This window comes from Lonchura striata, chromosome 10 (genome assembly GCF_050655825.1).
Source record: "Lonchura striata isolate lonStrDom1 chromosome 10, ASM5065582v1, whole genome shotgun sequence".
NCBI lineage: Eukaryota > Metazoa > Chordata > Aves > Passeriformes > Estrildidae > Lonchura > Lonchura striata.
In genome coordinates, this window is record NC_140712.1 from 2,632,218 (window position 1) to 2,701,819 (window position 69,602).

The 69,602-nt window shown below is 52.4% G+C and overlaps 4 protein-coding genes across 4 annotated transcripts; 2 read left to right on the forward strand and 2 right to left on the reverse strand.

Annotated features, from left to right (window-relative positions):
* Positions 1-15,639: 15,639 nt before the first annotated feature.
* On the reverse strand, positions 15,640-16,758 carry LOC144247959 (olfactory receptor 14A16-like). Its single transcript, XM_085588403.1, has one exon. The coding sequence runs from the start codon at positions 16,756-16,758 to the stop codon at positions 15,826-15,828; it is 933 nt and encodes a 310-aa protein (XP_085444529.1). The 3' UTR covers positions 15,640-15,825.
* Positions 16,759-29,034: 12,276 nt separating this feature from the next.
* On the forward strand, positions 29,035-30,310 carry LOC146766474 (uncharacterized). The gene is made up of 2 exons (XM_085588407.1): positions 29,035-29,464; positions 29,648-30,310. The coding sequence occupies exons 1-2, from the start codon at positions 29,405-29,407 to the stop codon at positions 30,308-30,310; spliced, it is 723 nt and encodes a 240-aa protein (XP_085444533.1). The 5' UTR covers positions 29,035-29,404.
* Positions 30,311-37,626: 7,316 nt separating this feature from the next.
* On the reverse strand, positions 37,627-38,928 carry LOC146766475 (olfactory receptor 14J1-like). The gene has a single exon (XM_085588402.1). It carries the CDS (start codon positions 38,902-38,904, stop codon positions 37,972-37,974), a length of 933 nt encoding a protein of 310 aa, XP_085444528.1. The 5' UTR covers positions 38,905-38,928; the 3' UTR covers positions 37,627-37,971.
* A 22,034-nt stretch (positions 38,929-60,962) lies between these two features.
* LOC144246943 (olfactory receptor 14J1-like) lies at positions 60,963-62,427 on the forward strand. The gene has a single exon (XM_077785821.2). It carries the CDS (start codon positions 61,038-61,040, stop codon positions 62,064-62,066), a length of 1,029 nt encoding a protein of 342 aa, XP_077641947.2. The 5' UTR covers positions 60,963-61,037; the 3' UTR covers positions 62,067-62,427.
* The last annotated feature ends 7,175 nt before the right edge of the window (positions 62,428-69,602 follow it).

The following is a 69,602-nucleotide window of genomic DNA, read 5'->3' on the forward strand; positions in this document are numbered from 1 at the left end:
AGTTGATGCTGATGTTGTTGCTGAGGGCCTTCAGCAACAGCCGCTTGACCACCCCGAAGCCCACGGCGAAGGCGATGAGCCCCAGCAGCAGCACGATGCCCGTCTGAATCAGGGAACGGATCCACCCAGCGAGGCCCCATCCTTCGAAGAGGGAGTCCAGCCATCCGGCGGACTCCTTTTGGATGTGGTGAATCATCTCCTGCATCCTTGAGATGGAAACTCGGACGTCCTCAGCCTTAGATGACAGGTTCATACAGCAGAGTCCCGCAAACTCCTCGCATCGATGGTTGTGCAACAGTAAAAGAAAATCGATGGCCGCTCGATTTTGCAAGGTTGCCTGTCTCGTCGTTTCCTCATCCGTAAGGAGGTTGCTGAGGGCAGCTGAGGTAAGATTGGCTTGTTTCACAACCCAGCATTCAAGGCCGGCCAATTCATTGAATGCCTGAGCTATGGACAACCACGGGAGGAATGCAGTGGTGACCACGCTCTTAGTTTTAGACCAATGAGTGACTTCATCTTTGCAATTTTCGTCCAATTCGGTGAGATCCGTGTCTCTTTTTTGGTGTGCCAATTGACCTGTCGAATTTAGTCGTTTCCAATGAGCTATCTGTGTTTTGTTGGGTGTAAACAAGCTCAGCTGCCCAAAAGTGCACGGCCCTCCGACCAGGTGAGGGGGGATGCCGGCCCACGCTCGGTCGCCACAAATCAGAAAGACGCCTTTGGGGAGAGCGTGGGGTCGGTGGTCAGGGGTGGAAAAGCCAGGAACGTGGAGGACTTGATCACACCAGTTTTTAGCTAGGTATTCGGGGATTGTTTGGACTATCTTATGTTGAGGGTGGGCGAAAGGGTTGTCAGAAACGTAAAAATGGATACAGTAATAAGCTAAGGAGGACCCGAGCAGCTCCAATTCTTCGGGGTCCTTTTCCATTGGGGGGAATGCCCTCACCCACTTTCTCCAGCGCTCAGGCTCCCTCAGGGTATGGGTGAAGAAAATCCTGGCCCTGGACTTAGTGGGCGGAGCGGAGGCATTGGGAGGTAAAGTGAAGGGAAAAACCTTTAGGGGAAACGGGATCCCCACGAGACAAGACAAAAACGGATTGGCGGCAGAGGAGGTGGACAAACAGAGGTGGTCCTGATTTAAAGATTTTGCGAGAGTTGTCCACACATTGGCGGGAGGCTGAGGAACGACCCAGGCATGCAGGAGACGAGGGGCGATGGAGAGGCCCAGAAGGATGAGGCAGATCGATGGGAACATGCTGGGTGGACCGGTGGTGGTGGGCGCGGTTCTGTAAAACAAACTGAAACGAGAATTAATACTTGAAATTAATTGGGAGGTCCATCCTCCAAAGAAAAAGGGATTCCGTGGAGCCTAGGTATGGGAAGGGAAGGTCATAACAAAACGGTTCGGAGCCGGGGGAAAGGGACCTCCTCCGCCTGCGGAGGGCTGCGTGCCCCACCTGAGGACTTGACGGTCTTTTGTCTGAGGCTTTGGGGACATAAGGCCGGACGAACTTGGAAGGGACCCATCTCAGGCCTGAGGGCGTGGATACGCAAGCGTATCCCCGTCCCCAGGTGACTAAGTCATAGGGTCCCTCCTGCCGCCAGGTCTCTGGATCTTTGACGAGAACTGGCGGCCTTTCCCTGACCTTGCTCTGCTCTGATGCCCCGAAGTGTCTCACGATGGGGGGATTGAGACACTCAAATGAACAGTTCAAAAAGTTCAAAGTAAACAGGGCACGCGCCAGCTGGACCTGGGGGGACTCATACTTGGATGCTGAAAGTTGTTGCTTCAGCATCCGTTTGATGTTTTGGTGAGTCCGTTCCACCACGGCTTGACCTGAGGGGGAATAGGCGATGCCGGTCTTGTGTTCTATTCCCCATTGCTGCAGGAAGCTGGCAAATTCCCTGGAGGTATACCCGGGGGCATTATCGGTTTTAATCAATTTGGGGACGCCCAGCATGGAGAAGGCTTGGACTAGATGTTTCTGAACGTCCTTTGCCTTTTCTCCGGTGTGGGCAGAGGCGAAAACTGCCCCAGAGAAGGTGTCCACGGAGACATGGACGTACTTATGCTTCCCGAAGGAGGGGACATGAGTAACGTCCATTTGCCACACCTCGCAGGACTGGAGACCCCTGGGATTAGCCCCTGCGCTCACCGATGGTAAGGGGAGCGACTTACAGGATGGGCAGGTCGCCACGATGGCCTTGGCCTGGTCTCGGGTTAAGCGGAATTCCCGGACCAGACCAGGCGCATTCTGATGGTGGAACTGGTGGCTGATCTTAGCTTGCTGGAACTTCTCCGGGAGTGGCGCCAGCTGCACGGGGGCGGCCGCTAGGGCATCGGCACGCCGATTTCCCTCGGCCAAGAACCCCGGCAGGTCGGTGTGAGACCTTATGTGCATCACATAAAACGGTTGCTCTCGGTGGGAGATTAGCCTAACCAGCTTTGAGAGCAACTCGTTGAGGGCCTCGTTGGAAACACCTTGCAGGACTGCATCCTGTGCCCTAGATACTACACCCGCTACATACGCCGAATCTGTGACCAAATTGAAGGGTTCAGAGAACCTCTCAAAAGCCCTGACGACTGCGGCCAACTCAGCTAGCTGTGGGGATCCTTCCACCACAGCGACATCAGACTCCCACCGCTGAGTCTGAGGATCCTTCCAAGTCACTACTGACTTGTGGGAGCCTCCGGACGCGTCAGTGAAAACTGTCAGAGCCTTTAGGGGTTTTTTGCTCTGAATCCGTGTTACTTTTAACTCAAATTGGACATCCGAATCAAAAATTTTGTGGGCCGGTCTCAAAACGGAAATTTCGCCCGTGTAGCTATCTAGAGCAAACTGCAAGGATTCATTTTCTCGCAGCAGGTGTTCCAACATGGCCTTGGTGAATTGGCCCGATTCCAATTTTAAAGGTATGTAAATGCACTTAAAGTCCTCACCTGCCAACTCCCGGATCCTCATCCGCGCTTTGCGGATGAGTTCCGCCACCAGTTCTTGTGGCTTGGTCAGCCTTTTGGACCTGCTGTGGCTCAGGAACACCCACTCTATGATTAAGAGGGGGTCCCTTTTGCCTTGGTCCGTGCCCTTTTCCTGGGTCTCCATCCACTGAAAGATGATGCCATGGAGGTGTGGCAGTCTGCCCATGATGATGAATTTGAAGGGCAGGCCCGGATCACACCTGTGGGCCTGCCTGGCAGACATGGCCTCCTGGACCCTTTCTAAAGCAGCTTTGGCCTCTGGGGTGAGCTCCCTGGGAGAACTAGGCTCATCCCCCCCTTTCAATAAATTGAAAAGAGGGGCTAGGTCTTCGTTGGAGATACCTAACCAGGGTCTCACCCAATTTAAAGACCCACACAGCTGCTGGACGTCTGCAAGATTCAGAATTGTATTTTTGATGGCCAATTTTTGCGGGACAATGGTCCGCTTAGTAATTTCCAAACCCAGGTATTTCCAGGGTGGCATCTTTTGAATTTTGTCCTTGCGCAGCTCGAACCCTGCAGCAACCAACGCACTGGTTGTCAGTTCAAGCGCGTGGGTAAGCAGATCGTCATTGGGGGCACAAATCAAAATGTCATCCATGTAATGGTGGATGATCACGCCAGTTGTGGCTGCACGCACAGGGGACAGCAATGAAGAAACGTACCATTGGCAAATACTTGGGCTGTTTTTCATGCCCTGAGGTAGTACTTTCCAATGGTACCTCTTCATTGGGGCTTCTCGGTTGATGGAGGGAACCGAGAAGGCAAACCGCGGCGCGTCATCAGGATGTAGGGGAATTTGGAAAAAGCAATTCTTGATGTCGATGATGGCCAGATTTCAATTTTGAGGCAACATCGCCGGGGACGGCATCCCAGGTTGGGGAGAGCCCATATCTTCGATGACTGCGTTGATGGAGCGGAGGTCGTGAAGGAGCCGCCACTCGTCTTTGCCCGGTTTCTTGAGGACAAAGACGGGGGAATTCCAAGGAGATGTAGTTTCTTGGATATTCCCTTTGGCCAATTGCTCTTCCACGAGCTCTCGGAGCGCTTTTAATTTCTGTTTATTTAGCGGCCATTGCTCCACCCATACTGGGGTATCTGTCAGCCAATTCAGTTTCTGGGTGGGACGCTCCTCAATGGTCGCTGCCCGAAAAACCTGAGGGGTCGGTATGTCAATTGTGACCCCCCATTGGGCCATCAGGTCTCTCCCCCACAAGGGCTCCGTATAATCTAAAACGAATGGGCGTAAATAAGCCGATTGCCCATTCGGCCCCTCAATTTTGACGATGTTTTTCGATTGTTTTGCCAATTGGGTGCCTCCTACTCCTGAAATTTTTCCCGCTACGTTTTGCAGCTCCCAACGCGACAGCCAATCCCGTTCGGGAATGACCGTGACGTCTGCCCCCGTGTCCAGGAGTCCATTGATGTGCTTGAACTCCTGGCCTTTCCACATGTAACAACCCAACTTCGGCCTTTCCCTCCCAATGACCTGGGCCCGGCACACCTGGTAATCCTGTTTGGCAGACTTGCGCCACAAATCCTCAGGGTGCACCGGTGGCCCAGATATTGGAATGGCTTGGGCGATTATCTGGCCCTTGGGAAGGAAAGCCGGAGGGTGGGAGCAGTGCAGCCACAAAACCACTTGATCCGGGTTCTTTGATGTTACACATGGAGCAATGGTGATGTCCAATGGCGTGTATTTTGTGTCCCCAAGGACGATGTACTTACTACGGATGTTCCTCCAGGTCCCTGGGTCGTCAGCGTTGACAGTGACGAAATGCCAGTGGTCGTCCCTCAGATGCAGAGCGTCGGTCAGGGCCAACCTATATGGGGAGAAATTAGAGGTGGTGTTAAGTATTGGCTTGGGCTGGGTTGGGTCTCGACCCAGCCAAGCAGTGGAGATGAACTCCACGTCCTCCCTCATATAGGCTGGTTCGTTCGTCCGGTGTTTGGTCGTGTCCTGTAAAGAAAAGTCCTCAGGCGGGGTGCAAAAGGTGACATTGTCCCTCCCCTTCTCCGATGTTAATTTCCCGACCTCATTTCTGTCTGAGCGCAGGGAGGGACTGCGCTCCTGGATCAGTTTTTTGGTCTAGCCCCCAAGTTGGGGGTAGACCTCCCCTGGTGTTGCCTGTAATTAAAAAACTCCTCCCTGAGGGGACATTTGTTGACCCAGTGTCCCCCCTGCCCGCAGAGGTGGCACTTTTCTGTCTGCGGGGGTCCTCTTGGGGATGCTCCTGGCGGACGACGGATGGCCGATGGTGTGGCCGGCGGCGTCGGGGCGGCGGCGAAGGACACCCTCCTTGATGGTGGTTGAGGGGTCCTCCGCGGATCCTCTGCAGGGACCGTGACCTTCCGAGCACAGACCTGCAACATCGCCTGCAGGGCTCAGTCGGTAGAGCATGGGACTCTTAATCCCAGGGTCATGGGTTCGAGCCTCACGTTGGGCGCCAACTTGCCGCGCTCCCCAGCCCCAAATGCCCTCTGATGTTTCGCTCAACCCCGGCTAGCTCGGCACCTGGGGTGAGGACGGGCAATGAGGCACCTCTCGCTGCACCCTAGTGGGGTTTGAGAGGTGTCCCCGTGGGTCCTGAATTAGCAGCGGCTACCCTATTGGCGGCAAGGAAAAGCCGGAACCAGCTTGGATAAAACTCTTCTTTAATCCGGGGCCAACGTGGCCAACACAAAGAAGATACACAACTGGAAACCCCCCCAAGCTGGAAACCCCCTCAAGCTGGAACCCCGAGTGGGGTTCGGGGCAGGCAATTATAGGTTTCAGGAGGGGAATGGGAGTGGACATCAGGGAGGGAAAAACCAATGGGAGACGGGAAAGGGAATGGCTCCACGGTGGGGTGATTCCGCCTGGCCCAGTGGGAAGGGGACATGGGAGTGGTCCCAGGCCCTCGTCCAATCACTCGGTGCCCAGTGGAGAAGTTTCTGGACAGAGGGGAAGGAACACCGAGTGACGGACAAGGTACCTGGGAGGGGACAGGGGGATGACTTGGCAGTTTTGGGGATGACGGACAGGTATTGGGAAGGCGGGAAAGGAGGACCAGGCGGGAAAACAGAACAAAAGGATGTACCAACATAGCAAATAGGGGAAACCAGGAACAAACCATTGGGGAAATACAAAATTGTAAAACCGTACATAAAATAAATAAAAACGCACCACCACAGTAGACAAATCTCTGTAACATATTCCACATATTCACAATACCAGGTGCAGCATGTTAAGACAAGAATGTTTTTTCATTCTTTCCTGTGATCTTCTCAGGCTTTCTCAGGCGATGCCTGGGAAAGTTGTCTGTTTCTCTCTGAGGCCAGAGAGCTGCTGCCACATCTTAGTGCCATTTTCCGCCTTCCAGGGAGATGCACAATGAATCCATCGATTTGTGTAAAAGCATCTCAGGCTGTCTCCTTGAGTTACTCAGCAAAGAGATGCCATACTGGAACTTCCCTGCCATGGCATTCCTTGTGGAGGTGAGTCTGAAGGCCGGCGCTGCCTCCCAGCTCTCTGCCCTCTCGTAGCCGCAGCTGCCTGGGATGGTGCCCACGCCCTGCGCTGCTGCCTGGTCCCCGCCCTGTGCGGTTCTGGGCTCCTGCCGGCCGGGTCCCCTGTCACTGCCCTGTGCCTTTCAGGTCCTGCATTGCCTGGACTTGAGCGCATGCAGTGACAGCATCATGGATCTCTTGTCGAGACACTTGCTGAGTGAGCACACAGAGATGCGCCGCCAGGTTCTGAGGGCCCTCCTCTTGCTCAGGGATAATCCCTCGCTGGTAAGGAGGGGCAGCAGCTGAAGCCGTGCAGGCAGCGTGGGGCTGGGGAACGCAGTCGCTGGAACTTGGCTGGGCTTCAGGCACTGGGGCAGCCGCTCCCAGCTCTCCTGCCTCCCACTTCAGCTGCCTGAGTGCTGCGGGACAGCCTTTGGCCTCTGGGCCCTGTGGCAGAAGGGTGGCCTTTCACACACCTTTGTTCCAAACAGGCCAAAAGAATGTGGAGCCTGACCGAAGCATTGCAGTGCTCACCAAGGATCCTTGGATGGTTAGAATGGGGCAGTGGCTGAAGCTGTGCTGGGCAAAGCAGCCCCTTGGGCTGGCAGGGCTTCAGGAGCTGAGGCAGCTGCTCCCAGCTCTCCTGCCTCACCTGCCCCAGTGCTTAGGGAAAGGCCTTCGGCCTCTCTGGGATATCACATGGACATCCTCCTCCTATTCCTCCTCTTCATGCTTCTCTGCCTCCTCCTCTTCCTTGTCCTCCTCCTCCTCCTCATCTTCCTTGTGCTTGCCCTAGTCATTGTCGTCTTCCTCCTCCTCCTCTTCCTCCTCCTCCTCTTCCTCCTATTGCTCCTCCTCTTCCTCCTCCCACTCCTCATCCTCTTTGTCAGTGTCCTCCTCCTCCTCCTCCTCCTCATCCTCATTCTCCTCTTCCTCCTCGTTCTCCTCCTCCTCCTCCTCATCATCCTCCTTGTCCTCATTCTCTCTCTTCCTCCTCCTATTCCTCCTCCTCATCTTCCACCTCCTCTTCGTCGTCATTGTCGTCGTCATCGTCCTCCTCCTCCTCGTCCTCCTCTTCGTCCTCGCCCTCGTCATCCTCGTCCTCCTCCTCGTCCTCCTCCTCCTCCTCATCCTCGTTCTCCTTGTCCCCTGCATCTTCATCCTTTTCCTCATCCTCATCCTTCTCCTCCTCGTCCACGTCCTCATCCTTCTTCTCCTCCTCCTCCTCCTCGCTGTCCTCCTCCTCCTCATTCACATCATCCTCCTTGTCCTTGTCCTCTCGCTTCCTCCTCCTCTTCCTCCTCTTCATGCTTCTCTGCCTCCTCCTCTTCCTTGTCCTCCGCCTCCTCCTCATCTTCCTTGTGCTTGCCCTAGTCCTCGTCGTCCTCCTCCTCCTCTTCCTCCTCCTCGTCTTCCTCCTCGTCCTCCTCGTCCTCCTCCTCGTCCTCGTCCTCCTTGTCCTCGTCCTCCTCCTCCTCGTCCTCCTCCTCCTCCTCCTCCTCCTCCTCCTCCTCCTCCTCGTCCTCCTTGTCCTTGTCCTCCTCCTCGTCCTCCTCCTCATCCTCGTCCTCGTCCTCCTCCTTCTCCTCCTCCTCATCCTCCTCGTCCTCCTCGTCCTCCTCCTCGTCCTTCTCGTCCTCCTCCTCGTCCTTCTCGTCCTCCTCGTACTCCTCCTTGTCCTCTTCCTCGTCCTCCTCCTCGTCCTCCTTGTCCTCCTCCTCATCTTCCTCCTCGTCATCCTCCTCGTCCTCCTCGTCGTCCTCCTCCTCCTCTTCCTCCTCCTCATCTTCCTCGTCCTCCTCCTCCTTATCCTTCTCCACATCCTCATTCTCATCCTCTTTATCCCGCTATTCCTCCTCCTCCTCCTCGTCTTCCTCCTTGTCCTCCTCGTCCTTCTTATCCTCCTCATCCTCGTCCTTTTCCTCATCCCTGTCCTACTCCTCATCCTTCTCCTCCTTATCCTCCGCATCCTTATCCTCCTCATCCTCCTCATTGTCCTACTCATCCTCATTCTCCTCATTCTCCTCCTCCTCATCCTCCTCCTCTTCCTCCTCCTCATCCTCCCCATCCTGCTCATCCTCGTCTTCCTCGTCCTTCTCCTCCTGGTCCGCCTCATCCTTGTCCTCCTCCTCTTTATTCTGCACCTTGTCCTCCTCCTCCTCCTGTTCATCTTCCTTTTCCTCCTCCTCCTCCTCCTCCTCCTTGTCCTCTGCATCTTCATCCTTTTCCTCATCCTCATCCTTCTCCCCCTCATCCTCGTCCTCATCCTTCTTCTCCTCCTCCTCCTCCTCCTCTTCATTGTCCTCCTCCTCCTCATCCTCATCATCCTCCTTGTCCTTGTCCTCTCTCTTCTTCCTCCTATTCCTCCTCCTCGTCTTCCACCTCCTCTTCGTCGTCGTCGTCCTCCTCGTTGTCCTCCTCATCGTCCTCCTCATCCTCTTCCTCCTCCTCCTCCTCGTCCTCCTCCTTCTCCTCCTCCTCATCTTCCTCGTCCTCCTCGTCCTCCTCCTCACCCTTCTCGTCCTCCTCGTCCTCCTCCTCATCTTCCTCGTCGTCGTCCTCATCGTCCTCCTCATCCTCCTCGTCGTCGTCGTCCTCCTCCTCCTGTCCTCCTCGTCTTCCTCGTTCTCCTCCTCCTTGTCCTCCTCATCCTCCTTATCCTCCTCATCCTCGTCCTTTTCCTCATCCTTGTCCTACTCCTCATCCTCCTCCTCCTTATCCTCCGCATCCTTATCCTTCTCATCCTTCTCATTGTCCTCCTCATCCTCATTCTCCTCATTCTCCTCCTCCTCATCCTCCTCCTCTTCCTCCTCCTCATCCTCCCCATCCTGCTCATCCTCGTCTTCCTCGTCCTTCTCCTCCTGGTCCTCCTCATCCTTGTCCTCCTCCTCTTTATTCTCCACCTTGTCCTCCTCCTCCTCCTGTTCATCTTCCTTTTCCTCCTCCTCCTCCTCCTCCTCCTCCTTGTCCTCTGCATCTTCATCCTTTTCCTCATCCTCATCCTTCTCCTCCTCCTCCTCCTCCTTGTTGTCCTCCTCCTCCTCATCCTCATTATCCTCCTTGTCCTTGTTCTCTCTCTTCCTCCTCTTATTCCTCCTCCTCATCTTCCACCTCCTCTTCATCGTCATCGTCCTCTTCGTTGTCCTCCTTGTCGTCCTCCTCATCCTCCTCCTCGTCCTCCTCCTCATCCTCCTTTTCGTCCTCCTCCTCGTCCTCCTCCTCCTCCTCGTTCTCCTCCTCATCCTCCTCCTCGTACTCCTCCTCGTCTTCCTCGTCCTCGTCCTCGTCCTCGTCCTCGTCCTTGTCCTCCTCCTCCTCCTCCTCCTCCTCCTCCTCGACCTCCTCATCCTCCTTGTCATCTCCATCTTCATCCTTTTCCTCATCTTCATCCTTCTCGTCCTCATCCTCGTCCTCATCCTTCTTCTCCTCCTCCTCCTCCTCGTTGTCCTCCTCCTCCTCATCCTCATCATCCTCCTTGTCCTTGTCTGAAGAGAGCTTGGCAGAAGAATGGTTGTACAGCAGGGGACATGATGCTGTAAAATTAATCCAAGTAGGGAGGGCTACGTGACTGCCGCAAGGTTCGCATGACCCTGAAGAGCAGATGGTGTGCAGAAAGCAGGATATTGAAACTGCTTGCTATGTAGAACTAGATAGAGAAGAACAGAGAAGTGCTAAGCTGTTCTAACTGCAAGGCCAGCTGGACAGGCAAGTATCAAACACAAAGATAGTTTTAAGATAACAATACAAGTCACATAGCAACCAATCATGAGCTCGGCTTTTGCAATATGTATGAGCTAATTAACGAACATATATAAACTGTGTAATCTGTCACAATAAACTGAGACTTGATGATCATGATAGCATGAGTCTTGTCTCCCGCGGCACCCTCCAACACAAGTGCCCCGGCAGTGGGAACCACAACTCATCAGGTTTGTGTCCTTTGCGCTCAGGGATGGTGACACTCGGAGGCACAGAAAGGTTTCTTGCCAACAAACACAAGTTGAACATTTGAACAGTTTAATAACCATCACAGCTCTTCCCTCAGCTCTCTGGGATGTCCCTGCAGCATCTGACATGTCCCCCACACCCAAGGCATTTCTGTACAGGAACAGCTTCAGATAAAGACATAAGAAAAGGTAGTTCTTTGATATATATAAGCACAATAAGCATGTTGACTGATATGGTATTTATATTAACCTCTGAAAGACTGGGCAACTTCTGGAAGCTCAAAGCATGAAACCAGTCAGTTGAGAGGCACTTTAATGACCAGAAACCATCTGGTGAATGATCTGGGAGCAGCAGGAAGGACATAAATCCAGTTGGACTAGTGATGACCTTAGACATGGCCATTTAAACAGGAGAGCTGGAAACACCTGAAGGAAGAGGGAGAGGAAATAATAAACTGAATATTAGTGACACAAGTAGAAGGCAATGTCAGTATTTCTCCTCCTGCCAACAGTACACTTCTAGGAAATTCCTGTTCCAGGTGGGAAAACTTTGCCATTTCTTAAATATACTGAAGTAACCCAGATAATAAAAATTTGATTCCATAACATGAAATGTATGAGTATTAACATCTGGGCCCCTTTCCAGGCAGACATCAGCTGTGTGCCCATGAACAGGCAATGCCACTTGTGCCCTGAGGTGCTGAGCTGGGACTGGATCTCTCAGAGAGGAGCTGAGGGAAAGCAGAGCACCTTGCAAGCTGCAGGTCCCTGCCAGCCCCACAGGGCTCCTGTGCCATCAACATCTGCTCTGCTCCAGTCTGGAACAGGGCCCAGCACGGTGCCGGGACCATCAGAGAGCTGAGGTGTCTGCTGGAATTCCATGCTCTCGCCATGGCGCATCAGCCCTGCATTTCCCTGCTCCAGCCTTGGTCTCCAGCACAGCCATGGAGGCTCTTTGGGCTCCTGAGTGTTCCTGCAGCCCCCAAGGGCAGCTGAGCTCTGCCTTGGGCACAGGCAGCCCTGGCCAGCGCAGGCCATGCTCAGCAATTCCTTGTCTGTGCCCGGCCTTGCTGCCAGCCCCGGCAGCGGCTGCGTGGCCCCTCTGTGGCCCTGTGCTGGCCCAGCCATGGTGCCACAGCCCCTGTGCAGCCCAGCCCAGGACAGGAGCATTGCGGCTGGGAATGGCCCCTGTGCCGTGGGGCCCTGGGCAGCCTTGGGGCTCTGTGCCCCATGGCCTCCCTGCTGGGCAGCCTCTGCCAGCTCCTGCAGAGCCCGTGGCACCTGTGGGGCTGCACAGACAGCCCTGCCCGGGCTCTGCCGGCCTCTGGGCCAGCAGAGAGGCGGCCAGGGCTGGCCATGGCCGGGAACAGGCCCTGAGCCCCGCAGGAGGATGGAGCTGGGCCACAGCCAAACTCAGCCCAGGGCAGAGCTGGGCTCAGCAGCCAGGGCTGCCCAGGGCTGGCACAGACAGAGGCTGGCGCTGACAAATGTCCTGGGCCCCTCCCTGCTCTGTCCATGCCCCAAGGGCACAGAGCAGCCTCCTCTCTCGGGCTCTTGCCTGTTTTCAATGCCTGCCCAGGCGCTGGCCCTGCCCCACAAGGCCTGGGCTGAGTCCTGCCCCTGCCCGCTCAGGCAGGCTGAGATGGACACTGATGGTTCCTGTGCCAGGCTCTCCCAGCCCAGCCCAGCTCCCTGCCAGCTCTGCCAGCTGCCCTGAGCTCTGGGCAGCACCAAGGGCCTCTCCCCAGCACAGCCCAGCCGGCTCTGGCCCCACAGCTCTGCTCAGCCCAGGCTGCTCTGGGCACTGCCCCACGGCCTCAGCCCCTGCCAAGGGCACAGCAGCAGCTGCAGCTCAGCCAGGACTCAGCCCCACCATGGGGGAAGGGGCTTGGCCAAGGCCAAAGGAGCTCCCTGGCTGCCCTGCTCCCCTCTGCCTGAGGTGCTGAGAGCTCTGCAGCCCCTCCTGCCATCCCATCTGCCCAGGCCAGCACAAGAGCCCCGGCCCTGGGGCCCTCCAGAGCTGCTCCTGCTCCAGGCCCAGGGCCCATCCCAGAGCTGGGGCAGCCACAAAGCTGTGCCCATTTCTGCTCATTGCTGCTCTGATGGGGATGTATCCTCAGTCACTTGGGGGTTGCTGATGATTTTTACTGCTCCAGATGCCTCTTCTTTCTTGAGCTCTTCACTTCTGGAATTCATTTACAAAAGCTCATAAACATTTGTTCAAGATGCCTGAACAGGTACTGGTGAGGCTCAGAGGCACAGAAAGGTTCTCTTCATGGCCAACAGACCATGGATGAACAGGACACAATTTAATAACAATCACGCTCTTCCCTGAGCTATGTGCAACATCCCAGAAGTGTCTAATGAGTCCAGCATCCACAAGTGATTTCCATACTAAAATTAATTTTAGACAAACATGGTTCTGTGATAGATATAAACACAATTAAGTTCTTGTATCAGGATGCTCATCCTGGAGTGGGGGCAATACAACTCAAACAATTCCAGGTACTGATTTTTTAATGGGAAACAGCCCTTAAAAACAAAGGAGTCCAGGAAGGATGGACATAGTTCAAGACTGTAATCTTAAGGGGGAAGGAGCAGCCCATCCCAGTGTGGCAAAAGATGAGCTGGTGAGGAAAATGACTGTCCTGGCTGCCCATGGAGCTTTTGTGGGAACTTAGGGGAAAGAAGAGGGTGCATCAACTTTGGGCAGAAGGTCAGGCAACTTAGCAAGCGTTTAAGGATGTTGTTAGGTAATGTAGGAAAAAAAAAAGGAAAGAGGTGAAATCTCAATTAGAGATTAACCTGGCCACTTCTGTGAAAAATAATAAAAAAGGTGTCTATGAATAAGTTAATAGCAAAACGTGGTATAAGGGGAATTCTACTCTTTATTGGATGAAGTGGAGATTAGAGTAACTAAAGAAAAGGAAAAGGCCAAACTACTTAATAACTTGTATGTCTCAATTTTCATTTTATGGAGAGGTTGTCCTCAGGACAAGCTTTCTCCTGAGCTAGTAGATGGACACAGGGAGCACAACAGCCCCCTGTAATCCAGGAGAAAGCAGCTGCTGACCTGCTGAGCCACTCAGATGCTCACAGGTGGATGGGATGGGATACATCCTAGGGGGATGAGGGAGCTGGTGGATGAGCTCCCCAAGCTGCTTTCCATCATTTACCATCAGTCCTGGCTCACCAGGGAGGTCCCAGAGCACTGGAGGTGCCAGTGGGAGCCCATCCCCAAGAAGGGCTGGAAGGAGGATCTGGGGAGCTCCAGGCCTGCCAGCCTGACCTTGGTGCCCGGCAAGGTTATGGAACAGATCACCTTGAGAGCCACCACAGGGCACCCACAGGATGGCCGAGGGGTCAGAGCCAGCCAGCGTGGATTTAAGAGGGGCAGGTCCTGCCTGAGCAACCGGATCTCCTTTTATAACCAGGTAACGCACCTGTGGGGGTGGGAAAGGCTGTGGATGTGTCCATCTGGACTTCAGCAGAGCTTTGGACACTGTCTCTGACAGCATTCCCTGGAAAAGCTGCAGCCCACGGCTTGGGCAGGTTCCCTCCTGGCTGGGAGATGGAAGAGCTGGCTGGAGGCTGGGCCCAGAGAGGGGTGGGGATGGTGCTGCACCCAGCTGGTGTCCAGTCCCTGGTGCTGTCCCCAGGGATCTGTGCTGGGCCCAGTCCTGTTTAACATCTTCACCGATGATCTGGGGGAGGGGATCGAGCCCACCATCCCCAAATTTGCAGGTGACACCAAGCTGGGTGTGAGTGTGGATCTGCCTGAGGCCAGGACAAGAAGACACAGCCTTCAGCTGCACCAGGGGAGGTTTAGGCTGGACAAGAGGAAGATGTTCTTCACAGAAAGGGTGAGTGGGCATTGGAATGGGCAGGCCAGGGGGGAGGTGGCAGAGTCACTGTCTCTCTCCAATGGCACTCAGTGGCATGGTCTGGGTGACAAGGCGGTATTAGGGCATTGGTTGGACTTGATGATCCCAAAGGTCTTTTCCAGCCTATCTGATTCTGTCATTCTGTGATGATTGGGACACTCTGGGGCCATTGTGACCCTGCAGGGCCTCGTGGAACTAAGAGGACCATGGTGACACTGTGCAGCCCCATAGAACCTGGGCTCCATTGTGGTGCTCTGGGGCCAAATGGAACCAGGGAGTCCCCATGACACTGGGTCCTGGTGGAACCACAGAGGCCATGGTGACACTGCGGGGCCTCGTGTGACCGAGGGGTTTCACCACTGTGACACTGACAAACCAAGGAGAGCATTGGGAGAGTCCAGGGCCCAGGGGAACCAAGGGGCCCTTCTGACACTGCAGGGCCTCATGGGACCAAGGGGACATTGTGACACTGCAGGACCTTGTGTAACCAAGGGGCCACTGTGACACTCTGGGGACTCAGGGAATCTGGAAGGCCCTTGTGACACTGTGTGGGCTCGTGGAAACAAGGAGTCCATTGTGACACTGAGGGGACTTGTGGAAGCACAGAGAGCATTGTGACAGTGTGGGACCTCATGTGACCATGAGGCCTTTGTGACACCCTGGGGCCCCATGGAACCAAGGGGCCACTGTGAAACTGCGGCACCAACGAGAACATTGTGACACTGTGAACCCCATGGAACCAAGGAATCCATTGTCACATTGTGGGACCCCATGGAACCAAGGAGACCAGTGTGACAGTACAGGGCCTGGTGTAACCAAAGGGAAATTGTGACACTGAGGGGCACCTCGGAACCAAGGACATCTTTGCAGATGACACCAAGCTGGGTGTGAGTGTTGGTCTGCTGGAGGGTAGGAGGGCTCTGCACAGGGCCCTGGACAGGCTGGATCCAGGGCCCAAATCCAACAAGGTGAGTTTTAACAAGTCCAAGTGCCGGGTCCTGCACTTTGGCCACAACAACCCCTGCAGCGCTACAGGCTGGGGAGAGAGGGGCTGGACAGCAGCCAGGCAGAAAGGGACCTGCAGGGACTGATGGACAGCAGGCTGGACATGAACCAGCTGTGTGCCCAGGTGGCCAAGAAGGCCAATGGCTCCTGGCCTGGATCAGGAATGAAGTGGCCAGCGGGAGCAGAGTGGCTGTGCCAGCACTGATCTGCCCCAGCTCTGCACACAGACATTGCTGCTGCAGCTCCAGAGAAGGGAACAAAAGGACAACTCTGCAGAAAACTCTGCTGGTAGATCCTTTAGTTCCTTTAAAGCCACCAAGAGTACAGCCCCTCATTGACACAGTCTGTAACCACAGGGAAGCTGGACAGAAACAAAATGAGAAGTGGCAAAAAGAATGACATTTCTCTGGGGCCAACCATAAAATGTAAAACAAAGGAAAAAAAACCTCCAAAATTAAATGAACAAAAAGTACCAAAGCTTACTTTTATTACTAGTGATTTGCACGAATTGTCCAGCAATTTAATGTTTCTGAAAGCATCCAGTCATGAGTGTCCACACTGCAGCCTTGAGCTCCTGGTTCCTCAGGCTGTAGATGAGGGGGTTCAGGGCTGGAGGCACCACCGAGTACAGAATTGACAGGGCCAGATCCAGGGATGGGGAAGAGAAGGAGGGAGGCTTCAGATGAGCAAATATAATAGTGCTGATGAACAGAGAGACCACGGCCAGGTGAGGGAGGCAGGTGGAAAAGGCTTTGTGCCGTCCCTGCTCAGAGGGGATCCTCCGCAAAGCCCTGAAGATTTGGACATAGGAGAAAACAATGATCACAAAACAGCCAAGCCCAAAACACACACTAATGGCAATGATCCCAAGTTCCCTGAAGTAGGATTTGGAGCAGGAGAGCTTGAGGATCTGGGGGATTTCACAGAAGAACTGGCCCAGGCTATTGCCACGGCAAAGGGGCAGGGAAAATGTATTGGCTGTGTGCATCAGAGCATTGAGAAAGGCACTGGCCCAGGCAGCTGCTGCCATGTGGGCACAAGCTCTGCTGCCCAGGAGGGTCCCGTAGTGCAGGGGTTTGCAGATGGACACGTAGCGGTCATAGCACATTATGGTTAGAAGGGCAAGCTCTGTTCCAAGGAAGAAGATAATCAGAAAAAGCTGAGCAGCACATCCTGTATAGGAGATGTCCCTTGTGTCCCAGAGGGAATTGTGCATGGCTTTGGGGACAGTGGTGCAGATGGAGCCCAGGTCGCTGAGGGCCAGGTTGAGCAGGAAGAAGAACATGGGCGTGTGCAGGTGGTGGCCGCAGGCTACGGCGCTGATGATGAGGCCGTTGCCCAGGAGGGCAGCCAGGGAGATGCCCAGGAAAAGGCAGAAGTGCAGGAGCTGCAGCTGCCGCGTGTCTGCCAGTGCCAGCAGGAGGAAGTGGCTGATGGAGCTGCTGTTGGACATTTGCTGTGGCTGCACATGGGCACCTGTTCATGGAGAAAGGACAGGGAAAACTCAGGAGAGGTTGCTTGGAGCCAAGCCTGGGCCATTCCCTGCAGCCTGTCCTGCTGGGACTCACCCACCTTTGTTCCTGCTCTGGGAAAACCTTCACCCAGGTCCCTGCCTGAGCTCCAGTTGTGTTAGCTGAGTGTGCCAGGAGCAGCCAGCCTGTGCATGGGGCTCTCGAGGAGCCATCCCTGCTCTGCTGCCTGGGGTTTGTGGCCATGGGGCAGAGGGACAAGGCTGGATATTCAGGATTTTTCGGGGAAGTCAATTCTACTGTATAAATGTGCAGTACTTTACTTGATAAAATCTCCACTCACACTTCTAAGGTAAACAGATGGCAGGATATGATTTTAGGAATAGTTTTCCTACCCACACATCATTGCTGGCTCTTTGAGGTCAGAAATCCTCAGCATTCCTGCTGCACTCAGAGTTTGCCACTGAGAGATGTGAGAGGCAAAGGATTCCCTGTGGCTGAGGGCAGGTGAGGGGCTGGATGTGCTTGTTCCCCCAGCACTGCTCTGCTCAAACCCCTCTGCTTCCCTGAGCATCTCCCTGAGCCTGGACATCCCCTCCTGAGAGGTGCCTTGTCCCTGCCAGCGCTCACAGAGCCCATCCCAGCCTGTGTGCCCTGGGCCCGGCCCTACAGAAACCTGCCTGTGTGCAGGGCCCTGGCTGGGGCAGGCTCTGTGTGCAGCTGGGCAAGGGCAGCTCAGGAGAGCCCTGCTGGGCCCTGCAGAGGTGATGCTGCTGCTGCCCAGGGCTGAGGAGTGGCTGAAGGCCCTTTGGGAGGCTCCCAGCAGAGACACTGACCACCCAAAGTCACAGTTCTGGAGTCTCTGTACATGTTCAAACATTCCTTTGATGATCCTTTCAACTCAGAATGTTCTGTGACTCTGGGATTACAATTCCTGTTCTGCTTCTCTTATCCCTGTGGTGTCTATAATCAAATGAGAAAAAAACTCCCTTGCAACAGTGTTAGAACAATAAAGTAAAAACCAGACCTTTATTGGAACCTTCCAGGTGTCCCACTGGGGATGGGGCACACCCAGCCCCTGATTTCAATAATTCATTAAGGTTGATTAATTATGATATTTAACAGGAATATCCAATAGGAGATTCACTTGCCCAAGTTGCACTCCCCTGGCTCAACACATTGGAGTAGGTCCAAAGACTTCTTTGCCCCAGTTTTAGTTATGACTGATCACATTGTGGTCAAAAACCAAAATATTCTTCTTGTAGGCACTCTTCCTGATAATAAGACTATACAGTATTTCATGAATGTATTTAGACAGTCAGTTTCTTGTTCTAAAATCTAAGAGAAATGTAGGAAACATACTAGTGTCAGCAAAGATTACAGTTATATAAATACATAATAGTAGTTTGATAAAGCTAATTAAGAGTTTAATAGAGTCAAGTAAAGATAATGGTTTTAAAATTATAAAATACTAATTTACAGAGTTACGGATATATGAAAAATGTATAAAAAGCAAAAATCTTATTGTCACCACCCCAACATTCCCATCCTGCTCCAAGCAAGAAATTGAAAACACTCTCAGGAAAACTCCTGACCTTTACAGCAATCCCAGGCTTACCTTCTTTGGGAAGTGCCCTCCGGAGCTGTGCCCAGGCTGGTCTGGAGCTGGGAGCAGCCCTGCCCCAGCCAGCCCCTCTCAGCAGCAGCACCTGCCCTGCTCAGGGTGGCTCCTTCCCCCCACAGCTCCTGGCCAGCGCTGGGAGCAGCTCCAGGGCCGGCTGAGAGCTGTCCCTGGCAGGCAGCAGAGTCCCTGGCCCAGCACAGCGCCCTGGGCTGCAGGACCCTGCTCTGCAGGACAGCCCTGGGCACCCCTGGCTGCTCGGCACAGGAGATGAGCAGAGAATGCACTCACAGGGTCTGTGGGCATTGGCATGTTCCAGCTTTAGGAGATCTCTCCGGGAGCTGCAGCTGCATTGTCCTGCAGCCAGAGGTTCCTGTGCCAAGGGCTGGCAGTGATTCTGCCCCGGGCACTTCTCAGCCCCTTCCCAGCCCTGACTGATTGAAGCTCTCTGTGCCTCTGTGCTGTGCCCAGGCTGGCTGCAGGCAGTGCCCCAGCCCTGCTGGGCTGGGAGAAGAGCTGCTCAGCAAGAGAAATGTGCTTTTGAAGCTCTGCTTGCTTACCAGGATCACCCTCTGTGCCAGGAGCCCGGCCCAGCTCAGCAGCACAGACACAGCACAAGGACTTTAATGACCCTCTGGGGCTTTGTGCCCAGGCCTTGGACATCAGGCCCTGAGAGGGAGCTGCAGAAACCTCTGCAGAACTCCAAGTCAGAATCCAACTCCAAAGTTTCTTGGACTTTTAATGGGTCCCACTGAGGGACAGGACTGACAAAGTGTCCCCAGGCCCCAGGCAGAGCAGAGAACTGGAGGCACTGATGACAGGTGGGGACAAAGATAAGCCAAATCTTGGTGCCCTGGGGCACAGCAAGGTCTGTGTCACCAAGGGCTGTGAGGAGACACCTTGTCCTGAGGCCCTGGGGCCTCCTGGCACAGCCCCAGCCAGGCTGGGCACTGTCAGCCCCTGGTCCTGCCTTCAGCATCCCCCCCTAGCCCACATCCCAGTGGCCTCAAGGATCTGCTGGAAGGAGTCCCTGGGGAGCCTTGGTCAGGAATGGCCCTGGGGGCTCCTTCATGCTCCCAGGGACTGCAGGTTTTGCAAAGGACTTTGGCTTTTGCTTTTGCCTTGGAGTCTCTGAGAGCTTTCTGCAATCATGGCTTCCAATTATCTGCTTTAATTAGTCCCTGGCGAGGCTTTGTCAGGAACAACACTCAGTGGGGCCCATTACTGTTTCAAGGTACTTCAGTTCTTTTAAGGTAGTTGGTGTTTCCCTTTTGCTACAGACTCTGTGAGAAGTTTGTGCAATCATGGCCTCATTTATCTGCTTTAATGAGTCCCTTGAGAGCTTTGTACTGACACTCAGTGGGGCTCATGAATACTTTGAGATTCTTAACTTTTCTAAGGTACTTTGGGTTTTCCTTTCCACATTGAGAGTTCTTTGTGCCATTTTCAGTCTCTGAGAGTTTTTTGTGCCATCCTGGCCTCCAGTTCTCTCCTCCAAGGGCTCCATGAAGAGCCTGTGGTATAGATGGACCTTCCCAATAATGCTTTAGACTCCAACCACTTTGGGGTTTTCCTCTGACTTTTGCCTCCTGGAAAGGTTTGTGCAATCTCCTCTCAGGCTCTGAGGTTCCAGGGCTCACCTCCAAATGCACCATGGGGCTCATTAGGATCAAGCAAGTCCTGAAAAACCATGGCTCTGCCTTGATTTCCCTCTTGTCTGGGGCAGTTCATCAGGAAGTTTCTGTAGTGGTTTTGGTTCACCAATTTGAGATTTCTCAGCCAATGCATCAATTAGTGTGGTGGGTTCAGTGTTGACTAATTTCCAGTACATTCACTAGAATATACTTACTCATTTCCTGCTGTGAGATAGGATTAGGAGAAAGGCAAAGTGGGCTCAAAACTCTAAGAGCAAGAATAAAATTTTGATAACGGTAACTAAAAGTAAAAGCAACATGGATAGAACAAAACATTCAGAACACTTCCCCTCACCATACAACCTGACAATGTAAAGAGAAAAAACATAAATTTTTCAGTCAGTTTACCACCTCTAGAATAGTCTGTCTTCACTTCATTAAGGGAGAGAAGTCGGTCATGTTAATGCTATAGAGGCTTCTCCACAAGAAAACAGTTATCTCACAGGTTTTCATTTCCACAAATAGCAGCCACCCAAAAAAATCTGCAATTGTGAAGTCCCTGACATTTTTTTGCAGCTTTTACCACAGCTGTGCTTATGAGCCATGTCAACTTATGTGGTATTAGTGTAAAGATGAGCTATTTAAGAGCAAAGGTTCTCTTCATCTCTTTCTGAAATCACCTTAATCTCTGGGAACAGAGATCTTCTTCTTCTCTCTCTGAGGGCACAGGGACTCATCACTCTGCCCTTTCTCTGTTCAAAATTCTCATGGGATTACAACTACTTCAATATTTGCTTACTTTAGCATGGAGGCCTTTGCTGAAACAAGTCATCTCCCCATACTTTTCAATGCATTATAGGGAAAAAGAGAGTCTGATGTATCAATGACATCCTTCTCCACAGCTTTACCAGAGGATTCCAGCCCCAGGATGAAGGCATCTCATCTTCAGTGACCTCAGTGTGTTCGTGTTGCTCCTCTGTGTGCCTGCCCTGTGTCCTTTTCTCTCACTGGAGGGAGGATGGCAGCACTGGCAAAGTCAATATCTGCTCGGGGTTGCAGATGGTTCCGTGAGCCCAGCTGGGCTCAGTGGCCAATTCTAATTTTGGGCATGGTCCCTTGTACATGAAGACCAGTTCTTTTCCATAGGAATGAAGGAACAGAGTGCCACTTCTTTAGGGGCAGAAGAGAGGTGACCACCAGAGGCAACAGCCAGCCAGAGCTGCCAGATTTTGTTCTGAGAGATACCCTTGAATATCAGAAATTTTTTTGGCAGAGTGTCAGTTTTGGCAATGGGCATCTGAAAAGAAAGACGGTTCTTTTCCATACAAAGGACAGCACTGAGCCCCAGAGCTCCAGGAGCTGATGAGAGGCAGCCCTTAAGTTCCCAACATCAGCCAGACCTGTCAGGTGGCCCCTGGCAGGCCAAGCCAGCCAGACCTAGTCCATGTTCCCTCACTTCCATGGGGCCCCACAGTGTCCCAATGGTCCCTTGCTTCCAGGAGGTCCTGAGGTGTCAAAATGCCCCCTTGGTGACACCAGGCCCTGAAGGGTCGGAATGGTCTCCATGGTTCCATCAGGCCCCACAGAGTCATAATGGTCTCTGGGTCCATGAAGCCCCACGGTGTCACCATGGCCCCTTGGTTCCATGGGCTCCAGTGGTGCCACAATGATCCCCTTGGTTCCATGAGGTGCCCACAGTGTCACAGTGATCTCCATGGGAAGGAAAGAACCGAGACCCAGTGAGGCAGGGGCAGCCACCAGAGGCCAAGGCCAGCCAGAGTTAATGGTACTGGCAGATTTTGCCTGGGAGCAACCGTTGGATATAGGGAATTTTAGAGGTGAAATCCCAATTTCAGACATGGACACCCAAAGTAGAAGGATGGTTCTTTTCCACAGGAAGAAAAGCACGGAACACCGGTGTTTCAGGGACAGATGAAAGGCTTCCACCAGAGGCCTAAGGCAGCCAGACTTCTCTGTCCTGGTAGCTTTTGTCTGAAAGCAACCCTTGGATATAGCGAATTTGGGAAGTGGAACCCAAATTTCAGCCATTTCTGTGTAGATAAGGACAGTTCTTTTCCATAGGAAGGAAAGCACAGAGCCCCAGTGTTTCAAAGGCAGAAGTGAAGAGAGGTGGCTCTTGAGAGGCCAAGCCAGCCAGACCTGTTTGTTCTGGCAGCTTTTGTCATGGAGAGATCCTTGGATATATGGAATTTGGGAGAAGGAATCTCAATTTTGACCATGAACACCTTGAGAAGAAGGACAGGTCTTTTTCATTGGAAGGAAACCACTGACCCCAGTGTTTTGAAAGCAGGTGAGAGGCATCCCCAAGAGGCCAAGGGCAGGCAGATCTGTCTGTCCTGGCAGATTTCACTGGGAGCAATCGTTGGATGTACAGAGTTTTGGAGGTGGAATCCCAGTTCTGGCCATGGATGCCTGCTCAGGATGGATGTTTTTTTCCTATAGGAAAGAAAAGCACAAAATCCAAGTGTTCTAGAAGAAGATGAGATGTGGCCAGCCTTAGGCCAAGCCAGCCAGACCTCTCTCTCCTGACAACTTTCGTCTAGGGGCTATCCTTGGACATACGGCATTTTGGAGGTGGAATCTCAGTTCTGGCCGTGAACACCTAGACAGGAAGAAGAGTTCTTTTCATTAGGAATGAAAGCACAGAGTCCCAGTGTTTCAGAGGCACATGAGTTCCAGCCCTCAGGAAGCCAAGGCCAGCCAGATTTGTGATTCCTGGCATCATTTTTCTGGGAGCTGTCATTGGATATAGGGAATACTGGAAGCAGATGCCCAATTTTGGCCATGGGTACCTGGTTGAGATGGATGTTTTTTCCCCATAATAAAGAAAAGCACATGGTCCCAGTGTTTGAAAGGCAGATGAGAGGTGGCCCCCGGGTGGCCAAGGCAGCCGGATCTGTCTCTCCTGGCAGATTTCATCTATAAACAATCCTTGCAATATAAGGAAATTTGGAGGAGGAATTCCAGTTTTGGCTATAGGCCCCTGGAGGAGAAGAATAGTTGTCTCCCATAGGAAGGAAAGCCCAGAGCCCCAATGTCACTAAGGGACATGAGAAGACATGATGGGCACCTTTGCATTTCTGACGGTAAAAGAAATGTAATTTATTTCTGACTCCAACATTTATAGTTTTCCAAAGGTGACAGTGGATTGGAGGGTGAAAGTGCCACCTTCCAATGACACTGGACAAAACTACCACCCAACAAATTTCTCCTCCTCTATGAAGGAATGCAAAGAAATAAGTTATTTACAGAAAGTTGTGTGAGAAAATTTGCTACAAGAATGTAAACTCAGAAGGTCTTAGAAAACCTTAAAAAATCAGGGCGACACCCCAGTGCTTCAGGGGCAGATGAGAAGCAGCCCTCGATATGCCAAAGTCAGCCAGACCTGTCAGGTGGTCCCCAGGAGGCCCACCCTGCCAGACCTGTTCCATGTTCCCTTGGTTCCATGGGACCCCACAGTGTCACAATGGTCTCCTTGGTTCCATCAGGCGCTGGAGTGCCACAATGTTCCCCTTGCTTCTGCAGTGTCACAATGGCCCCGTGCTTCCATGAGCCCTTGCAATGTCACAATGGCTTCATGGTTCCACTAAGCCCCGATGTGTCACAATGGCCCCTCGGCTCCGTGTGCCCTCGCTGTGTCACAACGGCTCCTCTGTGACACTGTGGCTGCACAAGGTCACCATGGACCCTTGGTTCCTTGGGGTCTCTGAGTTCACAATGGTCTCCTTGATTCCATGAGGCAGCACAGTGCCACAATGGCCCCTTGGTTCCATGATGATCTGCAGGATTGTCACGATCCGCTTATAGCGGGGTGTCGTGATGGTTCGTTAGCCGATCCCAAAGTGCAAAAGACAATCAGCAGTTTAATCACAACAAATGCACCTTTATTAAGGGCCAAAACAATAAATGCGATAGTGGGTTCAGAAAAGAAATAAAAAGGATAGAGAGAGAGAGAGAAGGGGGGATGGGAATAGCTACCAACACAGGCGGAGTCCTCACTGGTCCGGACGATGTGGATCCGTCTTGTTGTGTTGGGGAGAGTCTCCAAAGTTCTACCTATCCCAGGGGTCCAGTTATAGTCCACAGAGGGAAAAGGGGGGGAGCAGGCAGAACAATGAGAGTCTATTGAAATTGCTGTGGGGGAACAAGTGTATTTACAGAACATCATCTAGGCTGAACAAACACAATAAGGGATAAGTCCATTGAAGTTACTGGAGAAGAACAGGTCAGGTCATTCTCTCCCTTCGCCCACTGTTTGTGGTAGGAGTCTCAGTCTCAGTCCTTGGGGAGAGGGTTCTTGATCTCCGTCTGTCATGGTGGTAGTGAGGCAGATGAGGGGTCTTCAGTGAGAGACCACCAGAGTCACCCCAACAGTTCATTTGGCTTAAAGGTGGAGAGTGAAGCAGGAATTGCAGTAGGCCGCTCGGTGCTGGGTCCACGCTGGGTCTTCGCCAAGTCCTTGCCAACTCCTTGCCAAGTTCTTGCCGGGCCTCGTTGGGAACAGCACGTAACGGTACAGCGGCTACACCTGCACTGTTGCCTTCTCCAAGCCGGAACTGCAGAGGGGGAAGGGAAATCCTGCTCGTGGCAATCAGCAGGCAAATGAGTGAGGGTCTTCAGACGGCCTCTTACAAGGATCACACAGGTTTGTGACATTTGTCCTTGCTGCCCCTCACATCCCCCTGCCCCACAAACAGCCCCAAGCCACCCGTGAGGGACAGGCCCTGCTGTGCCAGGCTGGGCTCAGGGCTTGGCCTTTCTGCTTCCCCCAGCCAGCCCAGGCCTTGCTCAGCATTGCCGTTCCCTGCTCTGAGCCTTGGGCTCCCTGCAATCCTGGCCTCAAGGATCTGCTCTCTCCAGTCCCTGGGAGCCTTTGGCAGTCCCTGCCCTCAGTGGGGCCCAGTGATGCTCCAAGCGACTTGGAATTTTGCTTCTGACTCCTTGAGCAGCTTCTTCAGCCTTCTCTCAGTGCCTGAGGGTCCTGGACTGAGTCCCAAATCCATGGTGGGGATAATCAAAATACGGAAAGGCCTCAGGGGCACTTTGTCTTCATTCAATTGTCTGCAAATCTCCAGGGCTTGTGCAGCTGATTGGAGTCAGTTTGGAGTTCTTGTAAGGAGGAGGATTTCAAAGTGCACCTCATGACTTTTTTTCTTTAATCAAGTGAGTATTCTTAGTTTCCAGTTCAGAGAAGAGCTGATAGAAGCATTCCCCAAGTGATCTTGATGCTCAGTGTCTCCTTAGGAGGTCTGGGCATGTAGAAGAATGAACCCCCTGAGGGTTGACCCTGTTTGGACAAGCTGCTCCTCACCCCCAGCCTCACCATGTCTGACATCGCCCACCTGGCACTGACATCCCTGTGCCCTGCAGCAGAACCTTGTCCCTGACCTCTGCAGCTCCATGTCCCAGCCCATTGCACCATATCCCACCTACTCTCCTCAGGGCTCTGCCTGCACACAGGCCCAGGAGAAGTTTTCCTGTTGGGAAAAAAAGAATGGAAAAGCCTGAGCAGGTTTCCTGAACAATAAACCCCACTCAGGAGCCACCTGCTCAGTACAGGCTGCCTGGAGTGGTGTCACCTTTCTACAAGGGACAGTGTGACCAGAAATGATCTCTGGAAGCAGAATTCTCTGAGTCTCCCAGCTGAGTTCTCTGTCCCTGTCCTTTCCCTGGATCCATGTTGCAGATGGAAGCTGCTGGTGCCAGCCTCACCTTTAACTTGTCTTTGGAATGCAAACAGATGTTCCCAAGTGTTTTAAGCGGGATTTGCTCAATGTTTTTATAAATCTTTTGTGTTCCCCATGGAATGAAGGGGACATTTTGGCACTGAGGGGATGACGTGGAAGCAAGGAGTCAATTGTGACCCTGGGGTCCCATGGAACCAAGGGGCCATGGTGACACAGCAGGGCCATGTGGATCCAGTGGTCCATTGTGACACTGTGGATCCAAGGAGACCATGGAGACACGCCCAGAACCTCATGGAACCAAGGAGTCCATGGTGACCCAGCGGGGCTGCAAGGAGCCAACGGTCCATGGTGACACTGCCCATCCAAGGAGGCCATTTGGATACTGTGGAAGCTCATGAAGCGAGGTGGCCATTGTGACACTGAAGAACTTCATGACACCAAATATCCATGGGGACACAGCAGGTTATCATGGAACCCAGGAACTGCTGTTGGCAGTGTGGAAACTCCAGGAACCTGGGGCTGTTGTGGCACTGAAGGACCAACACAGCTGCTGCACCTTGTCCCCTGTCCTGCACAGCTCCTTGGGAGGCACGGCAGGAGCAGCACCTGGGAGCCTCGGGAATGCCCCTCTGGGATCCATGGCACACACTCCCAGGGGCTGGAATTCCAGTTCCCAGCCAGGAAAATATGTCCCTGCCCTTGAAGGAAAAGCTCTTATGAAAGAGCCAAAAAACAAGTAGAGCTTGATCCTACAGTGACATTTCACTGCCAGCCATCATAACTTCACCCATGATTGTCGTAGCTCATGGATTGGGAATGAAATCAGGGCAGGGTCTTTGGTGGGAGCTGCCCTGGGTCAAAGGAGACACTGAGAGAGAAACAGAGCAGGCAAAGGAAGGCAGGAGAGAAAGGAGGTGTTTTGGTTTGGAATGACAGGTGTCTGCTAAGGAAAGCAGGAGCCTCCCCTGAAATGGAAAAATGTAGACTCTTTCTGAATTGTTATTAATTTGAAATTAAGGCGGGCTCTCAGGTAAAAATATGGGAGCAGAAATAACAGTTTTTTATTAGGGAAGAAAATTAAAATATAAAATAAACAAGGCAGTAAACTAAAACAACACTGACAGAATACAATGTGACTCCCTGTTGGACAGGGTGTTGGCCGCAGTCCAATGGAAACTGTAGGTGCAGTCCTCCAGGAGTGTTAGGTGTGGTTCTGTTGGAGAAGTGATCCTGTAGGAATGGGTGTCTTCTTCTAAAGAGGAAGAGGCAGCTGTTCCTCTGGGAAATCCAGCACAGAAAGAGCTGTGTTGGAGGGCCAGAATCTCAAGACTAGATGCAGGTAGGAATGCTTGGCTCCTCCCTCCGGGTGGAACATCTCACAATGGAATGTTACAGTTCTTATCAGTCATGCAGTGACATTCAATAGCCCATTATCAGCAGATGTCTCCCCCGAGGGAGGATTGATTGTGGAAGAGATAAGGAAAAACTGCCCACTTAACACAGGACAACTGCCATACAGATGGCAAATAGAACACATCTTGCCTTTCAGTCTGGGACAGGAGGGCATAAATTCAGCTGAGAAGGCAGCACTCTGGAAAGCAAACCAGAACTGACAGAAACTGAATGGTACAGAAATCAGTAATTCTGATAGTTTTATTTATTATAAAAATAAATCACACCCACCCAGCCCCACACAATTCTGATCCCACACCCTCAGATTTGGATCTCACTTCTCCCGATTGCCTTCCAACCCCATCTCATCCTGGAGGCTGAGGAATTGAGTAATTTTGGCATGGGAGTGAGGTGGGAACCAGCCATTTTGAGATGGGATTGAGTAATTTTGAGGTAACAGACAAATCCACCTTGGATTTTGGAGTGCAAAGATATGGAGAATAGTCCCATATATCCCCCAAGAACCCACAAATCCTCCAGAATATGTACCTAAATCATAAATTCCACCTCAAATGCCTTTTAAATGGTGGGACTTTTGACATCTCTGGTAAATACTATTTTTAGTCATTTTTCAGGTGTTTTTAAGTGATAAAGATAAATCAGAAGAAAATTATAGGCAAACCAAAACCAGAGACCCCTTGAGCAACCCATGGACACTGGACAAAACAAACTCAGCAGAAATCAAATTTAACCCTCTATAAAATGCCTTGAGGAAGATTTGCTCTTCCCACAAGTCACTTCTGATGGAAACACAAACAAATCCCAAAAATTAATAGACCAACAACAGAAGCAATTCTGTTGTAATTCCAAATTTCATCAGTTCCAGCACAACTCCAGCTCAGATGATGGCAGGTTCCGAAAAAAGAAACATGGAAATTTGACCCAATACAGATTATTAAAAGGAAGAGAACGGTCTGTGTAGCTGTCACAAAGGTGACAGGGATGAAGAAAATAATGATTCTCCTCCCAACCCTGTGAATTCAGGAGTTATTTGTAAAATAACTTGAGCTGGGCTTCTTGTAGGACTTTAGTAGCCTTGTGTTTCTCACCTTGGGGTGAATGATCCTTGTCAGTCTCGCTGGTATCATATTTTCTTTACCCTGGCCACCCACAACTTCCACTTTCCTCATAAGGTCTCCCAAAAGTCACTCAGAGGAAGCTGTATCCAAGTTTCCAAGAGTTCCTCCGGAAAGAGGCAGAACCTCTGTACGGGAGGGAACCAGGCTGTTGTCAAAGGAACTTGGGGTCAGACAACAGTGCCCTGAAATCACAGTGCAAAATAATATTGCAGTTTGGTTAATAAAATTGTTAGAGATGCCCCTGCCCCAATTAAGGTGCTAACAACACCAAATCCAAAGTGGATTTTATTGATCAGTAAATGTGAGGTAGAGAGAGAGATGCAAAGAAAGAGAAAAGGGGAGAGAGCAAGGGAGTGACAGGGACAGAGATCTCCCCTGGGGCAGGGCAAGTGTGACATTGTCCCCTGTGTGCGTGGCCTTCCCAGGGTGGGGGTTTTACACCGGAGCCAGTTTGGGTAAGGGGGGTGGTGTTCACCCCCCACCCCGAGCAGGGATTGCCTCACTGTTTCAGGTTACAATGTCAGATGTAACCAAAAGTGTTTTCAGTCCCCATCTCCATAAACTGTTATCAACAGGTGGGGCAGTGTTCTTTATCTCTTCCATGGCTCAGCCCTGATAACGCTCTCCAGGGGCCATCTTCTGTTAATGGGCCATTGAGTGTCACTGCAGCACTGATAAAATTACATCATCCCATTGTGGGATGCTCCGCCCAGGGGGAGGAACCAAGCATTCCTGCCTGGATATAATCTCACCATTTGCAACACCAGGACCACCTTGCCTACTGCATTCCCAGAGGACAAGAGCTCCATAAGCACCACTGGACCTTCAGAGGAAGACCAGACCCTTCTACAGGATCACTGCTTTGACAGAATCATGTTCATCACTCCAGCTGGACTGCAGCCACCATTTCGTCAGACTGCTACCACCACTCTTATTATTGGGGTGTCAGGCTATATCCTGACTTTGTCAGATTAAGCCAGTGTTTCTCTATTATTGCCTTGATTTTAATTTTCTTATTCAATTGTCATTCTGTCTTAGACTCTCCCTGTTTTGCCTTCAAACCAGTACAAACCTCACTGTGCTTATCCCTTGTTTTCTTCCCAAAACAGATTTTCCCATCCCCAACCCTTTGCCAGATGGAGAAGGCTATGAGGAAGAGGAAGATGCCCTGGGACACCGAGGCAGGTGAGGAGGAAGTCAGTGCCCCTTTCTCCCTCTCTCCTGCTCCATCTCCCAGCTCAGCACGGCCCCCGGCTGCAGGACAGCCCTGCTGCCGGTGCCCTCCTGCCGGGGACGCACTGGGGGGATCTCCTTGCCCTTCCCTATGGCACTGAGGTAAATCCTGTCCTCTCCTTGTCTTTCTTACCCCAGACAAGAAGCTGAGGATGGAGACCAGAGAGGACAAATACCCACGGCAGAACCTGGTGGAAGAGGGTGTTTTGAGCGGCTCCACAGCACAGGAATCCAACAGGGAGGAAAATCCCTGGAGATCTGACAGGAGGAGGGTCTGCAAACCCAGCCCAGGATGCTCTGAGGAGGAAAGACCCACTCTGGGCCAGGAAGGTGGGCAGAGCTTCAGCCAGAGCTCGAAGCTGGTGGTCCCTGAGAAGCTTCATGATGGGGAGAAGCCCTACAAGTGCTTGGAGTGTGGGAAGAGCTTCAGGAAGAGCAACAACCTGATCCGCCACCAGATGATCCACACAGGGGAATGGGCCTACGAGTGTGGGGAGTGTGGGAAGGGCTTTGGTTGGAACTCAGAACTCATCATCCACCAACGCATCCACACTGGGGAAAGGCCCTATGAGTGTCCTGAGTGTCAGAAGAGGTTTCACACCAGCTCTGATCTCCTCAAACACCAGCGCATTCACACAGATGAGAGGCCCTTCCGCTGCCCCGACTGCGGGAAGGGCTTCAAGCACAACTCCACACTTGTCAAGCACCGGCGCATCCACACTGGGGAGAGGCCCTACAAGTGTCCCCAGTGTGGGAAGAGCTTCACCCAGAGCTCTGACTTGACCAAACACCAACGGAGGCATCGGTAAGGGCAACCCTGCGAGTACCCCAACTGCAGGAAAAGCTTTGTGCTCTGCTCCAGCTCCATCCCCCACTGCAGGACCCACACTGGGCACAGGTCTGGTGACCCACATTCCCTGTGATCAATGTTGGGAACAAACCTGGCTGCTTCTCCTTTTGATTTGGCCCTAATTTTCCTCTGATTCATCTTTATTCTTTAAACACAGACAAAGCAGGGTTAAATTAATGAAATTGATCAAAAATATCGGAAGTCGCACCATTTTACAGGAGTCTGAGGGGGAATTTAGGATTTGGGGACGCATTCTGTGTGGAGTGCCCCTGTTGCTAAGAGGCAGGAGTTTAATCTCACCCTTCTTGTGTTGCCAGTAATTCCTCCCTTGACCCAAACCCTAACTCCACCCCTGGGATACCCTATACAAACCCCACGGCCCTGCCTTTACCCTGTCTTTTGGGGGGTAAGAAATGGATTCTGGAACCAAGACCCATCTCATTTGATCCTGCCACTGGCAGCTGCACCCTCCCTGAACAGTCTGAACTCAACCTCTGGAGGATTTGTGGGTTCTGGGGTGATTTTGGGCAGTGTTCTCCACCTCTTTGAATTTCAAAAGCCAAGAGTGATGGTTCTGTAACCACAAATCCACTCAATCCCACTGAAAACAACTGAATTTTAACCTTTAAAGGCACAGTCCTGTGGAGTTGCGTTATTTGTATGTTTTATTATCCCTGTATTATGTATTGGTTTATTCCTTTGTACCCCTGTGTGCAACTTGGTTTATCCCCAGTTTTCCCGCCTTGTCCTCCCTTCCCGCCTTTCCAGTATCTATCCATCACCCTGAAAGAGGCATTTTACCCCCCCCGGGTGCCTTGTCTATCACTCGGTGCCCCTTCCCATCCATCCAGAAGCTTCTACTCAGGGCACCGGGTGATTGGGCGAGGACCTGGGGCTCCCCCCATATCCTTCCCCCATTGGACCCCACCATATCCCCCCATCCCGGAGCCACCCCCTATCCCTATCCCTATCCCCATTGGTCGTTGGATACCCCTCCCTTACAGTTTATAAGCCAGTGCAAGCACCTTGTGCTTGTTCCTGTTGGGTCTAGGATATTTGGCCCCGTTGGGCTACAATAAACTCGGACTTAGCCCCCAGTAGGATCCGCTCTTCATTTACCACCGCGAGGCTTGCTAGCGCTGCCCGGAACCCACAAAGGCACTCTCCAAACCCCAGCTGGGAGCGGCGGAGGGTGCCTCCATCGCCCGCCCTCGCCCCACAAGAGCTAGCCAGGGCTGAGACAAAGGGAACCGGGGCGGGAGCGCGGCACAGTCCCACCTCAAATTGCTTGTTTCCACCTCAAAAAAACTCAATCCCACACAAAGCTCATTCAATTCCACAGCTGCCAGCGTGAGATGGGGTTGGAGGAGATTCGTAGAAGTGGGATTCCAATTTGGAGCGGTGGGATGGGAATTGTGTGGGGCTGGGTTTCTGGGATGTATTTGATAGCAAATAAAACGTTCAGACTTACTGATTCCTGTCCCATTCATTTTCAGTCAGTTCTGTTTGCAGAGTGACACCTGAGCTGATTAAACTCCTATAAAAATCCCTTTTTAAAAACCATCTAGCCCAAACAATCAAAAAAATAATATCCAAATAAAACCACCCATCTGCAATTAATTTTTTAAAATAATTTAATTTTTTTAGAGTAGTTAAGGATGTTATTAAAGTTTAATTATTTTCTTAAAATGTATGAGAAATTATAGTTGTGTGGTTTTTTGTGTTTAGTAAATTTGTAATTTGAATTGTTTTACTAAGGTGTGTTAGATTGTATCTTATATTTTTTGGATATTTTTTATCTAAAGTGTATTAGATAATGAGTTGAAACTTTCAAAAGGTGTTTCTTGGTATATAAGTTATTTATTTATATTTATTGGTAATGTTACATTAATAGTTATTGTTGTTTTGGGTTAAATCATTGTTGGAGTATTGTATTAAGAGCTGAAATACTTATATTTCATTTTTTTCCTATTTAATTTTTTATTCTAATTTATTGATGTATAATTTTATTATAATTTGTTGAAATAATAGGAAGGAAATTCAAAGGCAGGAACATTTTTTCCTGGCTGGGAATTGGTATTCCAGACCCTGGGAGTGTGTTGTGGTTTAACACAGAAGGAAGAGGGTCAAGCCAGTCAGTGATTGGGGTTGGATATTGGCACTTGGGGTGACCAATTGAGGCTGGACACGCCTCTGAGAACACAGAGGGGTTAAAAGCAGAATTCCCAGGAGAACTCGCTCTCTCTGGTTCTGGTCAGGGCGCAGTGCAGCCTCTCCCCTGCCCAGCCCTTGGCTGGGTGGGGAGGGGAAGCCCCACAGCCTGACTGAGGTTGGCCGAAGGGTGGAGGGGCTGGAACTGGGCTGGCTCCCTGCAGATGGAAGGGTGGAGAAATCTGGGATGTGTGCGTTCCCCCTCCAGAGTCTCTGTGGAGAGAGAGAGAGAAAGAGACAGCAAGAGCGGGAAGGGGAGCAGGAGGTGCCCAGCGGGGGAGCTGGAGGTCTGGGCAGAGAGCCCAGCCAGCTGGACGGGGAATTTGGACTTTTAACCCCTTCTTGGATGATGAAAGCTTTGGGAAATATATTCCTCCTCGATTTGAAAGAGAAGAAAAGAGACAGTCTGGGGCCTGAGATGTAAGAAGGAGAAATTCTAGGTGGGAGGAGATGATGGAGTGGTTTTTGGCTGGACTTTCTCTTGTTAGCCATAGACTGAACCAATTTTCTCCTCCAAGAGAGAAACTGTATTTTAGGAGGATGCATGGTGAGGCAAGAGACCTGCTTCAGCAGCTGAGAATAAACAGGAGTGGAGTGAATAGAGAAGAGCTGAGGAGGGTTGTGGTGATGCCCCCTGTCTTCAGAGAAGAAGAAGAGAAGATCTCTGTTCTTGGACCTTCAGCCCCAGGGGGAAATGGGGCGGGACTGTGGTCCCAAAAATGAAAAACTGAACTGTTCATTTTTTTTCTCTCTTGGCAAAGCATCCTTGAAAAGAAAAATCCTAAGAGCAGTCTGTCCATGGAGCAGTCTGTCCATGCATGGTGGTGAGAGCACTGGGACATGGAAAGGAGAGTGTCACACTGGCAGATTCTCTCCGGGCGGTGCCATGTGTGACATGAAAACACAAGAGGTGGCAGCTGTGTTTCTTGGGGGTCTATGGCACAGGAGAGGCTCCTCTCCCCCTCAGTGGACTGAGTATTGATCCTCTGAAGGGTGGGAACCTGACTGGGGTCCAAGTTGTGTCTCACTGTGGTTTGTTGGAACTGGGGGGAGCAAGAAGGAGTGTTTTGGAAGGTTTTAATTTTGGATTTAATTTTTCTTGATTTTTTCATTTTATAGGAGTAGTAGTTTAATTAACTTTCTCCTTTGTTATTGAGCTTGGGCCTACTCTGCCCTGCTCCTGATTGCATTTCACAGCAATCATTTGTGGGGTTGCATTTTCATGGGGATGCTGTCATTGTGCCAGTGTCAAACCATGACACAGGGGCCACCTGACAGGTCCGGCTGATATTGGAACATTGAGGGCCACCTCTCATCATCCCCTGGAGAACTGGGGATCTGTGCTTTCCTTCCTATAGAAAAGAACCATCAATTTTTTCCAGGTGTCCACAGCCAAAATTTATACTCCCCCTGAAAAATTCCCTATATGCAAGGGTTCTCCCAGGAAAAAGCCGCCAGGACAGACAGCTCTGGCTGGCCTTGGCCTCTGGTGGTCACCGCTTATCTCAGGGAAGACTTGAGGAAAATATTTGAACAGGTTTGGCAGCTGGAACATCAATGAGTCTCTCATTCTCTGAAAAATTCAGATGCTCTTCTGATAAAATGTGTATTTTTTTTTCTCATTGTGCATTATGTGTGAAAGATAATTTTCAGCAAAGAAATATTACTCTTATCACTCTCCCAGTGTTATCTGACACAAAACACCTCGTCTACATATGGATCCAGGCCACCTGTATAAACAAACACAATAAAGAATCCAGCAGGAATTATTTGTCTCTGCTCCCATCTGTCACATCTCCTCTGGAGCTGGAGGTGCAGCCCCAGCCCTTGGGAGGGCTCAGGGGGTCACAAGCTCAGCTCCCACACAGAGAACTTGTGGACCTTGGATGATCTCCCTGCCCCTGCCTGCTCAGCCAGGCTGAGATGGACACTGATGGTTCCTGTGCCAGGCTCTCCCAGCCCAGCCCAGCTCCCTGCCAGCTCTGCCAGCTGCCCTGAGCTCTGGGCAGCACCAAGGGCCTCTCCCCAGCACAGCCCAGCCGGCTCTGGCCCCACAGCTCTGCTCAGCCCAGGCTGCTCTGGGCACTGCCCCACGGCCTCAGCCCCTGCCAAGGGCACAGCAGCAGCTGCAGCTCAGCCAGGACTCAGCCCCACCATGGGGGAAGGGGCTTGGCCAAGGCCAAAGGAGCTCCCTGGCTGCCCTGCTCCCCTCTGCCTGAGGTGCTGAGAGCTCTGCAGCCCCTCCTGCCATCCCATCTGCCCAGGCCAGCACAAGAGCCCCGGCCCTGGGGCCCTCCTGAGCTGCTCCTGCTCCATGCCCAGGGCCCATCCCAGAGCTGGGGCAGCCACAAAGCTGTGCCCATTTCTGCTCATTGCTGCTCTGATGGGGATGCATCCTCAGCCACTTGGAGATTGCTGATGAATTTTACTATTCCAGAGGCCTCTTCTTTCTTGAGCTCTTTGGTTCAGGAATTTAGTAAAACAAAAGCTCTAAACATTTGTACAAATGCATAAAACAGAGAAGCTTGTGGGAATAATTTAAGTCTTCAATTCTTCTGTGTTTAATAAGGCAGATTTCAGAAGTGAATATGCTATACTGAAAATAATGCAGAGAGAATTTTTTGTCCTTTTTTCTGTTCCTGTTTATATATTGGTATCAACAATGTCCAATTAATATTGACCCACAGGAGCTTCTAATGTAGTTTGAATGTTTCACTGACAATGAATAACAATTTGGCCCAACTCCCTCCCCACCATTTCCCTCATGCAACCCTTTGCACTCCTATCAATCAGAAATGGTGTGGCCAGCAGGACCAGGGCAGTGATTCTTCCCCTGTGCTCATCAGTGCTTGGTCAGCACCTCGAGTGCTGCGTCTAGTTCTGGCCCTCCAATTTAGGAAGGACATGGAGGAGTTGGAGCGTATTCAGAGAAGGGCAACAAGGCTGGTGCGGGGTCTGGAGCACAAGAGTGGCTGAGGGAGCTGGGATTGTTTATCCATGAGAAGAGGAAGCTCAGGGGAGACCTCATCACTCTCTACAATTTCCTGACAGGAGGGTGCAGCCAGGTGGGGGTCAGGCTATTTTCCCAGGTAACAGGGACAGGACTAGAGGACACAGCCTTCAGCTGCACCAGGGGATGTTCAGGCTGGACATCAGGAAATATTCTTCACACAAAGGGGGATTGGGCATTGGAATGGGCTGCCCAGGGAGGTGGGTGAGTCACTGTCCCTGGAAGTGTTTCAGGAAAGACTGGATGTGGCAATCAGTGCCATGGTCTGGTTGATAAGATGGTGTTGGGTCCCAGGCTGGACTTGATGCTCTCCAAGATCTTTTCCACCCTGGTTGATTCTCTGATGATTGTGACACTGCAGGGCCCTGGGGAAGCAAGGGGCCATTGTGACACTGCGGGGCCTGGTGGCACTAAGAGGACCATGGTGACACTGTGTCTGACATGGCACCACAGAGCCATGGGGACATTGTGACACTGTGGGGCTGAATGGAAGCAAGGAGTGCATTGTGACAGTCTGGGTCCTGGTGGGACCACAGAGGCCACTGTGACCCTGCAGGGCCTTGTGGAACCAAGGGACCATTGTGACACTGAGGGACCAAGGAGACCCTTGGGAGAGCCTGGGGACAATGGAATCAAGAGGCCATTGCTCCATTGCAAGGACTCTGGGAACTGAGGGAACAATTGTGACACTGTGGTGCCGCATGGAACTGTGAGTTGTGGTTGTTGATTCTGAAGAAGAAAACCATCAAAGGAGACAAGGCAGTGTCAGGGCACAGGTTGAACTTGATGATCTCCAAGGTCTTTTCCAACCTTGCTGATTCTGTGATTCTCTGAAACCACCCTTGGAGCAGTTGCAGGAGGAACCCTGGGCCTCCTCTTCAGAAGCTCCAGCAGCCCAGGTCCCTCAGCTTCTCCTCACAGCCCCAAAGCCCATCCTGTCAGTCCTGCAGAGCCTCTGCAGCTCCTCCTCACCTCCCAGAACAGGGAGCCCCACAGGCAGACACAGCAGCCCAGATGTGCCCCCCTGGCCTGGGGTGCCTCTGGCAAGGGAGCAGCACCAGGCACTGCAGGAGCCTGCAGACACTTCCTGCAGCACTTGTGGGATGATCCTGCTCCCCAAGGGACGTTCCCATGGTGCCAAGTCAGGAACTGCAATGGGGAGTGGGGCCAGAGAGGAAAGGGCAAACAGGGATGGGCTGTTTGCAGGGGAGGGAACAGGGGTGGACAACAGGAAGAAATTGTATCAGGAAGAGTAAAGAACGCAAAGGGGAAGCCAAGGAAATGGTCAGGGCAGTCTGGGGGTGGCTGCCAGGCAGCCGTGGCTCTGAGCAGCAGCGTCTGCAGTGGGACAGGAAACTCCCAGCTGATGGGAACAAACTCTCTGGCTGACTGCAGAGGCCAGGAAAAAGCTGAGTGGATTCCTTGGCATCCCCCAGCCCTCCCTGGCCCCAGGGGCTGATGGCATTTGTGCTGCCTCAGGTTCATGTCCCCACAGCACCAGCATGGGGGTACTCCTGTCTGCTGTGTGCAATGCAAAGAGGGGCTGCTGAGCCAGTGCTGCCGTGTCTGTGCCTGCAAGGATGCGGCACCTCTGTGAGCTGGGGGAGAGGCCAGGGCTGCAGAGGGGGGATGTCGTTGGCAGCTCCATGAGGACGCTCTGGGACGCTGCCCTGGGCTGTGCAGCACTGGGGATGGATCAGCCCCTGCTCTGCTGCTCCTTCCCGTCTCCCCCAGGGCCCTTGCAGAGCACCAGCCGTGCTGTTTGCCCCCCAGCCTGCCCACGGCCAGCCTGGGGCTGCTCACGGGGGTTTTCTGTGCTGAGCATTGGCCTGGCCGTGTTCTTGAGAGAGCCTGGGCAAGGAGCCTGGAGCCCCCAGGCCCTGGCCTGAGGCGTCAGTGCTGCCCCAGCAGTGCCCATGGCCTGTCCCTGCTGCAGCCCCGGCACTGCCACCCCCAGGACTGTGCCCGGCCCCGAGAGCACTCAGGCCCTGCAGCAACACCAGGGCCACCAGGGCAGCGGGGCAGGGCCACGGGAGCAGCACTGGCAGCACCAAGTGCTGCTGCTCCTGGGCACAGCTGCTGTGCCAGCCCTGATCTGCCCCAGCTCTGCACACAGACATTGCTGCTGCAGCTCCAGAGAAGGCAACAAAAGGGCATCTATGCAGAAAACTGTGCTGGGATATTCTTGAGTCTCTTGAGAGCACAGCCCCTCACTGACATGGTCTGTGGCCACAGGGAAGGTTGAGAGAAAGAAAATTAGAAATGGCACCAAAAAATTAATTTATTGTGGACAATATGAAAAAAAGTAAAACAAATAAAAAGAACCTGCAAAATGAAACCAAAAACAAATATCAAAGATGACTTTTATTGTAAGTGATTTGCAGAAGTTGGCCAGCACTTTAATGTTCCTGAAAGAATCCAGTCATCAGTCTCCTCACTGCAGCCTTGAGCTCCTGGTTCCTCAGGCTGTAGATGAGGGGGTTCAGGGCTGGAGTCACCACCGAGTACAGAACTGACAGGGCCAGATCCAGGGATGGGGAGGACATGGAGGGGGGCTTCAGATTGGCAAACACTGCAGTGCTGACAAACATGGAGACCACGGCCAGGTGAGGGAGGCAGGTGGAAAAGGCTTTGTGCTGTCCCTGCTCAGAGGGGATCCTCAGCACAGCCCTGAAGATCTGCACATAGGAGAAAACAATGAACGCAAAAGAACCAAATCCAACAGACACAGTAACAGTAATGATCCCAAGTTCTTTGAGGTAGGATTTGGAGCAGGAGAGCTTGAGGATCTGTGGGATATCACAGAAGAACTGGCCCAGGGCATTGCCATGGCACAGGGGCAGGGAAAATGTATTGGCTGTGTGCATCAGAGCATTGAGAAAGGCACTGGCCCAGGCAGCTGCTGCCATGTGGGCACAAGCTCTGCTGCCCAGGAGGGTCCCGTAGTGCAGGGGTTTGCAGATGGACACGTAGCGGTCATAGCACATGATGGTCAGCAAGAAATACTCTGCTGAGATGAAAAAGACAAAGAAAAAGAGCTGTGCAGCACATCCTGTGTAGGATATGGTACTGGTGTCCCAGAGGGAATTGTGCATGGCTTTGGGGACAGTGGTGCAGATGGAGCCCAGGTCGCTGAGGGCCAGGTTGAGCAGGAAGAAGAACATGGGCGTGTGCAGGTGGTGGCCGCAGGCTACGGCGCTGATGATGAGGCCGTTGCCCAGGAGGGCAGCCAGGGAGATGCCCAGGAAGAGGCAGAAGTGCAGGAGCTGCAGCTGCCGCGTGTCTGCCAGTGCCAGCAGGAGGAAGTGGCTGATGGAGCTGCTGTTGGACATTTGCTGTGGCTGCACATGGGCACCTGTTCATGGAGAAAGGACAGGGACAAGTCAGGAGAGGCTGCTCGGAGCAAACCTGGGCCTTTCCCTGCAGACTGTCCTGCTGGGACTCACCCACCCTTGTTCCTGCTCTGGGAAAACCTTCACCCAGGTTCCTGCCTGAGCTCCAGTTGTGCTGGCTGAGTGTGGCAGGAGCATCCAGGGCTGTGCATGGGGGCTCTCGAGGAGCCATCCCTGCCCTGCTGCACTGGGTTTGTGGCCATGTGGCAGAGGGACAAGGCTGTATATTAGGATTTGTCATGGAAGTTTCTTTTACAGCAGAAAAGCTTGCTAGCATCTGCACTCCCAGGTCTAAGGAATGGCAGGCGTTGGTTTAAGGAATTGTTTTCCTACCCACACATCATTGCTGGCTCTCTGAGGTCAGAAATCCTCAGTATTGCTGCTGCACTCAGAGTTTGCCACTGAGAGATGAGAGAGGCAAAGGATTCCCTGTGGCTGAGGGAAGGTGAGGGGCTGGATGGGCTTGTTCCCCCAGCATTGCTCTGTTCAGCCCCTCTGCTTCCCTGAGCATCTCCCTGAGCCTGGACATCCCCTCCTGAGAGGTGCCTTGTCCCTGCCAGCGCTCACAGAGCCCATCCCAGCCTGTGTGCCCTGGGCCCGGCCCTACAGAAACCTGCCTGTGTGCAGGGCCCTGGCTGGGGCAGGCTCTGTGTGCAGCTGGGCAAGGGCAGCTCAGGAGAGCCCTGCTGGGCCCTGCAGAGGTGATGCTGCTGCTGCCCAGGGCTGAGGAGTGGCTGAAGGCCCTTTGGGAGGCTCCCAGCAGAGACACTGACCACCCAAAGTCACAGTTCTGGAGTCTCTGTAAATGTTCAAACATTCCTTTGATGATCCTGTGTGTCCCTTTCAACTCAGAATGTTCTGTGATTCTGGGATTACAATTTCTGTTCTGCTTCTCTCAACCCCCCGCTACCTATAATCAAAAGACAAAAAAAGAGCCCTTGCAACAGTGTTAGAACAGTAAAGTAAAAAACAGACCTTTATTGGAAGTTTCCAGGTGTCCCAGTGAGGATGAGGAACACCCAGCCCCTGATTTCAAAAGTTCATTAGGGTTAATTAATTAGGATATTTAACAGGAACGTCCAGTAGGAGATTCAGTTGCCCCAATTCCACACCCCTGTATCAACACATTCCAGTAAGTCCGAGGACTTCTTTGCCCCAGTTTTAGTTATGACTCTTCATATTGTGGTCAAATACCAAAATATTCTTCTTGTAGACACTCTTCCTCATAATAAGACTATACAGTATTTCAGGAATGTATTTAGACAGTCAATTTATTGTACTAAAATCTAAGAGAAAGGTAGGAAACATACTAGTGTCAGCAAAGATTACAGTTACATGAGTACATAATAGTAGTTTGATAAAGCTAATTAAGAGTTTAATGGAGCTAAGTAAGGATTATAGTTTTATAATTATAAAATAGTAACTTAAAGAGCTACAGTATATGAAAAATGTATAAAAAGCAAAAATCATTATGTCACCACGCCAACATTCCCATCCTGCACCAAACAGGAAATAGAAAACACCCTCAGGAATGCTCCTGACCTTTACAGCAATCCCAGGCTTACCTTCTTTGGGAAGTGTCCTCCGGAGCTGTGCCCAGGCTGGTCTGGAGCTGGGAGCAGCCCTGCCCCAGCCAGCCCCTCTCAGCAGCAGCACCTGCCCTGCTCAGGGTGGCTCCTTCCCCCCACAGCTCCTGGCCAGCGCTGGGAGCAGCTCCAGGGCCGGCTGAGAGCTGTCCCTGGCAGGCAGCAGAGTCCCTGGCCCAGCACAGCGCCCTGGGCTGCAGGACCCTGCTCTGCAGGACAGCCCTGGGCACCCCTGGCTGCTCTGCACAGGAGATGAGCAGAGAATGCACTCACAGGCTCTGTGGGCATTGGCATGTTCCAGCTTTAGGAGATCTCTCCAGGAGCTGCAGCTGCATTGTCCTGCAGCCAGAGGTTCCTGTGCCAAGGGCTGGCAGTGATTCTGCCCCAGGCACTTGTCAGCCCCTTCCCAGCCCTGACTGATTGAAGCTCTCTGTGCCTCTGTGCTGTGCCCGGGCTGGCTGCAGGCAGTGCCTGAGCCCTGCTGGGCTGGCAGAAGAGCTGCTCAGCAAGAGAAATGTGCTTTTGAAGTTCTGCTTGGTTACCAGGATCACCCTCTGTGCCAGGAGCCCGGCCCAGCTCAGCAGCAGAGACAAAGCACAAGGACTTTAATGACCCTCTGGGGCTTTGTGCTCAGGCCCTGAACATCAGGCCCTGAGAGGGAGCTGCAGAAACCTCTGCAGAACTCCAAGTCAGAATCCAACTCCAAAGTTTCTTGGACTTTTAATGGGTCCCACTGAGGGACACGACTGAGAAAGTGTCCCCAGGCCCCAGGCAGAGCAGAGAACTGGAGGCACTGATGCCAGGTGGGGACAAAAGGAAGCCAAGTCTTGGTGCCCTGGGGCACAGCAGGGTCTGTGCCACCAAGGGCTGTGAGGAGACACCTTGTCCTGAGGCCCTGGGGCCTCCTGGCACAGCCCCAGCCAGGCTGGGCACTGTCAGCCCCTGGTCCTGCCCTCAGCATCCCCCCCATGCCCACATCCCAGTGGCCTCAAGGATCTGCTGGAAGGAGTCCCTGAGGAGCCTTGGTCAGGAATGGCCCTGGGGGCTCCTTCATGCTACCAGGGACTGCATGTTTTGCAAAGGACTTTGGCTTTTGCTTTTGCCTTGGAGTCTTTGAGAGGTTTCTGCAATCATGGCCTCCAATTATCTGCTTTAATTAGTCCCTGCAGAGTCTTTGTCAGTAACAACACTCATTGGGCTCATTAATGCTTCAAGGTACTTCAGTTCTTGTAAGGTACTTGGTGTTTCCCTTTTGATACAGACTTTATGAGACAGTGCAGTCTCAGCCTCAAATTATCTGTTTTAATGAGTCCCTTGTGTGCTTTGAATTGACACTCAGTGGAGATCATTAATACTTTGAGATACTCAACTTTTTTGAGGTACTTTGGATTGTCCTTTCCACACTGAGAGGTATTTGTGCCATTTTGAGTCTCTGAGAGATTTTTGTGCCATCCTGGCCTCCAGTTCTCTCCTCCATAGAGACCATGAGGAGCCTGTGTTAGGGATGGACCTCAGTGTGTCCCATTAATGTTTTGTGACACTTTGGGTGTTTCCTCTGACTCTAACTCCTGGAAAGGTTTATGCAAACTCCTCTCAGGCTCTGAGGTTGCAGGGCTCAGCTCCAAATGCACCACAGGGATCAAGCAAGTCCTGACAAACCATGGCTCTGCCTTGATTTCTCTCTTGTCTGGGGCAGTTCATCAGGAAGTTTTTGTAGTGGTTTTGGTTTGCCACTATGAGATTTCTCAGCCAATGCATCAATTAGTGTGATGGGTTCTGTGTTGGCTTATTACCAGTGCTTTCACTAGAATATTCTTACTCATTTCTTGCTGTGAGATAGGATTAGGAGAAAGGCAAAGTGGGATCAAAACTTTAAGAGTATAAAGAAAAGTTTGTTAAGAGAAACTGAAAGAAATAGTAATAAGAATCAGAACTAAACTTTCAGAACACTTCCTCTGTCTATACAATCTGACAATGTAAAGAGACAAAACCTAAAATTTTCAGTCAGTTTACCAGCTCTAGAACAGTCTTTCTGCAGTTCACTTAGGGAGGGAAGTTCCTCTTGTTAATGTTATGGAGACTTCTCCACAAGACAACAGTTATCTCATGGATTTTCACTTCTACAAATAGCAACTGCCTGGAGAAATCTGCAATGATGAACTCCCCCCCATCTTTTCCCACCTTTTCCCACAGCTGTGTTTATGGGCCATGCGAAATTATGGGGTATTAGTTTCAAGATGAGCTGTTTAAGAGCAAAGGTTCTCTTCATCTATTTCTGAAATCATCATCTCTGGGAACAGAGGTCTTCTTCTCTCCCTGAGGGCTCAAGGTCTCATCACTCTTCTGTCTGTCTCTGTTGAAACTTCTCATGGGATCACAGCTACTGCAACATTTGCTCGCTTTAGCAGGGAGGCCTTTGCTGAAACAAGTCATCTCGCCATACTTTTCAGTGCCTTACAGGGAAAAAGAGAGTCTGATCTATCAATGACATCCTTCTCCATAGCTTAACCAGAATATTCCAGCCCCAAGATCAAGGCATCTCCTCATCCCTCCCATCTGGGACTCAACTTCCTCTTCCCTGCCCTTGGTGTGTTCATGTTGCTCCTCTGTGTGCCTGCCCTGTGTCCTTTTCTCTCACGGGAGGGAGGATGGCAGCACTGGCAGAGTCAGTATCTCCCGGGGCTGCAGATGGTTCCGTGAGCCCGGCCGGGCTCGGTGCTTGCGGCCGGAGCTGTTTTGCCATGGAGGTTTCTGCAGCGGCTGCGTTGGGGCTGTGTCAGGCTGGGCCGCGCTGGGGCAGGGCCAGGATCTCAGCAGCCAGGCCAGAGCCCAGCAGCAGCACGGCTGGGGCCGATGGCTTCTCCTGCCCTGCCCGCCGGCTGCGGGCGAAGCCCAAGGGCGGCAGAGCCTTGGCCGAGCCGGCCCGGCCCGGGGCTGCTCCTGGGGCCCGGCGGATCCTGGCCGGGCCCGGGCTGGCGGCGGGGCAGGGCTCGGCAGGGCCAGATGTCAGCACCCGCAGCCACGGCCCGGCCTCGGCCCCGCGGCCTCCCCTGCCCTGCCCGGCAGCCGATGGCGCCTGGCGGCTCCCTGGGAAGGGGCCCGGCCCCACGGCAGGAGCCGCCCGGCCCCACGGCCGAGACGGGGCTGGGCCGGCCTCGGCACCTCTGTGGGGCCAGAAGGGAGAGAGACCCAGCCAGGCTTTCTCATCTCTAACTTGTGTCTGCACAGAGGCGTCTGCAGCTTCCTTAGTGCTTTAACAGACTGTCAGCTCTCAAAGCTAATTACTGATTGGTTTTTGTCAGACACACAGGAAACTGCTAGCAGCTTCTCTCAGGACATCACTTCTGTGATGCAAAACCACCACATCAGCACAGAGCACAGAGGTCCTTTGTCCATATGTAGTGGCCATGTGCCTGAGGCCTCAGAATCCCTCCTTTGGAGATATATGGGTGCTCTCCAAGGTGTTTCCAAATTAAACCATTCAACTCATTGTCTAAGAAAATCATCAGAGGACAGGACCAGCCTGCCCTGTTAGTCCTGGCTACTTTTGTCTGGGAACGACATTGGATATATGGAAATTGAGAGGCCAAACTCTAATTTTGACCATGGTCCCTGGACATGAAGGCTGGTTCTTTTCCACAGGAAGTAAGGAACACAGCCCCACTGTTTTAGGGTCAGAGGAGAGGTAACCAGCTAGTGCTGGCAGGTTTTCTTCTGGGAGATACCCTTGCATATGGGGAAGATTTTAGGGGGGATACCAATTTTGGCAATGGGCATCTGAATAGAAGGATGGTTCTTTTCCATAGCGAGGAAAGCACAGATCCCCATTGCTCCAGGAGCTGATGAGAAGCAGCCCTTGACATCCCAAGATCAGCCAGACCTGTCAGGTGGCCCCTGAGAGGCCAAGCCAGCCAGACCTGGTCCATGTTCTCTGGGTTCCATGGGACCTCACAGTGTCCCAATGGTCCCTTGCTTCCAGGTGGCCCTGAGGTGTCACAATGCCCCCTTGGTGACACCAGGCCCTGAAGGGTCCCAATGGTCTCCATGGTTCCACCAGGCCCCACAGAGTCATAATGGTCTCTGGGTCCATGGAGCCCCAAGGTGTCACCATGGCCCCTTGGTTCTACGGGCTCCAGTGGTGTCACAATGATCCGCTTGGTTCCATGAGGTGCCCACAGTGTCACAGTGATCTCCATGCGAGGGAAAGAACTGAGCTCCAGTGTGGCAGCAGCAGCCACCTGAGGCCAAGACCAGCCAGATCTCTCAGTCCTGGTTGCTTTTGTCTAAAAGCAACCCTTGGATAAAGGGAATTTTATAGGTGGAACCCCAGTTTTTGCCATTTCTGTGTAGATAAAATGGAGAGTTCTTTTCCATGGGAAGGACAGCACGGAGCCCAAATGTTTCAAAAGCAGATGATAGGCAACCCCCAAGGGGTCAAGAGCAGCCAGATCTGTCTCTCCTGGCTGATTTCACTTGAGAGCAATCCTTGGATGTCTGAAATTTTGGAGGTGGAATCCCAGTTTTTGCCTGCTCAGGATGGATGTTTTTTTCCTATATGAAAGAAAAGTGTGACGTCCAAGTGTTCTGGAAGAAGATGAGAGGTGGCCACCCTTCGGCCAAGCCAAGCAGACCTTGGCACCTTTCATCTAGGGGCTATCCTTGTACACAGGGCATTTTGGAGGGGGAATCTCAATTTTGGCCATGAGCACCTGGACACGAAGATGAGTTCTTTTTTCTAAGAAGAAGAGCACAGAGCCCCAGTGTTTCAGAGGCAGATGAGTGCCAGCCCTCAGGAAGCCAAGGCCTTCCAGACTTGCCAGTCCTGGCAACTTTTATCTGGGAGCTATTCTCGGATATAGGGAATTCTGGAGGCAGATCCCAAATTTTGGCCATGTGCGCCTGGTTGAGGTGAGTGTTTTTTTCCCATTAGATAAAAAAGCTTATAGTCCCAGTGTTTCATAAGCAGATGAGATTTAGCCCCTGGGTGGTCAAGGCAGCCAGAGCTGTTCCATGTTCCCTTGGTTCTGTGGGACCCCCCAGTGTCACAATGGTCCCCTTAGTTCCATGAGGCCCTGGAGTGTCACAACGTTCCCCTCACTTCCGAAGTGTCACAGTGGCCCCGTGCTTCCATGAGGCCTTGAAATGTCACAATGGCTTCATGGTTCCACAAAGCCCTGATGTGTCACAATGGCCCCTGGGCTCCGTGTGCCCTCGGTGTGTCACAACGGCTCCTCTGTGACACTGCGGCTGCACAAGGTCACCATGGACCCTTGGTTCCTTGGGGTCTCTGTGTTCACCATGGCCCCTTGGTTCCATGAGGTTCCCCAGTGTCCCCGTGGTCGCTGTCAGAGGCTGGATGAGATCCATGTCCCGAGACACCTTGGGATGCTCGGAATGCCCGTGTGGGGCCGGGGCCGGGTCAGGCCTTGGTTTGTGGTGGGACAGAGCCCCACCCCCAGCCTGGCCTGGCAGAGTTGTCAATCACACAGCAGGGGCAGTGCTGATTGGCTGAGCTGTCAACCAATCACACACCAGCAGCTGGTGCCTACCCTGACTCTGATTGGTCAATCACCTGGCAGTCCCACCCCAGGGGCGGGCCCATGGAGGCCCAGGGGGTTAAAAGCCGGAGCACGAGGCCAGCCCATGGTCTGGATCCTGCCTTCTCCTGGGGTTCCTCTGTTGATGATTCTGGAACCCGAGCAGTTGGTGCCTGCGTGCGTATCTTTCTATAGATCTGCTGCCTTTCTGTTGTTCTCTATTTCTTCTCCTTCTGATCCTGCTTAGCTGAAACGTTTTTGGGTAATTTAAAAGGGTTAAAGGTTTTTAGGTTAAACTGATTAAGTTAATGCTAAGATAAGCGATTTATGTTGAAGTGGATGTTTTATGATACCCTTTGCACAAGCTCCTTGATTGTCTAGTTTTTGCTAGTAAAATTTTGTGTCATTTTGACCTCTTAGCTCCCTTGGTTTGAGCATGGTGCTGGTATCACTAAGGTTGTGGGTTCAATCCCTGTGTAGGCCATGAAATGAAGAGCTGGAATTGAAGATACTTGTGGATCCCTTCCTACCAAGAATATTCTTTGCGTCAGGCCATGGTGAGATTATCTGGTTGGTGTTTCTCCTGTGCACCAAACTCAAGTAAAAGAACCTTTGGTGACCCCCAGCATTTCAGTGTTCTGGGGTGTTCCAGCCCTGCAGACTCACAATGGCCTCTTATGTCCATGGGGCCCCACAGTGTCACCCTGGCCCCTTGGATCCATGGGCCCAACAGAGCCACAATGATCCCCTTGGTTCCACAACTTCCCACAGTGTCACACTGGCCCCTTGGCTCCATGAGGATCTGCAGGGTCACACAGGTTTGTGACATTTGTCCTTGCTGCCCCTCACATCCCCCTGCCCCACAAACAGCCCTGAGCCACCCGTGAGGGACAGGCTCTGCTGTGCCAGGCTGGGCTCAGGGCTTGGTCTTTCTGCTTCCCCCAGCCAGCCCAGGCCTTGCTCAGCATTGCAGTTCCCTGCTCTGAGCCTTGGGCTCCCTGCAATCCTGGCTTCAAGGACCTGCTCTCACCTGGGAGCCTTTGGCAGTCCCTGCCCTCAGTGAGGCCCAGTGATGCTCCAAGAGACTTAGAGTTTTGCTCCTGGCTCCTTCAGCAGCTTCTTCAGCCTTCTCTCAGTGTCTCAGGGTCCTGGACTCAGCCCCAAATCCACGGTGGGGATCATCAAAATACAGAAAGCCCTCAGGGGCAGTTTGTCTTCATTCAATTGTCTTCAAGCCTCCAGGGCTTGTGCAGCTGATTGGAGTCAGTCTGCAGTTCTGTTAGGAAGGAAGATTTCCAAGTGCACGTCATGACCTTTTATTCTTCAATCAAATTAGTGGGGTTTTTTTATTTCCCAGTTTGGAGAAGAGCAGATAGAAGCATTCCCCAGGTGATCTTGACACTGAAGTTCTCCTTAGGAGGTCTGGGCATGTAGAAGAATGGCCCCCCTGAGGGCTGACCCTGTTTGGACAAGCTGCTCCTCACCCCCAGCCTCACCATGTCTGACATTGCCCACCTGGCACTGACATCCCTGTGCCCTGCAGCAGAACCTTGTCCCGGAGCTCTGCAGGTCCATGTCCCAGCCCATTGCACCGTGTCCCACCTGCTCTCCTCAGGCCTCTGCCTGCACACAGGCCCAAGAGAAGTTTTCCTGTTGGGAAAGAAAGAATGGAAAAGCCTGAGCAGGTTTCCTAAACAACAAACCCAACTCAGGAGCCACCTGCTCAGTACAAGTTGCCTGGAATGGTGTCACCTTTCTAGAAGGGACAGTGTGACCAGAAATGATCTCTGGAAGCAGAATTCTCTGAGTCTCCCAGATGAATTCTCTGTCCCTGTCCTTTCCCTGGATCTCTGTTGCAGATGGAAGCTGCTGGGGCCATCCTCACCTTTAACCTCTCTTTGGAATGCAAACAGATGTTCCCAGCTGTGTTAAGCAGGATTTGCTCAATGTTTCTATAAATCTTTTGTGTTCCCCATGGAACGAAGGGGCCATTTTGGCACTGAGGGGGTGACGTGGAAGCAAAGAGTCAATTGTGACCCTGGGGTCCCATGGAACCAAGGGGCCACAGTGACACAGCAGGGCCACGTGGATCCAGTGGTCCATTGTGACACTGTGGATCCAAGGAGACCATGGAGACACCCCCAGAACCTCATAGAACCAAGGAGTCCATGGTGACCCAACGGGGCTGCATGGAGCCAATGGTCCATGGTGACACTGCCCATCCAAGGAGGCCATTTGGACACTGTGGAAGCTCATGGAGTGAGGTGGCCATTGTGACACTGAAGAACTTCATGACACCAAATATCCATGGGGACACAGCGGGGCATCATGGGAACCCAGGAACTGCTCTTGGCAGTGTGGAAACTCATGGAACCAGGGGCTGTTGCGGCACTGCAGAACCAACACAGCTGCTGCACCTTGTCCCCTGCTCTGCACAGCTCCTTGGGAGGCACGGCAGGAGCATGCCCCTCTGGGATCCATGGCACACACTGCCAGGGGCTGGAATTCCAGTTCCCAGCCAGAAAAATATGTCCCTGCCCTTGAAGGAAAAGCTCTTATGAAAGAGCCAAAAGCCAAGTGGAGCAGGATCCTACAGTGATATTATACTGCCAGCCTTCATAACTTCACCCATGGTTGTCTTAGCTTATGGATTAGGAATGAAATCAGGGCAGGGTCTTTGGTGGGAGCTGCCCTGGGTAAAAGGAGACACTGAGAGAGAAACAGAGCAGGCAAAGGAAGGCAGGAGAGAAAGGAGGTGTTTTGGTTTGGAAAGACAGGTGTTTTCTAAGGAAGGCAGGAGCCTCCCCTGATATTTAAAAATGTAGACTCTTTCAGAATTGTTATAAATTTGAAATTAAGGGGGCCTGTCAGGTAAAAATATGGAAGCAGAAATAACAGTTTTTTATTAGGGAAGAAAATTAAAAGATAAAATAAACAATGCAGTAAACTAAAACAACACTGACAGAGTCAGAATACAATGTGACTCCCTGTTGGACAGGGTGCTGGCCACAGTACAACTGGAACTGTGGGTGCGCTCCTCCTGGAATGTCAGGTGCGGTTCTGTTGGAGAAGTGATCCTGTAGGAATGGGAGTCTTCTTCTAAAGAGGAAGAGGCAGCTGTTCCTCTGGGAAAATCCAGCACAGAGAAAGCTGTGTTGGTGGGCCAGGATCGCAAGACTAGATGCAGGTAGGAATGCTTGGCTCCTCCCTCCGGGTGGAACATCTCACAATGGGATGTTACAGTTCTTATCAGTCATGCAGTGACATTCAATAGCCCATTATCAGCAGATGTCTCCCCCGAGGGAGGATTGATTGTGGAAGAGATAAGGAAAAACTGCCCACTTAACACAGGACAACTGCCATACAGATGGCAAATAGAACACATCTTGCTTTTCAGTCTTGGACAGGAGGTCACAAACAAAATCAGCTGAGAAGGCAGCACTCTGAAAAACAAATCAGAACTGACAGAAAAGGAATGGGACAGAAATCAGTAACTCTGAAAGTTTTATTTATTATCAAAATAAATCACATCCACCCAGCCCCGCACAATCCTGACCCCACAACCTCAACTTTGGATCTCACCTCTCCCTATCTCCTTCAAATCCCATGTCACCCCGGAGGCTGTGGAATTGAGTAATTTTGGCACTGGGCTGAGGTGGAAACCAGCCATTTTGAGGTAGGATTGAGTCATTTTGGAGTAAGATTGATGGGTTTTGAGTGGGATTGAGTCATTTTGAGGTGAAAGAGCAATCCACCTTGGATTTTGAGTGCAAAGATATGGAGAGTACTCCCATATATCCCCCAAGAACCAACAGATCCTCCAGAATATGTTCCCAAACAGTAAATTCCACCTGTAATACCTCTTAACTGGTGGGACTTTTGACATCCCTGGTCAATACTCTTTTTAGTAATTTTTCAGGTTTTTTTTAAGTGATAAAGACAAATCAGGAGAAAATTAGGTCCAAACCAAAACTAGAGACCCCTTGAGCATCCCCTGGGCACTGGACAAAACAAACTCAGCAGAAATCAAATTTAACCCTCCATAAAATGCCTTGAGGAAGATTTGCTCTTCCCACAAGTCACTTCTGATGGAAACACGAACAAATCCCAAACATTAATAGACCAACAACAGAAGCAATTCTGTGGTAATTTCAAATTTCATCAGTTTCTGCACAGCTGGCAGGTTCCAAAAAAAGAAATATGGAAATTTGACCCAATACAGATTATTAAAAGGAAGGGAACGGTCTGTGTAGCTGTCACAAAGGTGACAGGGATGAAGAAAATAATGATTCTCGCCCCAAACATGTGAATTCAGAAGTTATTTGGGAATAACTTGAGCTGGGCTTCTTGTAGGACTTTAGTAGCCTTGTGTTTCTCACCTTGGGGTGAATGATCCTTGTCAGTCTCGCTGGTATCATTTGGTGCCTTTCCTCCAGTGATTTTAACAGACTTTTCAAAGAAGGAAAACAAAATATTTTCTTTACACTGGCCACCCACAACTTCCACTTTTCTCATAAGGTCTCCCAAAAGTCGCTCAGAGGAAGCTGCATCCAAGTTTCCAAGAGTTCCTCCGGAAAGAGGCAGAACCTCCGCGAGGAGGAAACCAGGCTGTTGTCAAAGGAGCTTGGGGTCAGACAACAGAGCCCTGAACTCACTGTGCAAAATAATATTGCAGTCTGGTTAATAAAATTGTTAGAGAGATGCCCCAGCCCCAATTAAGGTGCTCACAAGACCAAATCCAAAGTGGATTTTATTGAACAGTAAATGTGAGGTAGAGAGAGATGGAAAGAAAAAGAAAAGGGGGGAAAGCAAGGGAGTGACAAGGACAGAGATCTCCCCTGGGGCAGGGCAAGTGTGACATTGTCCCCTGTGTGCGTGGCCTCCCCAGGGTGGGGGTTTTACACCGGAGCCAGTTTGGGTAAGGGGGGTGGTGTTCACCTCCCACCCCGAGCAGGGATTGCCTCACTGTTTCAGGTTACAGTGTCAGATGTAACCAAAAGTGTTTTCAGTCCCCATCTCCATAAACTGTTATCAACAGGTGGGGCAGTGTTCTTTATCTCTTCCATGGCTCAGCCCTGATAACGCTCTCCAGGGGCCATCTTCTGTTAATGGGCCATTGAGTGTCACTGCAGCACTGATAAAATTACATCATCCCATTGTGGGATGCTCCACCCAGGGGGAGGAACCAAGCATTCCTACCTGGATATAATCTCACCCTTGCAACACCACAACCACGTTGCCTACTGGATTCTCAGAGGACAAGAGCTCCATAAGCACCACTGGACCTGCAGAGGAAGACCAGACCCTTCTACAGGATCACTGCTTTGACAAAATCACGTTCATCACTCCAGCTGGACTGCAGCCACCATTTCATCAGACAGCTACCACCACCCTGAGCAACGGGGTGTCAGGTTATATCCTGTCTCTGTCAGGTTAAGCCAGTGTTTCTGTATCATTGCCGTGATCTTAATTTTCTTATTCAATTGTCATTCTGGCTTAGACTCTCCCCCTGGTTTGCTTTGAAGCCAGTACAAAACTCACTGTACTCATCCCTTGTTTTTCTCCAAAAACAGGATTTCCCATACCCAAACGTTCACCAGAATGAGAAGGTTGCGAGGAAGAGGAAGATGCCCTGGGACACCGAGGCAGGTGAGGAGGAAGTCAGTGCCCCTTTCCCCCTCTCTCCTGCTCCATCTCCCAGCCCAGCACAGCCCCTGACTGCAGGACAGCCCTGCTGCTGGTGCCCTCCTGCCGGAGATGCTCTGGGGGGATCTGCTTGCCCTTCCCTGTGGCATGGAGGCAAATCCCATCCTCTCCTTGTCCTTCCTCCACCAGAGCAGGAGCTGAGGATGGAGACCAGGAAGGACAAATCCCTGCAGCAGAACCTAATGGAAGAGGCTGTTTTGAGCAACTCCACAGCGCAGGAATCCAACAGGGAGGAAAATCCCTGGAGGTCTCACAGGAGGAGGGGCTGCAAGCCCAGCCCAGGATGCTGTGAGGAGGAAAGACCCACTCTGGGCCAGGAAGGTGGGCAGAGCTTCAGCCAGAGCTCAGAGCTGGTGGTCCCTGGGAAGCTTCCTGATGGGCAGAAGCCCTACAAGTGCTTGGAGTGTGGGAAGACCTTCAGGGAGAGCAACAGTCTGAAATGCCACCTGATGATCCACACCAGGGAATGGGCCTACGAGTGTGGGGAATGTGGGAAGGGCTTCAGACGGAGCTCCGACCTCATCATCCACCAACGCATCCACACTGGAGAGAGGCCCTACGAGTGTCTTGAGTGTCAGAAGAGGTTTCAGAACAGCTCTGGTCTCCTCAAACACCAGTGGATTCACACGGATGAGAGGCCCTTCCGCTGCCCTGACTGCAGGAAGGGCTTCAAGCGCATCTCCACCCTCGTCACACACCAGCGCATCCACACCGGGGAGAGGCCCTACTTGTGTCCCCAGTGTGGGAAGAGCTTCACCTGGAGCTCTGACTTGACCAAACACCAACGGAGGCACCAGTAAGGGAAATCCTGAAAGTTCCCCAGCTGCAGGAAGAGCTTTGTGCACTGCTCCAGCTTCATCCACCATTGGAAGACCACGTTGGGAAGAGCCTTGGTGATCCATGTTCCCTGTGATCCATGCTGGGAAGACACCTGTCCCTTTTCCTGCTGCTACCAATGGCCTGATATGGGATTGAAGGGCATGAGGGTCTAGCCATGGCCCTGTCACTACATTCACTCCCACCTCAGGTCATTGCCAGGGGAAGGAAAGGGACTCGCTCTCTCTTTCCCTGAGGAGACAGGTGTCCTTTCCATGCAGGAGGAAACACGTGGCCAGGAAGATACAATTGATGGTGATGTAGTTTTCCCTGTAAATAGTTTTTCTTATCCCTTCTGTTTTCAATATTTTTTCTGTTTCTCTTTGTTCCTTATCTTTTTGCTGTTCCCAGTAAATTGTTCTTATCCCAGCTAGGGATCTTTCCCCTTTTTCCTTCAATGGAAGGTGGGAGAGCAATGAGTGCCAGCAGGGTTTTAGCGGAAGTAGGAAATTGCAGAATCCCATTCCTGAACCCCAGCCCCTGGAAATGGAGCATCCCAGCTGGTGCCAGCCCTGGTGGCCATGGCAGCAGCCTTGGGAGCGGGTCCCTGGCTGGGGCTGAGGGAACCTCTTCACTCTGGTGCCGAGGGACAGAAGTGGAAGGAGCAGCTGCAGCTGAGTCGGGGCAGGCTTAGGTTGGATTTCAGGAAAAGGTTTTTGCCCAGAGGCTGCTGGGGCACTGCCCAGGCTCCCCAGGGAAGGGTCACAGCTCCAGGGCTCTCTGAGCTCCAGCAGCGTTTGGACAGCGCTGCCAGGCCCAGGCTGGCAGTGTTGGGGTGTTCTGTGCAGGGCCAGCAGTTGGACTCGAGGATCCTGATGGGTCCCTCCCAGCTCAGCCAATTCTGTGGTTCTGGGATCCATGACCCTGGGGATGGGAGTGCCAATGGTTGCCATGGCAACGGGCTCCAGGCCTGAGCTGGTGTCCATGGCAACCACCCCTGGCATGGGGTCTCCATGGAGCTGCCCAGGGACTGACCATAGCAACAGGGGCTGGGGATGGTTGCCATGGAAACTGACCATAGCAACAGGGATTCCTGTTGATGGTTGCATTCTATGGATGAGATTTGTCACAGGTCCTCAGAGGTGTTCCATGGGGACTTTCCAAGAGTCTCCAGTCTGTTCAAGAGCTGGAATGTCACACACAGAGACAGGGGCTCCATGGAGCCCTCCCAAGGTTTTCTGGGGATGGCAAAGAGCCGTGTGGTCAGAGGCAGTCACAGCCATTCCATGGTGACATCCCAGGGCACCTTGGCCTGCAAAGGCACTGATCTGTCACAGGCACTCACGGGGGCTCCACAGTGACATCCCCAGGCTGTCAAAGAGCCGGGATGTCACAGGTACTCAGAGGGGTTCCTGTCATGTGCAGGGTGGGAGCTTCAGGCAAAAGCTTTATTGCTTTATTGGAGAAACTCCTGCTGAGTCATGAGATGGAGACACCCAGCAGCCACCATGGTTTCTAAAAGCCCTGCAGAGCCTCCAGACTTCTAAAATTCCCTTTAAGAGAGGAGACTGGGAGTGACTGGATCCAATCCCGGCCCCAGAATTTGTCAAAGGTTTATGTATAAATGATTGGACAGGTAGAATCGAACAATTTGTCAATGCAATTTTTCATACAGGATTAATGATGGAATACCAGATATATTTATATAAATACAATCAGATCATGACTAGACAGTAAGCTCTTAACCAGAGTTATTTACTTCACAGTCCAGAATCTATAACAATTATAGGATATTCTGCTCTAGGAAGCAATTTTGAAGTCAGCAGGGCCTTGCTGGAGTTGTTTGAGCCCATTGCAGGCAGAGCCTCCTGCTCCAGCAGGAACTGCCTTTCCTGTGCCAGGAGCAGGGCAGGTCCCGCTGCAGGAACAGCCCCAGGCCAGCCCCAGCACAGGGAAGGCCTCGGGCACAAGGGCAGAGTGCCGTGCTGGGAGCTGTGCTAGGGACAGCCCGAGGCACCAAAGGCACCTTGGCAGCAGCAGCTGCTTGCAGGGCATGGCCAGAAGCCTCCCTTGCAATCCGGCCTGGTGGCCAGCGCTGCAGAGCTGCTGCCTCAGGGCTCATTTCTGGCTGGGCTCTGAAAAGCCACTTCTGCTCCAGGAGCCTGACGGGGAAGCCATTGGCCCAGCACCTTGGGGACAAGATATTAACAACAAAACTCTTCATGCCAGCAGACACAAGGCAGGGGCAGAGGAAAGGGGAGAGCCAGGCCCAGGGGACAGGGCTGCCATGGTGATGGCTGTGAGGTCACTGCCCTGCAGCAGCCTGGCTGCTCTCAGCAGACATTCTGGCCAGAAGTGTTGTGAGGGCACCCAGCACATCCAAGAACCCACACAACAGGAATTCCATCCTTGGGGAGGGGAGGGGATTTCACTGGGTCAGGTTGCACACACTCCCTGATTTTTGAGCATTCCTGGGATGGGAAATCCACTTCTCTGGAAAAACATTTGCCATTTTGTGCCACTCTCATCACTGTAAATATTTCCTCCTTCTAACAAATTTAAATCCACTCTCATTCAGTTTAGAGATATTTACCATTGTTCTGTCACTGCTAGACTTGGGAGAAAATAACTTTGATAACTATTTTTCCATTTTCACAGACCTTGGGGAGGACCCAAATATCTCCCAACATGGGGTTTGAAGGCTTCATCACATAACGAGCAGGTAGAGGCTGCAGGCTCTGGGCTCAGTTGTGTGCAGACTGAGGACAGAACAGGAGTAGCCTGGGAAGGATTGAAGGGTGGTTCCACAGATGCTGGAGTTTTATTTCATTGTATAAAACAGCTGGAGAAAGAAATAATGGCACCAAAGGTGTAGAGTGCCCCTGCCCAATGAGGTGGGAATTTTACCCAGACACAGCATCCGGCGAGAGCGTGACTTAAAGAAGATTCCACCCCTCCACGCTGTGGGGTGTGCCCCTGAAAGCCTGGGAAAAGACACTCTACCCTATCTGATCAAATGAGGAATGGCCCCAGAATGTTCTTATTTTTCTGTACCCTTATTGGCTTAAATTGTGCTGCAATGTCCCCACTGTAGTTTTTTCCATTGATTGTCCTCCTCAATCCACCCCTTTGCAGTCTCCTGCTCCTCTTAATATTGGACCTTGATCCTAAACTCCACCCCTACCCTGTAATATAAAAGTCTTGACCCTACCACCTCGTTTCTTGTGTATGTCCCTGGGAAAATGAAGAAACCTCAGTTTTCTACACCGAGACCTGTCCTGTTGCCTTCCTTTCCCTGTTGGTCATTGGTGTCTGCCTGAGGTCTGAGACTCTGGGGCCTGGGGCAGTTGTTGCGCCCTTTGCAGCGGCGGAACACAACAGTGCTTTCCTCCCTATGGAAAAAAGAACCGTCCTTATCTATGCAGAAATTGCGGGAATTGGGCTTCCAACTCCCAAATTCCCTATATCCAAGGGTTGCTTTCAGACAAAAGCTACCAGGAAAGAGAGGTCTGGTTGCCCTTGGCCCCTGGTGGCTGCCTTTCATCTGCCCCACTAATGCTGGTATTCCGTGCTTTCCTTCCTTTGGAAAGAACCATCCTCCTCCAAGTGTCCATGTCTAAAATTGGGATTCCACCTAAAAAATTCCCTATATCCAAGGGTTGCTCCCAGACAAAATCTGCCAGTACCATCAAGTCTGACTGGCCTTGGCCTCTGGTGGCTGCCCTTGCCACCCTGGGGCTCAGTTCTTTCCTTCCCATGGAGATCACTGTGACACTGTGGGCACCTCATGGAACCAAGGGGATCATTGTGGCACCACTGGAGCCCATGGAACCAAGGGGCCATGGTGACACCACAGGGCTTCATGGACCCAGAGACCATTATGACTCTGTGGGACCTGATGGAACCATGGAGACCATTCCAACCCTTCAGGGCCTCATGTCACCAAGGGGGCATTGTGACACCTCAGGGCCTCCTGGAAGCAAGGGACCATTGGGACACTGTGGGGCCCCATGGAACTGAGGGAACATGGACCAGGTCTGGCTGGCTTGGCCTGCCAGGGCCCACCTGACAGGTCTGGCTGATCTTGGGATGCCAAAGGCTGCCTCTCATCAGCTCTGGGAGTACTGGGGCTCTGTGCTTTCCTTGCTTTGGAAAAGAACTGTCCCTCTCTTAACATACCCATTGTCAAAATTGGTACTCTCCATAAAAAATTTCCTATATGCAAGTGTATCTTGCAGAAAAAAACCTCCCAGTTCTGGCTGGCCATGTCCTCTGGTGGTCATCTCTCATCCACCCAGGGAAACACTAGGGCTCTGTTCCTTTATTCCTATGGAAAAGAACTGGTCTTCATCTCCAGGAACCATGGCCAAAATTAGAATTTGCCTCCCAAATTCCATATATCCAAGGAGTGCTCCCAGACAAAAGTAGCCAGGACAGACAGGTCTGGCTGCTTCTGTCCTCTGGTAATTTTCTTAGACCATGAGCTGAATATTTTCATTTCAAAACACCTTGGAGAGGGCCCAGAGATGTCCCAAGGAGGGGTTCTGGGGCCTCGGGCACATGGCCACTACATATGGACAAAGGAGCTCTGTGCTCTGTGCTGATGTGGTGGTTTTGCATCACAGAAGTGATGTCCTGAGAGAAGCTGCTAGCAGTTTCCTGTGTGTCTGACAAAAACCAATCAGTAATTAGCTTTGAGAGCTGACAGTCTGTTAAAGCACTAAGGAAGCTGCAGACGCCTCTGTGCAGACACAAGTTACAGATGAGAAAGCCTGGCTGGGTCTCTCTCCCTTCTGGCCCCACAGAGGTGCCGAGGCCGGCCCAGCCCCGTCTCGGCCGTGGGGCCGGGCGGCTCCTGCCGTGGGGCCGGGCCCCTTCCCAGGGAGCCGCCAGGCGCCATCGGCTGCCGGGCAGGGCAGGGGAGGCCGCGGGGCCGAGGCCGGGCCGTGGCTGCGGGTGCTGACATCTGGCCCTGCCGAGCCCTGCCCCGCCGCCAGCCCGGGCCCGGCCAGGATCCGCCAGGCCCCAGGAGCAGCCCCGGGCCGGGCCGGCTCGGCCAAGGCTCTGCCGCCCTTGGGCTTCGCCCGCAGCCGGCGGGCAGGGCAGGAGAAGCCATCGGCCCCAGCCGTGCTGCTGCTGGGCTCTGGCCTGGCTGCTGAGATCCTGGCCCTGCCCCAGCGCGGCCCAGCCTGACACAGCCCCAACGCAGCCGCTGCAGAAACCTCCATGGCAAAACAGCTCCGGCCGCAAGCACCGAGCCCGGCCGGGCTCACGGAACCATCTGCAGCCCCGGGAGATATTGACTCTGCCAGTGCTGCCATCCTCCCTCCCGTGAGAGAAAAGGACACAGGGCAGGCACACAGAGGAGCAGCATGGACACACCGAGGGCAGGGAAGAGGAAGTTGAGTCCCAGATGGGAGGGATGAGGAGATGCCTTGATCTTGGGGCTGAAATCCTCTGGTAAAGCTGTGGAGAAGGATGTCATTGATACATCAGACTCTCTTTTTGCCTATAAGACATTGAAAACATGGAGAGATTACTTGTTTCAACAAAGGCCTCCATGCTAAAGTGAGCAAATGTTAAAGTAGCTGTGATCCCATGAGAGGTTTGATCAGAGAAAGGGAGAACAGTGATGAGACCCTGTGCCCTCAGAGAGAGATGAAGACCTCTGTTCCCAGAGATGATGATGATTTCAGAAAGAGATGAAGAGATCCTTTGCTCTTAAACAGCTCATCTCGAAATTAATACCCCATTAGCTGACAAGGGCCATAAGCACATCTGTGGGAAAAGATGGGAGGGAGTTCATGATTGCAGATTTCTCCGGGCAGCTGCTCTTTGTGGAAATGAAAAGCCATGAGATAACTGTGGAGAAGTGTCCATAACATTAACAAGAGGAACTTCTCTGCCTAAGTGCAGTGAAGAAAGACTATTTTAGAGGTGGTAAACTGACTGAAAATTTTAGGTTTTGTCTCTTTACATTGTCAGGTTGTATGGAGAGAGGAAGTGTTCTGAAAATTTTGTTCTGATTCTTATTACTCTTTCTTTAGTTATTGTTAATAAAATATTATTTATACCCTTTTAAAGTTTTGAGCCGACTTTGCCTTTCTCCTAATCCTATCTCACAGCAGGAAATGAGTAAGTATATTCTAGTGAGTGCACTGGTAATTAGCCAGCAATGAACCCACCACACTAATTGAAGCATTGGCTGAGAAATCTCAAATTGGAGAACCAAAACCACTACAGAAACTTCCTGACAAACTGCACAAGAGCAGAGAGAAATTGAGGCAGACCCATGGTTTGTCAGGTCATACTTGAACCTAATGAGCCCCGTGGTGCATTTGGAGCTGAGACCTGGAACTTCAGGGCCTGAGAGGAGATTGCACAAACCTTTCCCGGAGTCAAAGTCGAAGGAAAACCCCAAGGTGGTTGGAGTCTAAAGCATTAATGGGAACCACAAAGGTCCATCTATACCACAGGCTCTTCATGGAGTCCTTGGAGGAGAGAACTGGAGGCCAGGATGGCACAAAAACCTCTCAGAGACTGAAAATGGCACAAAGAACTCTCACTGTGGAAAGGAAAATCCAAAGTACCTTGCAAAAGTTAAGAATCTCAAAGTATTAATGAGCCCCACTGAGTGTCAGTACAAAGCTCTCAAGGGACTCATTAATACAGATAATTGGGGCCATGACTGCACAAACCTCTCACAGAGTCTGTAGCAAAAGGGGAACACCAAGAACCTTAAAAGAAGTGAAGTACCTTGAAGCATTAATGAGCCCCAATGATTGTTGTTTCTGACAAAGCATCTCCAGGGACTAATTACAGCAGATAATTGGAGGCCATGATTGCACAAACCTCTCAGAGACTGCAAGGCAAAAGCAAAAGCCAAAGTCCTTTGAAAAACTTGCAGTCCCTGGGAGCAAGAAGGAGCCCCCAGGGCCATTCCTGACCAAGGCTCCCCAGGGACTCCTTCCAGCAGATCCTTGAGGCCACTGGGATGTGGGCATGGGGGGGATGCTGAGGGCAGGACCAGGGGCTGACAGTGCCCAGCCTGGCTGGGGCTGTGCCAGGAGGCCCCAGGGCCTCAGGACAAGGTGTCTCCTCACAGCCCTTGGTGGCACAGACCCTGCTGTGCCCCAGGGCACCAAGACTTGGCTTCTCTTTGTCCCCACCTGGCATCAGTGCCTCCAGTTCTCTGCTCTGCCTGGGGCCTGGGGACACTTGCTCAGTCGTGTCTCTCAGTGGGACCCATTAAATGTCAAAGAAACTTTGGAGTTGGATTCTGACTTGGAGTTCTGGAGAGGTTTCTGCAGCTCCCTCTCAGGGCCTGATGTTCAGGGCCTGAGCACAAAACCCCAGAGGCTCATTAAAGTCCTTGTGCTGTGTCTGTGCTGCTGAGCTGGGCCGGGCTCCTGGCACAGAGGGTGATCCTGGTAACCAGGAAAAGCTTCAAAAGCACATTTCTCTTGCTGAGCAGCTCTTCTGCCAGCCCAGCAGGGCTAGGGCACTGCCTGCAGCCAGCCCGGGCACAGCACAGAGGCACAGAGAGCTTCAATCAGTCAGGGCTGGGAAGGGGCTGACAAGTGCCTGGGGGCAGAATCACTGCCAGCCCTTGGCACAGGAACCTCTGGCTGCAGGACAATGCAGCTGCAGCTCCTGGAGAGATCTCCTAAAGCTGGAACATGCCAATGCCCACAGAGCCTGTGAGTGCATTCTCTGCTCATCTCCTGTGCAGAGCAGCCAGGGGTGCCCAGGGCTGTCCTGCAGAGCAGGGTCCTGCAGCCCAGGGCGCTGTGCTGGGCCAGGGACTCTGCTGCCTGCCAGAGACAGCTCTCAGCCGGCCCTGGAGCTGCTCCCAGTGCTGGGGGACAAGATCTGGGGGAAAGGAGACAGCTGGTAAGTCTTGCAATGTTCTCCTTGTGTGGTGAGGATGCTGAATTGTTCAGGACTGTTCCCAGCATGGCATTTAACTCCACAACTTTTCCAAATACATTATACAGGGAGCATAGCAAGACAGGAACTGCATAAATGGGAAATTTCTGCTTTCTTATGTACTAATCTTTGTTGCCTTCATGGGAAATTCCCCATAGATATGCATCTCTCAGTTCATATTGATAAAAAGAAAAGTTTTTTTTTCACATCTAAATAAACCAGGCAGTAACAGAATTCAACACAGGGCCCCTTAGATGTAGCATCTTTGTGCTTTTTCCAGCCTCCTCAGGGTTGCTCTGATGTTGCCATCAGAGCCTGCAGAGCCAGAGCTGCCCCTGGGAAGTGCCTGAGCTGGGAGGGGTCTGCAGGGCAGAGCTGAGCCCCCAGGGCTGGGCTGGGCTCTGGCAGCTCTGGCAGGGCTCAGCCCTGGGCACAGGGAAGCAGCTGCTGGCAGAGACAGCTCCAGGCAGCAGAGCCCTGGGAAGGCAGTGGGGGGAAGATGCCCCTAAGCTGTGCTGGGATATTTAAAGTGCTGTCCACACCCAACTATTCCATAATTATTTTTCTTATAGATTCCCATGTGCAGCCACAGCAAATGTCCAACAGCAGCTCCATCAGCCACTTCCTCCTGCTGGCACTGGCAGACACGCGGCAGCTGCAGCTCCTGCACTTCTGCCTTTTCCTGGGCATCTCCCTGGCTGCCCTCCTGGGCAACGGCCTCATCATCAGCGCCGTAGCCTGCGGCCACCACCTGCACACGCCCATGTTCTTCTTCCTGCTCAACCTGGCCCTCAGCGACCTGGGCTCCATCTGCACCACTGTCCCCAAAGCCATGCACAATTCCCTCTGGGACACCAGGAACATCTCCTACACAGGATGTGCTGCACAGCTCTTTTTCCTTCTGTTCTTCCTAGGAGCAGAGTATTTCCTCCTGACCATCATGTGCTACGACCGCTACGTGTCCATCTGCAAACCCCTGCACTACGGGACCCTCCTGGGCAGCAGAGCTTGTGCCCACATGGCAGCAGCTGCCTGGGCCAGTGCCTTTCTCAATGCTCTACTGCACACAGCCAATACATTTTCCCTGCCCCTGTGCCATGGCAATGCCCTGGGCCAGTTCTTCTGTGAAATCCCCCAGATCCTCAAACTCTCCTGCTCCTATTCCTACTTCAGGGAACTTGGGCTCATTGCTGTTAGTGCCTGTTCAGTATTTGGTTGTTTTGTGTTCATTGTTTTCTCCTATGTGCAGATCTTCAGGGCCGTGCTGAGGATCCCCTCTGAGCAGGGACGGCACAAAGCCTTTTCCACCTGCCTCCCTCACCTGGCCGTGGTCTCCCTATTTGCCGGTACTATTATATTTGCTCACCTGAAGCCCCCCTCCATCTCCTCCCCATCTCTGGATCTGTCAGTGTCAGTTCTGTACTCGGTGGTGCCTCCAGCCCTGAACCCCGTCATCTACAGCCTGAGGAACCAGGAGCTCAAGGCTGCCATGAGGAAATTGATGACTGGATGCTTCCAGAGACATTAAACTGCTGGCGAATTTCTACAAATCACTTGTAATAAAAGTAATTTTTTATACTTCTTGTTGGTTTATTTTGGTGGTTTTTTTCTTTGTTTAAATTTTTTCATATTGTCCACAAAGAAATGTCATTGTTTGTGCCATTTCTCATTTTGTTTCTCCCCACCTTCCTTGTGGCCACAGACTGTGAATGAGTGGCTGTACTCTCGGTGCCTTTAAAGGAACTAAAGGATTTCCCAGCAGAGTTTTCTGCAGAGATGCCCTTTTGTTGCCTTCTCTGGAGCTGCAGCAGCAATGTCTGTGTGCAGAGCTGGGGCAGATCAGGGCTGGCACAGCAGCTGTGCCCAGGAGCAGCAGCACTTGGTGCTGCCAGTGCCGCTCCTGTGGCCCTGCCCCGCTGCCCTGGTGGCCCTGGTGTTGCTGCAGGGCCTGAGTGCTCTCGGGGCCGGGCACAGTCCTGGGGGTGGCAGTGCCGGGGCTGCAGCAGGGACAGGCCATGGGCACTGCTGGGGCAGCGCTGACGCCTCAGGCCAGGGCCTGGGGGCTCCAGGCTCCTTGCCCAGGCTCTCTCAGGAACACGGCCAGGACAATGCTCAGCACAGAAAACCCCTGTGAGCAGCTCCAGGCTGTTGGTGTGGGGACATGAACCTGAGGCAGCACAAATGCCATCAGCCCCTGGGGCCAGGAAAGGCTGGGGGATGCCAGGGAAACCACTCAGCTTTGTCCTGGCCTCTGCAGTCAGCCAGAAAGTTTGTTCCCATCAACTGGGAGTTTCCTGTCCCATTGCAGACGCTGCTGCTCAGAGCCAGGGCTGCCTGGCAGCCACCCCCACACTGCCCTGAGCATTTCCTTGGCTTCACCTTTGCTGTCTTTCCTCTTCCTAATATAAATTTTTTCCTCTTGCCTATCCCTCTTCCCACCCCTGCACACAGCCCATCCCTGTTTGACCTTTCCTCTTTGGCCCCACTCCCCATTGCAGTTCCTGACTCAGCACCATGGGAACATCCCTTGGGGAGCAGGATCATCCCACAGGAGCTGCAGGAATTGTCTGCAGGCTCCTGCAGTGCCTGGTGTTGCTCCCTTGCCAGAGGCACCCCAGACCAGGGGGGCACATCTGGGCTGCTGTGTCTGCCTGTGGGGCTCCCTGTTCTGGGCAGTGAGGAGGAGCTGCAGAGGCTCTGCAGGACTGACAGGATGGGCCTTGGGGCTGTGAGGAGAAGCTGAGGGACCTGGGCTGCTGGAGCTTCTGAAGAGGAGGCCCAGGGCTCCTCCTGCAACAGCTCCAAGGGTGGTTTCAGAGAATCACAGAACCAGCAAGGTTGGAAAAGACCCTGGATATCATCAAGTGCAACGTGTGCCCTGACACCACCTTGTCTCCCCTGAGTCTCCTCTTATCCAGGATCAACAACCCCAGCTCCCTCAGCCGCTCCTCACAGGACTTGTGTTCCAGACCCCTCACCAGCCTCGTTGTCCTTCTCTGGACATGCTCCAGCCCCTCCATGTCCTTCCTAAATTGGGGGGCTCAGAACTGGATACAGAACTCGAGGTGCTGCCCAACCAGTGCCCAGCACAGGGGAAGAATCACTGCCCTGCTCCTGCTGGCCACACCATTCCTGATCCAGGCCAGGAGCCATTGGCCTTCTTGGCCACCTGGGCACACTGCTGGCTCATGTCCAGCCTGCTGTCCATCAGTCCCTGCAGGTCCCTTTCTGCCTGGCTGCTGTCCAGACACTCTGTCCCCAGCCTGTAGCACTGCAGGGGTTGTTGTGGCCAAAATGCAAGACCCGGCACTGGGACTTGTTAAACCTCACTTTGTTGGATTTGGGCCCTGGATCCAGCCTGTCCAGGGCCCTGTGCAGAGCCCTCCTACCCTCCAGCAGATCAATACTCCCAGCCAACTTGGTGTCACCAGGGTTCCATGAGTCCCCAGAGTGTCCCAATGGTCTCCATGATTCCATGAGGCCTCCCAGTGTCACAATGTCCCTTTGGTTCCATGGGACCCCTTGGTGTCACAAAGTCCCTTGGATCCTTGGGCCCTGTAGTGTCATCAGGATCAACAACCCTACTTCTCTTGGCCACTCATCAGAAGACTTGGACTCCAGACCCCTCATCAGCCTTGTTGTCCTTCTATGGACGAACTCCAGGCCCTCCATGTCCTTCCTAAATTGGGGGCCCAGAGCTGGATACAGCACTCGAGGTGCTGTCCGAACAGTGGGAGGCACAGGGGAAGAGTCAGTACCCTGCTCCTCCTGGCCACACCATTCCTGATCCATAGGATCCAAGGGATTTGATGAGGAGCATGGTGGGGAGGGAGTGGGGACAAAGTGTTATTGATTGTCAGCCATGAAGGGTCTTGATTCTCATGTATTTTTAGACTGCATTAGAAGGTGCTGGGGATCAATATTAATTGGACATTGCTGATATCAATCAATAAACAGGAAAAGAAAACTTAACAGGGCAAAACAATTCTCTCTGCATTGTTTTCAATATACTATATTCACTTTGAATAAACTTCTGAAATCTGTTCAATTAACCACAGAATAACTGAAAACTCAAATTAATCCCAGAGGTTTTTCTTGTTTGGGCATTTTGAACAAATGTTTTATGGGCTTTTCCTACTGAATTCCTGAACTGAATAGCTCAAGAAAGAAGAGTCCTCTGGAGCAGTAAAATTCATCAGCAGCCTCCAAGTGGCGGAGGATGCATCCCCATCAGAGCAACAATGAGCAGAAATGGGCACAGCTTTGTGGCTGCCCCAGCTCTGGGATGGGCCCTGGGCATGGAGCAGGAGCAGCTCTGGAGGGCCCCAGGGCCGGGGCTCTTGTGCTGGCCTGGGCAGATGGGATGGCAGGAGGGGCTGCAGAGCTCTCAGCACCTCAGGCAGAGGGGAGCAGGGCAGCCAGGGAGCTCCTTTGGCCTTGGCCAAGCCCCTTCCCCCATGGTGGGGCTGAGTCCTGGCTGAGCTGCAGCTGCTGCTGTGCCCTTGGCAGGGGCTGAGGCCGTGGGGCAGTGCCCAGAGCAGCCTGGGCTGAGCAGAGCTGTGGGGCCAGAGCCAGCTGGGCTGTGCTGGGGAGAGGCCCTTGGTGCTGCCCAGAGCTCAGGGCAGCTGGCAGAGCTGGCAGGGAGCTGGGCTGGGCTGGGAGAGCCTGGCACAGAAACCATCAGTGTCCATCTCAGCCTGGCTGAGCGGGCAGGGGCAGGAAGATCATCCAAGGTTCTCTGTGTGGGAGCTGAGCTTGTGACCCCTGAGCCCTCCCAAGTGCTGGGGCTGCACCTCCAGCTCCAGAGGAGATGTGACAGATGGGAGCAGAGACAAATAATTCCTGCTGGATTCTTTATTGTGTTTGCTTATAAATGTGGCCTGGATCCATATGTAGACAAGGTGGTTTGTGTCAGATAACACTTGCAGAGCGATAAGAATTTTTAACTGAAAATTAGATTTCAAACATAATGCACGAGAAAAAAAATACACATTTTATCTGAAGAGCATCTGTGTTTTTCAGAGGATGAGATACTCATTGATGCTCCAGCAGCCAAACCTGTTCCAAAACTCTCCCCAGGGCTTCCTTGAGATGAGAGGTGACCACCAGAGGCCAAGGCCAGCCAGACCTGTCTGTAAGGCAGCTTTTGTGCAGGAGCAATCTTTGACTATAGGACTTCTGGAGGTGGAATCCCAATTTCGGCCATGGACACCTGGCCAAAAGAAGGAGATGGATGAAGGATGAAGAAGGATGGTTGTTTTCATAGGAAGGAAAGGAGAGAGCCCCAGTGTTGCAGGGAAGAATAGGGAGACCACCAGAGGCCAAGGCAAGCCTGGGCACTCTGTACTGGCAGCTTTTTTCTGGGAGAAACGCTTACATTCAGGGAATTTTGGAGGAAAAGTATCAATTTTGTCCATGGTTGCCTGTGCAGGAGGGATGGTTCTTTTCCACAGGAAGAAAAGCACAGAGCCTCAGTGTCTGAAGGCAGGTGAGAGCCACCTCTCAGCAAGACAAGGTCAAACAGACTTGGTAATGGCAGCTCTTGTTTAGGAGCACCCCCTAGATATTGGGAATTTTGAGGGGGGAATCCCATTTTGGCCATGGATGCTTGGATGAGAAGGACAGTTCTTTTCCATGTGAAGGAAAGCCCAGAGCCTCAGAGCTCTGTTTCAGGGGTACATGAGAAGAAACCCTCGACATGCCAAGGGCAGTTGGACCAGTCAGGCCAAGCCAACCAGACCTGTGACCTGTTTCCTTGGATCCATGGGGCCCTGCAGGGTCACACCGGCCCCTTGTTTCCATGGGGCCCTGCAGTGTCACACTGGTGGTGTCATATTGGATCCTTGGTTCCATGAGGCCCAGATGTGTCACGCTGGGCTCTTGTTTCCATGGGGCTCCACAGTGTCACAATGGTCCCTTGCTTCCATGAGGCCTTGCAGGGTCACAGGGGTCTCCTTGGGGCCACAGGGTCACAATGGACCCTTGGTTCCATGGGCACTCCCTGTCCCGGCCCCCGCGGCCGCCCCGCCCCCCCCACTGGCCGTGGGGCTCGTGCCCGCCCCGGCTCCCCCCGAAAACTCCCTAGTAGCGGCAGTTGCTACTTTCGCTGGCTTCTTACAAAGCGGCTTTGCCGCGTTTCTACAAACACTCGAACCGGCGCTTGCCGTGGCCGCCTCGCCACCGCAACCCGTGCCGGGAGAGCGCATAGCCATGCCCCCAAACACGGCCACGCGGCAGAATCCACCGGGAAGCCTGGTGCGCCCACCCCAGCCTGAGCTGCGCCCGCGGGGGGACACCCCGGGGCCCCGCGCCGCGACCCCGCCACCCCCCACCCCCCGGCAACCCCCCCGCGGCGCGGGCCTAACATCAGAGGGCTCCGGCGGGGCGGCAGACGCGGCCGCCATCTTGGCTCGGCCGGCGGAACACGTGGTGCGCCCCGCGCATGCGCAGCTCACAGTGCCTCCATTCCGGCCAGTTCCTGCCGCCTCTGCCACGCCGCCGATGGAGCCTGCCACTCCCCACGCACCCCGTGCCGCGGTCAGCACCCAACCAGAACCCCCGAGACCAGCGGCGGCAGCAGCAGGACCCCCCAGACCTCGCAGGTGGAGTTCCACCACCGCTGCCGGGGACTGCCGAATCACTTCCGGGTTTGCCGCTAAATCCCTCCGTGCCGGATACCCGCCCAGAACTCCTTCACACCGCCACCACCCCTGCAGCCCCTGGACGCCTCTGCTTCCTCTCCTATGCTGTATCCACATTCCACAGCTGCAGCCTCATCCTCGATACATCCTTCCACACGCACTAGTTCCTCCCTGCGGGCTTCGCTTACAGACACCTCTCCTCCTGCCCCTCCACCCCAGCTATCAGCAGCTGCTGCATCTGATTCACAGCTTAGCATGCAGCAAGGGAGAGAGGAACAGCACCTGGCAGCTGCTTTGACAAATACAGGATCCACAGAGTACTATACTACCCCTACCAATACCACCCCTGCTACCCCAGTTTCCCAAAATTTCCAGAAAAGCATTGATAACCTCCAACTGATAGACAGGCACAGGTTCAACCTGGATAGTCCCAGAGAATGGACAGCTGTCCCATCTCAGGACGAGAGAAAATTCCTAAAAGCAGCAAAAGATAGTAGTTTCCCCTTTTTCCTATGGTTACCAGCTGTTGGGAAGTACCATAGAAAAGACATCTGAAGCCCTAGAATGCAGCCTATTAAAACAGAAGAGGGGAATGTATCAGGCCACACCCCAAAACAGGTTCAGCAAAGCCCCAATACGCATACAATTTTTCAAATTGCTGTATAGGACAGCCTGACATCCCCATTTACAGACACTTTCTGAACAACAAAAAAGCAAAAATAAAAGTCTTAATAAAAACCTCAGTCACAGGACAAATAGAAAGCCCATGTAACCTTGTAACATGGGAGAGAGAGCTTGCTTGTGTTTTCACAGGTGAAAGATCCAGGTGGGTCCCAGCAGGGAATGTGGGGCCTTACTACACACCAGAATCTAGCAGTACCCTCACAGATAATGGTGACTTTGCAGGTGCAAACCAAGAAGCAAGCGCTCAGATTTGAACTGTGCTAAGACGAGATGAAAACTACCTGCCAGAAACAACTCAAGATTATGGACATTTGTTTTCATATGCATGTTACTTCTGTACCCTTGTTGTTACAGTTGTTCTCTTGTCCCAATTTTTGTATTGAAGTTCCACCTATAGGTTAACCAAAGACAAATGCCTGGGTTGCTCTAGACAAGACTGCAAGCTCTGATACCCTATCTCTAACTGATACAAAGCTATAATAGACCTTTTAAACCTAGTTAATTATAGAACCTTCCCCAGAAGATTCCGATAAAAATACCTCAGTTAAAATTCTTCCATTAGACTAAAGCAGTCAAAAGGTTAAAATGCTCAATCAGTAAAGAAATAAACGCCACCTCGATTACAATTAATAATCTAGCTAAACAGTTTATCTTAAAGTTTGAGCTCTGCATCTTGGCTGAAGGAACTCTGTAAAGTAAACTTGATTGTTTCGAGAGTAACAAGTATAGTTTCAGTACCAATATGTTCTATACCCCAGGTTGTGCAAAAATAGTAATTAAGTCTGTATTTACCGTTTAAAAAGTTTAACGAAAAGGGGCAATTGTTGAAGAGGATAGATAGATATGATTGTTATCTTAGCTAGCCGGATGTCACTTCTGCCCTTGGATGAATCCTGGAGTGAAATGGACTGTTCCATCCTACCCCCCAAAAGATTGTGGCTCATCCCACATCTCTGTACCTGCCCCTGAAGCATCGGAGTCTGTAACCCCATTGGCCCATGCCTTGTCCCAGCCCACCTAGGAGCCCCTGATAAGGGGGCTCAGAGGGGCCATGCGGCCTCTTGGACTTCCTCCCTCTCTTGGCCCTCTCCTCTCTTGGACTTCCTTCCCCCCTGGGGCTTCCCCTCTCCTAAACCCTCCGTTTCTCTCTCCCCTACCCCATCCTCCTAAGCCCGGCCACGTGCTACGCCTGAGAGCACGAGGCTCGGGCATTCCGGAATCCTCAAATAAATTTCTCTCCCCAAAAGCAAGCTTCAGAGATCTCTGCCTCCCTACACCCCCACCGTGCAGAAGAATATTCATCCCACATTAGAGCTGGTCTTAAACTTCTTCTGACACTCGGAACACTCATAGGGCCTCTCCCCAGTGTGGATCCTCTGGTGGATGGTCAGGTTGGACCTCTGGCTGAAGCCCTTCCCACATTGCTCACACTTGTATGGCTGTTCCCCAATGTGGATGATCTGGTGGCGAATCAATGAGAACTTCTGGCTGAAGCTCTTCCCACACTGGGGACACTCATAGGGCCTCTCCCCGGTGTGGATGCGCCGGTGCCTGTCAAGGCTGCAGTTGTGCTTGAAGCCCTTCCTGCAGTTGGGGCAGTGGTAGGGCCTCTCATCTGTGTGAATCCGTTGGTGTTTGAGGAGATTGGAGTTGGTGTGAAACCTCTTCTGACACTCGGTACACTCATAGGGCCTCTCCCCAGTGTGGATGCGTTGGCGCCTTATGAGTTCTGAGCTGCA

What these genes read in the sequence shown, in the direction of transcription:
- LOC144247959 (XM_085588403.1), bottom strand. Translation starts at nt 16,758, where the DNA reads ATGTCCAACAGCAGCTCCATCAGCCACTTCCTCCTGCTGGCACTGGCA.
- LOC146766474 (XM_085588407.1), top strand. Translation starts at nt 29,405, where the DNA reads ATGGAGAAGGCTATGAGGAAGAGGAAGATGCCCTGGGACACCGAGGCA. An exon ending in CCGAGGCAGGTGAGGAGGAA is followed by an intron (nt 29,465 to 29,647) that starts GTCAGTGCCCCT and finishes CCAGACAAGAAG; the next exon opens with CTGAGGATGGAGACCAGAGA.
- LOC146766475 (XM_085588402.1), bottom strand. Translation starts at nt 38,904, where the DNA reads ATGTCCAACAGCAGCTCCATCAGCCACTTCCTCCTGCTGGCACTGGCA.
- LOC144246943 (XM_077785821.2), top strand. Translation starts at nt 61,038, where the DNA reads ATGCCCCTAAGCTGTGCTGGGATATTTAAAGTGCTGTCCACACCCAAC.